A 72089-nucleotide genomic window follows, 5' to 3' on the forward strand; every position below is an offset into this window, starting at 1 on the left:
TAAGAAATTTTTATTACATGGAGGGTTTAATATTTCAGTGTGGACTTGCATATTTATCTCTTCTTTTTCTACAGAGAATTAACTGAGATTTTAAGAGAGATCACAGAGTCTGTAGGACATTTTGATTAGTGTGAACATTGTAATTCTTACAATCAGTGAACACAGGTGTGTTCCTGATTATTTGTGACCTTTTCAGTTTCTTTCCTCTCTCTGCAGTTCTCCATCTCAGGTCTCCTCTACAAATTGACTGAGACGTTTGCTGTTGCTGAGAGCGCAGTGGTTCTCTGAATTTGATTCTCACACCATAGTTGTTCGTGTATACAAAGGAAACTGAGAGTTTTTTATGCTTGCTGATATTTTTTTCTTGAAACGCTCAATTTGTTACACCTGAGACCATTTGCTAGACTCTTCAGGGTTTTCTACGTTTACTACTGTGTCATATGTAAGTAGATACTCCTTACCCCTTCATGTCTAGCCTGGAAGCATTTAGCTCTTTTTTTTTTCTCCTAATTAGTTAGGACTTCTAGTGCCATACTGAGAATAGATTGTGAAAGTCAACACCTGCATGGTTTTAGTCTCTTTAGCTCTTTTGAATTCTCTCTCTCTCTCTCTCTTTCTCTCTCTCTCTCTTCCTGACCCCCCCCCCGGGTGTGTGTGTGTGTGTGTGTGTGTGTGTGTGTGTGTGTGTGTGTGTGTGTGTACTTTCTTTGCATACCTAGTTTACTGACACATTTTCATCAGAGAGTGTGTCAAGTTTTGACACCTTTTTTGTTTCTGCATTTGTTGAGAAGGTCATGAAACCTTGCTCTTCATTCTCCTCATGTGGTGCATCACATATACTGACTTGGGTACCATTAACCCTTCCTTAACCACTGACACCGAGAGAGGACAGGGTACTCCTTGGGTCCACATGGAGTTCTGTCAACTTCATTGCAGAAAGAACTGCTTCATCTAGGCCCTGCAGAGTCTTCCCCAGTAACATATATTTTGAGGGTTTTTTTTTTTGGGGGGGGGGTTCAGTTGTTTATTTTTAATTTTTTATTAGATACTTTTTATTTACATTTCAAATTTTATCCCCTTTTCTCATTTCCCTTCTGAAAATCCCCCATCCCATCCCCCTCCCCGTGAACACTAATCCTCCCACTCCTGCTTCTCTGGCCTGGCATTCCCATACACTGGGGAATGGAGCCTTCACAGGACCAAGGGCCTCTCCTCTCATTGATGCACGATAAGGCCATCCTCTGCTACATAAGCAGCTGGAGCCATGGATCCCTCCATGTGTACTCTTTGGTTGATGGTTTAGTACCTGGGATCTCTGGGGGTACTGGTTAGTTCATATTGTTGTTCCCCCTATGGGGCTGCAAACCCCTTCAGCTCCTTGGGGTTTTTCTCTAGCTCCTCCATTGGGCATCCTGTGCTCAGTCCAATGGTTGGCTCCAAGCAACCACCTCTCTATTTGTGACGCACTTGCAGAGCCTCTCAGGAGACAGTTATGTCAGGCTCCTGTCAGGAAGCACTTGTTGGCATCCACAATAGTATCTGGGTTTGGTAACTGTATATGTGATGGATCCCCAGGTGGGTCAGTCTCTGGATGGCCTTTCCTTCAGTCTCTGCACCACATTTTGCCTCTGTATCTTCTCCCATGGGTATTTTGTTCCCCCTTATAAGAAGGAGTGAAGTATCCACACATTGGTCTTTTTTTTTTCTTGAGCTTCATGTAGTCTGTGAATTTTATCTTGAGTATTCTGAACTTTTGGGTTAATATCCATTTATCAGTGAGTGGGCTAATATCCATTTATCAGTGAGTGCATACCATGTGTGTTCTTTTGTGATTGGGTTACCTCACTCTGGATGATATTTTCTAATTCCATTCATTTGACTAATAATTTCATGAAATCATTGTTTTTAATAGCTGAGTAATCCATTGTGTAAATGTACCACATTTTCTGTATCCATTCTGCTGTTGAGGGACATCTGGGTTCTTTCCAGCTTCTGGCTATTATAAATAAGGCTGGTATGAACATAGTGGAGCATGTGTCCTTATTACATATTGGAGCATCTTCTGGGTATATGCCCAGGAGTGGTATAGCTGTATCCTCAGGTAGTACTATGTTCAATTTTCTGAGGAACCGCACACTGATTTCCAGAGTGGTTGTACCAGCTTGCAATCCCACCAGCAATGGAGGAGTGTTCTTCTCTCTCCACATCCTTGCCAGCATCTGCTGTCACCTGAGTTTTTTTATCTTAGCCATTCTGACTAGTGTGAGGTGGAATCTCAGGGTTGTTTTGATTTGCATTTCCCTGATGACTAAGGATGTTGAACATTTCTTTAGGTGTTTCTCAGCCATTCACGTTTCCTCATTTGAGAATTCACTGTTTATCTCTGTTCCCCATTAATTTTATTTTATTTTTATTAGATATTGTCTTTATTTACATTTGAAATTTTATCCCTTCCTCGTTTTCACTCAGAAGCCTCCCATCCTCTCCCCCCGCCCCCTGCTCACTAACTCACCTACTCTTCCCTTTCCTGGCATTCCCTGCACTGGGGCCCTTCACAAGACCAAGGGCCTCTCCTCTCATTGATGTCCCACAAAGCCATCCTCTGCTACATATGCAGCTGGCGTCATGGGTCCCTCCATGTGTAGTCTTTGGTTGGTGGTTTAGTTCCTGGGAGCTCTGGGGGTACTAGTTGGTTCATATTGTTGTTCCTCCTATGGTTGCTGAGCAGTTAAAGCTATCCCCTGTGTTTCTGAAGATCTTAGGTTCAATTCTTTTTCCCCATTTTTAAATAGGGTTATTTGGTTCTCTGGAGTCTAACTACTTGAGTTCTTTGTATACATTTTAGATATTAGATGTGAGACTGGTAAAGATCTTTTCCCAATCTGTTGGTTGCCATTTTGTCCTATTGACAGTGTCCTTTGCCTTACAGGAGCTTTGCAATTTTATGAGGTCCCATTTGTCAATTCTTGATCTTAGAGCATAAGCCCTTAGTGTTCTGTTCAGGAAAATTTCCCCTGTGCCCATGTACTTGAGGCTCTTCCCCACTTTCTTTTCTATTAGTTTCAGTGTATCTAGTTTTATGTGGAGTTCCTTAATCCACTTGGACTTCAGCTTTGTACAAGGAGATAAGAATAGATCAATTCGCATTCTTCTACCTGTTGACTACCAGTTGAACCAGGACCATTTGTTGACAATGTTGTCTTTTTCCACTGAATGATTTTAGATCCTTTGTCAAAGAACAAGTGACCATAGGTGTGTGGGTTCATTTCTGGATCTTCAATTCTATTCCATTGATCTGCCTGCCTGTCACTGTACCAATACCATGCAGTTTTTATCACAATTGCTCTGTAATACATCTTGACGTCAGAGGTGGTGATTCTCCCAGAAGTTCTTCTATTGTTGAGAATAGTTTTTGCTATCCTGGGTTTTTTGTTATTACAGATAAATTTGGAAATTGCTTTTACTAACTCCATGAAGAATTGATTTGGAAATTTAATAGGGATTGCATTGAATCTGTAGCTTGCTTTCAGCAAGATGGTCATTTTTACTAAATTTAATCCTGCCAATCAACCAGCATGAGAGGTGTTTACATCTTCTAAGATCTTTGCTTTCTCACAGCCTTTTTTTCTCTGAGGTAGTGTCTGTCTTTGTCACTGAAGTGCATTTCCTGTATCCAGCAATGTGTTGAGTCTTGTTTATTTATCCAGTCTGTTAATCTATGTCTTTTTATTGGGGAATTCAGTCCATTGATATTAAGAGGTATTAAGGAAAAGCGATTGTTGATTCCTGTTATTTTTGTTGTTAGGGGTGTAATTATGTTTATGTGGCTATCTTCTTTTTGGGTTTGTTAAAAGAAGATTAAAAGAAGTTTATTTTCTTGCTTTTTCTAAGATGTACTTTCTCTTCTTGTGTTGGGATCTTCCATTTATTGTCCTTTGTAGGACTGAAATTGTGGAAAGATATTGTGTAAATTTGTTTTTGTCATGGAGTATCTTGGTTTCTCCTTTATGGTAATTTAGAGTTTTGCCTGGGCTGGCATTTGAGTTCTCTTGGTATCTGTATGACATCTGCCCAGGATCTTCTGGCTTTCAAAGTCTCTGGTGAGAAGTCTGTGGCAGTTCTGATCAGTCTGCCTTTATTTGTTACTCGACCTTTGTCTCTTACTGCTTTTAATATTCTTTGTTTTGTGCATTTGATGTTTTGATTATTATGTGATGGGAGGAATTTCTTTTCTGGTCTAAACTATTTGGAGTTCTGTAGACTTCTTGTATACTTATGGGCATCTGTATTAGTCAGGGTTCTCTAGAGTCACAGAACTTATGGATAATTTCTAAATAGTAAAGGAATTTATTGATGACTTACAGTCGGCAGCCCAATTCCCAACAATGGTTCAGTCGCAGCTGTGAATGGAAGTCCAAGGATCTAGCAGTTACTCAGTCTCACGCAGCAAGCAGGCGAAGGAGCAAGGGCTCGAGCTAGACTCCCTTCTTCCAATGTCCTTATATTGTCTCCAGCAAAAGGTGTAGCCCAGATTAAAGGTGTGTTCCACCACACCTTTAATCCCAGATGAAAGGCATAGCCAGATTAAAGGTGTGTTCCTTAACTCGGAGATTCAATCTTCTGGAATCCATAGCCACTATGGCTCAAGATCTTCAAACCAAGATCCAGATAAGGATCTCCAAGCCTCCAGATAAGGGTCACTGGTGAGCCTTCCAATTCCGGATTGTAGTTCATTCCAAATATTGTCAAGTTGACAACCAGGAATAGCCACTACAATCCACCCCTTGTCAACTTGACACAAATAATATCTCATGTTCACATGAAACAATAACAAGGTTGTAAATACGCCTAACATGATATAACTATCCCTCGTACAATCGCAAACGCATTAGTAAATTTACAATGGGCATTCATATTACTTTATAATCCTCGTTTCTGCAACTGGTTACGTGGCCTTAATTGGTATTTATAACTACCTTCCTCTACTACCCATTCTGTATTTCCTTCACCTTCAGCCAGCACCTCAGCAGGTCTTGGCTCTTTTCCTGGAGGATTGACCCATACCTTCATTCCTGATGGGTCTGCGTCCTTTGTCATCCTGCTTGGATTAGGCTGTTGTAGTTTCCCATTGACTTTAATCACAGGACATGGTAGTACTAAGAGACGCCCTAAGGGATCTCCTGCACTCCAGACATAATCTTGCTTACCACCATTGTGAAGAGGTAATCCAATTTCCCCATGGTAATCTGGATCTATCACCCCTCCTAACACTGTTATTCCTTTTTTAGCCTGTTGGTTTAAGGGCATTAGAAGCCCAAAATGACCAGGGGGAAGTCTGAGCTTCCAGTTCAATGAAATGTTTGTTGTAGCTCCTGGTAGGAGCACTCCCCTCTCTGGAGCCAAAACTTCTAAGCCAGCAGAACCTAGAGTTATGGGGACAGGAAGCAAAAATTTTCCTAGAGGGTCACTAGGAGTGATAGTAAGTGGAACTATTCCGTTTTCCACCCCTTGATTCCTGGACCCATGAATCCTGGCTATGGGTGAAACTGTACCATATATTGAGCGCTGATTCAAAGCATATACTGCCTTCTGAAGAACTCTGCCCCAGCCTTCCAAGCTGTTACCACCTAATTGGCGCTGTAACTGCATCTTCAAAAGGCCATTCCATCTTTCTATCAGCCCAGCTGCTTCAGGATGATGGGGAATGTGGTAAGACCAGTGAATTCCATGATCGTGAGCCCACTGTCGTACTTCTCTGGCTGTGAAATGAGTTCCTTGGTCAGAAGCAATACTGTGTGGAATACCATGACGATAGATGAGGCATTCTGTCAGTCCGTGAATGGTGGTTTTAGCAGAGGCATTACGTGCAGGAAAGGCAAATCCATAACCAGAATAAGTATCTACTCCAGTAAGAACAAAACGCTGTCCTTTCCACGAAGGAAGTGGTCCAATGTAGTCAACCTGCCACCAGGTTGCTGGCTGGTCACCTCGAGGAATGGTGCCATATCTGGGGCTCAGTGTTGGTTTCTGCTGTTGGCAGATCTGGCAATCAGCAGCAGCTGTAGCCAGGTCAGCCTTGGTGAGTGGAAGCCCATGTTGCTGAGCCCAAGCATAACCTCCATCTCGACCACCATGGCCACTTTGTTCATGTGCCCATTGAGCAATGACAGGGATGGCTGGGGAGAGAGGCTGATTGTCCACAGAACGGGTCATCTTATCCACTTGATTATTGAACTCCTCCTCAGCTGAAGTCACCTTTTGGTGAGCATTTACATGGGACACAAATATCTTCACATCCTTTGCCCATTTGGAGAGATCTATCCACATACTTCTTCCCCAGATGTCTTTCTCACCAATTTTCCAATTGTGATCTTTCCAAGTCCCTGACCATCCAGCCAATCCATTGGCTACAGCCCATGAGTCAGTGTATAATCGTACATCTGGCCATTTCTTCTTGCAAACAAACTGTAATACCATGTGTACTGCCCGAAGTTCTGCCCACTGTGAAGATTTCCCTTCACCTGTGTCTTTCAAGGTTGTCCCAGAAAGGGGTTGTAATGCTGCAGCTGTCCACTTCTGGGTGGTGCCTGCATAACGTGCAGAGCCATCAGTAAACCAGGCTCTAGTCTTCTCCTCTTCGGTCAGTTGATCATAGGGAACACCCCATGAGGCTATAGGTGCATGCTTGGCAGCAGATGGCATTGTAACAGGAGTAGAAACCATAGGCATTTGAGCAACTTCTTCATGTAACTTGCTTGTGCCTTCAGGACCTGCTCTGGCCCGATCACGTATATACCACTTCCATTTGATAATAGACTGCTGCTGTGCGCGTCCCACTTTATGACTTGCAGGGTCTGATAGTACCCAGCTCATGATGGGTAGTTCAGGTCGCATAGTAACTTGGTGTCCTATTGTCAAACGTTCAGTTTCCACTAAGGCCCAATAGCAGGCCAAGAGCTGTTTTTCAAAGGGAGAATAGTTGTCTGCAGATGATGGCAGAGCTTTGCTCCAAAATCCCAAAGGTCTTTTCTGTGATTCACCTACAGGGGCCTGCCAGAGGCTCCAAACAGCATCTCTATCAGCCACAGACACCTCAAGTACCATCGGGTCTGCTGGGTCATATGGTCCAAGTGGTAGAGCAGCCTGCACAGCAGCCTGGACCTGTTGAAGGGCCTTCTCCTGTTCCAGGCCCCACACAAAGCTAGCAGCTTTCCGAGTCACTTGGTAAATAGGCCTAAGTAACACACCCAAGTGAGGGATGTGTTGTCTCCAGAATCCAAATAGACCCACTAAACGTTGTGCTTCTTTCTTGGTTGTAGGAGGGGCCAGGTGCAATAATTTATCTTTCACCTTAGAAGGAATATCTCTGCATGCCCCACACCACTGGACTCCTAAGAATTTCACTGAGGTAGATGGTCCTTGAATTTTGGTTGGATTTATTTCCCATCCTCTGATACGCATATGTGTTACCAATGAGTCCAAAGTGGTTGCTACTTCCTGCTCACTTGTTCCAATCAGCATAATGTCATCAATATAGTGCACCAATGTGATATTTTGTGGAAGATCCAAACGATCAAGATCCCTTCTAACTAAATTATGACACAGGGCAGGAGAGTTAATATATCCTTGAGGCAAAACTGTGAAGGTATACTGTTGGCCTTGCCAACTGAAAGCAAATTGCTTCTGGTGGTCCTTATGGACAGGTACTGAGAAGAAGGCATTTGCCAGATCAATAGCCGCATACCAGGTGCCAGGAGATGTGTTAATTTGCTCAAGTAACGAAACTACATCTGGTACAGCAGCTGCAATTGGAGTTACTACCTGATTTAGTTTTCGATAATCAACTGTCATTCTCCATGATCCATCTGTTTTCTGCACTGGCCAGATAGGAGAGTTAAACGGAGATGTGGTGGGAACCACCACCCCTGCGTCTTTCAAGTCCTTGATAGTGGCAGTAATTTCTGCAATGCCTCCAGGAATACGATACTGTTTTTGATTCACTATTTTCTTTGGCAAAGGCAACTCTAAAGGCTTCCATTTGGCCTTTCCAACCATAATAGCCCTCACTCTACAGTTCAGGGAACCAATATGAGAATTCTGCCAATTTCTGAGTATATCTATCCCAATTATACATTCTGGAACTGGGGAAATCACCACAGGATGTGTCCGGGGACCTACTGGACCTACTGTGAGTCGGACATCAGTCAAAACTCCATTAATCACCTGCCCTCCATAAGCCCCTACTTTAACTGGAGGGCCACAATGTTTCTTGGGATCCCCTGGGATCAGTGTCAACTCAGAACCAGTATCCAGCAGACCCCGAAAAGTCTGATTATTTCCTTTTCCCCAGTGTACAGTTACCCTTGTAAAAGGCCGTAGGTCCCTCTGGGGAAGAACTGGAGAAAGGGTAACAGCAAAACCTTTGAGTGTCTTATCAAGATCCTTCCTCAGAGGAACCTGGCCACCCCTTCATTCAAGGGGTTCCGGATCTGCAAACTGTCTCAAGTCTGGAAATTGATTCACTGGCCGAGATTGCTGTTTACCACGATCTAATGTAGCCTTTCTTTCATTTGTTTGAGAATTTTTCTGCTTATACAGATCAAACAAATATGCAGTAGGCTTCCTATGTATTTCATTCCTGGAAACACCATGATTGATTAGCCAGTGCCAAAGGTCCAAGCGAGTCATGCCATTATAAATTTCACCTCTCCTGTGCTGACCATTACTGGGTATGTTATTATAAACATTCTTTTGTCTACGCTGTCCATTATAATAACTAGGATCACCTTGTCTCCGGCGATTCAATGCTGCCACCTGGCCCTTGTTACCTCGGGATCCAACTAAACCCAGTGAATTTAATTCATCTAATTGAGCAGAAGCATCTCCAATGCTAAGATCTGGCACAAGGAAAAGGGAAAGAACAAAACCCTTCAAATGTGCTGGTGCCCCTCTCACCAATTTGCGTCTTATAGAGCTGGTGAAAGGCATATCTTCTGGACCTTCCCATTGTGGACAATTATGCTTTACACAATATATCCACTCTAGCATTGCAATTTCCCTAAGTCTTAAAATCCCTTCATCAACACTAAGCCACGGAATATCAGGCATCTCCAAGTCATTTCCAGTAGGCCATCTTTTGATAAACACCTCAGCCAACCATTCAAACAAACTTTTGACACCTTTTTTAACTATGCGAGCTTCCGTATTAAACCTAGAATCTCTACTCAGAGGACCCATGTCAATAAACTCAGCCTGCTCTAGTTTTATGTTCCTTCCACCCTTATCCCACACCCTTAAAATCCATTCCCACACATATTCACCAGGTTTCTGCTTGAATGAATTAGCAAACTCATTAAGCTCCTTAGTAGTGTAGCGAATTTCCTCATGGACTATACTTTCTACCTCCCCTCTAGGAGCCTGTTTTGCTTTGAGTCTGGTTACAGGTCTAGAAGAAACTATTGGTGGGCCGTGAGCAGACTCTGCAAAATTAATTTCCTCATGTGGGGAAGGCATTATTTCAAGAGGTGGGGCTGAGGGTACTACTTCCTCAGGTGGGGCAAACCCTTGAGAATCTGAGGATTCAAAATTCTCAGCTTCAACATGGTCTTCCCACACATCCCCATCCCATGTTGTAGGATCCCATTCTTTGCCAATTAGAGCCCTTACTTTAACTGTCGACACACTCTGAGGCTGAGACTTGAATTTTCGCTGTAGTTCAGCCAACCTTACAATGAGAGTTTCTGTTTGATTTTCTGCAACTTGAGCTCTATTGCTACAAGAGAGAAGATTCTCCTCAAGGACACACTTAGCAACTTTTAGATCGTTTACTTGTGTCTGGAGCCTTTCGATTTTATCACACAACTCCTTCCTTTCATTCATCATTTTTTCCACAGATACTAAGAGCAGCCAGCCTGTAAAATCATTTTTCGATTTTTTCCCCATCTTGTAGAAAGCTTTGTGCACTGAATCACCTAATTCATTAAGAAAATCAAGGGCATTAGCTTCTTTAAGTTCGGAATATAGTTTCAACCATGGGTCTTCAAAATTCTCTGAGCTCCCAGGAGGGAGAGAATCTGGAGAGGTTTCAATAGTTGAAAGTGCTGGTGGATCAACAAGCCAATTCCAGAATTTTAAAAGATTCATCCTTGTACTTCTGTTACTCTAGAACCCCACTCCTGGTACCAACTTCTGTATTAGTCAGGGTTCTCTAGAGTCACAGAACTTATGGATAATTTCTAAATAGTAAAGGAATTTATTGATGACTTACAGTCGGCAGCCCAATTCCCAACAATGGTTCAGTCGCAGCTGTGAATGGAAGTCCAAGGATCTAGCAGTTACTCAGTCTCACGCAGCAAGCAGGCGAAGGAGCAAGGGCTCGAGCTAGACTCCCTTCTTCCAATGTCCTTATATTGTCTCCAGCAAAAGGTGTAGCCCAGATTAAAGGTGTGTTCCACCACACCTTTAATCCCAGATGAAAGGCATAGCCAGATTAAAGGTGTGTTCCTTAACTCGGAGATTCAATCTTCTGGAATCCATAGCCACTATGGCTCAAGATCTTCAAACCAAGATCCAGATAAGGATCTCCAAGCCTCCAGATAAGGGTCACTGGTGAGCCTTCCAATTCCGGATTGTAGTTCATTCCAAATATTGTCAAGTTGACAACCAGGAATAGCCACTACAGCATCTCTTTCTTCAGGTTAAGGAAGTTTTCTTCTATAATTTTGTTGAACATATTTACTGGCTCTTTAAGTTGGGAATCTTTGCTTTCTTCTGTACCTGTCATCCTTAGATTTGGTCTTATCATTGTGTCCTCCATTTCTTGGCTATTTTGGGTTGTGAGATTTTGCATTTTGCATTTTCTTTGACAGTTGTGTTAATGTTTTCTATGGTATATTCTGCACCTGAGATTTTTCTCTTCTAGATCTTGTATTCTGTTGGTGATGCTCGCATTTATGACTCCTGATCTCTTTCCTGGTTTTTTTTTTTTTAATCTCCAGAGTTGTCTCCCTTTGTGATTTCTTTATTGTTTCAACTTCCATTTTTTGATCCTGGATGGTTTTGTTCAATTCCTTCACCTGTTTTGTTGGGTTTTCCTATAACTTTAAGGGATCTTTGTGTTTCCCCTTTAAGGGCTTCTAGCTGTTTACCTGTGTTCTCCTGTATTTCTTTAAGAGAGTTGTTTATATCCTTCTTAAAGTCCTCTATCAGAATCATGAGTCAGGGTTCTTAAAATACCAAGTCATCTCTTCAGTTCTCATTTACAGGTTGAAAAGAATTAACTGATAATAATATGAATTTTAACAGCATCCTTCTACTAAACTCAAGAATTACTAATCAGAATGGTTATTTTAACTGCATAGAAGCAAACTAAGTCTATGTAAAAACATCTTTTGAGTTTACTCTTATAGTGATGGTGGACTTTGAGTCTGAATATTCTACTATTTGAAGTTTTCTGAAATTTGCAAATTCCTTTTTAAGTTTTTTATTAGTTTTATTTATTAAGACAGTCTGTGTAGCCCTAGCTTCTCTACACTTAGCTCTGTAGACCATGCTAGTCCATGCTAGTATTGAACTTGCCTGCCTCTACATCCCAGGATCTGGCATTGAACATGTTCACCACCAAGCCCAGCTATATGAAAGTTCTTTAGAATTAAGTATTAATAAATTAACATCTACTATTAAAGGAGAAAAAGTGATCAGATGTGGCCTGTGTCAAGACTTTGCGACTCTTCGAGAAAATACTAACGAATGTCAAGTGTTCGTAACTGAAAGTAAGTCAGAAAGCAATTAGTAACTGTAGAAAGAAACACAGAAGGCCATAGATGTGAATGCAAAACAGCTTATTGACAAAAAGAACTGAGCAGATAGCAACATGCTTATACATTCCAGGAGAGAGTATTATTGAATAAGAAAATTTATGGAGACAACAATGGTCACCAAATCCTCAAAAATAACTGCCAATCAGCCTCAACTGATCAAATAAAAAAAGAGGTTAACTGTTGACACCTACATGGTCTTAAACATATGACAGGTTTACTACATAACACATTCTAGTTTAACAACATATAGAATGAAACTATATATACAAAGATGATTTATTCCAATGACATGCAGACTAGAGTCTAGCTAATCCAGCCATGGCTGCCTATGAATGGAAATACCAAGAATGCAGAAATTGCTCAGTACAAAAGGATGAATATCTCATGTGGTCTCCGGTATATGCTCAAATCCTGAAGTGGGAGGCTCTAATGACAGTGAAGGAATGGACTTGCTAGCAAGGTCAGAGCAATCAGGGAAATAGCAAAAGTTTATGCCTTCCATGTGCTTATATAAACTTCCAGCAGAAGTTTTGACCTATTTTAGAGGTAGGTTTTTACAGGTCAGCAGATTGAGATTAAACATGTGTTTTCTAACATTAAGTATCTTGTTTATAATTAGATTTTTCACTTCTAATTAATCCAAAATCCATTTTACCTGTAGCCCAGTTTTGGTATCTTAGTTAATTCCAAGTGTAATCAAGTTGACAAACAAGAATAGCCACCACAATCATACATACTGCACACACACACACACACACACACACACACATATACACGTATATATAAAAAAAAAAAAAAACCTGTCTCTGTGGGATTCCCTAACTTTTCTTATGGTAAACTGTATCTGGCTAAAACTGTCCTTTCTATCCTAGTAAACAACTAACAGAAAAGCCTGGAGCTGTAGGCTCTGACTTTATAATGCTAATTAGTAACTTTCTAGTTGAATTTTAGGTAGGGCGTTGGAACCCTGGCTAAGTTTGACTGAACAAATTTGAAATACACTTTATTAAGAATAACACTGAGTTGATATTCCTTCACATTATTGGATGACAGGTGGGAAACAGGGAGAAGGGGGTGACGACTGGCTCCATAGTACAAGGCCAATTGGCTTTTTATTTTGGGGTGGGAGGCAGTGAAGGGCTTGCCCTTCCAACAGTACGGTCTCCAAACTCTCTCCCCCCTATTAATTAAGTTTAATAAGGCAACGTTTAATTGAGGTGATCAAATGATTTTTTCATCCATACATGAATGGGCTTTTAACCTTGGCTTGGGTGGACATTGACCCGATTTTTCCCGTGGGTGCTGTCATGACCCACACCTGTGGCTCTTGGTATCTTTTGGGGAGGGGAGGCAGAGCCGTAGATATTTTTGGTTTTTAGCCAAAATTACACATCAACCTCCTTCAAACCGGGTATAACCCACAGGAAACTCAGAAATGATCAAGCTGGACCTTCCCCTGCAGTAGTTCTCTGTACCAAGTGATACCCATATTGTATTCGTATGATCACGAACCAGTATGCACAGTTCTGAGTACTGTGCAGCTCCTAAAGGAGAATTATCAACCTCAGATTTAGCAAGGCCTAGCCAAGAATTATGTCATTAGTAACACCACGATTTGTGGCTAAAATAGGAGCTGGAAGTCTTCCTCCTCATCTCTGTATTTCTCACAGCCTGAGGAACTAAGGACACCTTGCAGTAACAGCAAGGGTGAAAAGCCAGAGGCCAGCTAAGGGACTAAGCCCGTCTATCAGAATAAAAACCAATCTCTATTAATATTAGAAATATCTACTTTTCTAGCCCTCTTGGTAAATCTAAATTTCAACTCAGACTGAAAGCCACGTGCTGGAATGTCCTGGGAATGAAGATAGCAGTTGCCACCTGTGTGCTCTTGGGGGGGGGGGGGGCGGGATGCAGGCCCGTTGTAGTCCAGCTGAAGGTGTAGATTGACCTGCTTGAAAGACAAAAATCTTAGAGAGTGAAGGGTAACATCACAAAGCTTCTTTTGGGGAAGTTCAGGTACTTTATTCAGTTGCAAATTGTAAAGCTAAAGCTAGTCTCCGGCCTCCTGTCGGGGAGCTGGCTCAGAGAGTAGCAGGAAAACAGCTTTCCTGGGAGCTTTAGTTTCCAGCTGAATATTAAGCAAAAGAAGAATTTTAGTCCTCAAGGTGATACTTATAAGAAGATTCAGAATCTGTGTTCATCTGATGAATTAATCTCTCTGGCAGCCACCGCGCTCTATCTTTATCTCGTGAAAAAACACAAACCGAGCCCTTTCCCCAGATTAGAACCGGATCTGGACCCTTTCATTCGTTAGTCAGTGGGTCCTTCTATTTTACCAATGTATAAGAATTAGAAGTAACTAGATGCCAGTGGCGATCCACTGCAGACTGACCTTTAATATCAGTTTGCAAAATATTTAGAACAAATAAGGTAAAGGCAAGATGAGCCTTTGGTGACCTTGGGGGATATAGCTGTCTATAGTTCCCTTAAAAGGCTGAACAATGATATCTGGCTCTTTTCCGAAATAAGTTAATGCCTGCCTTCTTCCAGTGATAATCATTTGAGCCACTGCTTTGTGATATGGCAAGATATTATATTTAGGAGAAATCCTTGAGTGTATCTACATTATAGGAAATTTTTGCTATAGCAGTTCCATAGGCACATGAGTTGTATTAAAGATTAACAGATGCAGGGGCAAGGAGTAATCTATACAAGTGACAAATTGCTCTTTAATAGCTTTTTCCACTAGCTGTAAGGCCAGCAATCCTTCTGAGGTTAGGGACCTAGGGGAAGTGGGGGATGTGCTCTGAATTAACTTTGTTAGGTAATTTAGAAAATAGGAATCTCTAACATTGGACTGAATATTAAACCAGTCTAAGATTGAGTTAGAATGACTGGTCACACTGAAGAAAAGAGAAATCATTATGACTCTATCAAATGACTAATTTTACTAAGTCAGAATATATAGTCTCTGATGTACTATTGCCATAAAGTTAAAAGGCTAGAAGCTAGTCTAAACTGGAAAAATGACAAGCAAGGATGGATCTAAAACATGAATTTAATTTAGTTTTTTAGTCAATTCAATCAGGACACTGAGTCAACTTACCTGCCAGCTCGTCACACGAATTAATATGTTTCTGCAGCGTTCTGTGGAGAGAACCTGTTTTTCCCTTTCCTAATAAGGTAGCTGTTTTAGGATCAATCTATAAGCCAATAAGTAGATCCTTTTAAGATACTATAAAGCATTTATTAAATTCTTTGACATTTAAATTTCAAATTTTGAAAATAAAGGTAAGATTTAAATAGTGTGCATGGGAATGCACTAAATAGTATGCACGGGGATACAATTTTTCTCTTTTTTGTCTTTTAAGAAGTTAAAGTTTTGGGCTGGTGAGATGGCTCAGTGGGTAAGAGCACCCGACTGCTCTTCTGAAGGTCCGGAGTTCAAATCCCAGCAACCACATGGTGGCTCACAACCATCTGTAACAATCTGATGCCCTCTACTGGAGTGTCTGAAGACAGCTACAGTGAACTTACATATAATAAATAAATAAATCTTTAAAAAAAAAAAAAAAGAAGTTAAAGTTTTAAAATTTCACAATACCTAACTTTTTGAATTAATAACTTGTTGACAAAATATTTTAAATACTTGGCTGTAAAGGGGCAGTGACTAATTGCACTTTCAATTATTTTTCTTAAGGAGTGGTTGTAACTAGAAGGCTTGAAAAGTTATTAAGAGTCGCATGTGCATAATTTATTTATTAACTAGAAATATGCATAAGCAATTGTAAATTTGAGAATTAATAGTATCTGAGGGATGAACAATTTAAGCAATTGTGAGCTCAGAGATATGGCATTAACTATTAATATACAAATTAAGGTTTGGTTGTTCAGCATTTTAAAACAACATCTACAGCACACAACTAGATTATTTGTGCTGGAACATGGGAAACTGTGTGTCTTAAGACTCGGCCCCACAGAAGCTAGTTGGGCCCACGTGGGCCAACGATTGGCTGGGAGGATGAGAAAAAATAACTTTACAATAATGTTTTTTCTGGCCAAAGAATTGTCTTGGGCACAACTAATATTTAATTACCAATGAATATAATTAATAACAATTATAAAAGCTTTCTTTATTTTTTGTAAAACCTTTTGTAGTAAACTAAAACCCTAAGTAATAAAAGTATATTGTCTCTGAATCCTTTGGGTGAGAGCAAGGATTTAAGGTAAACTTCCTTTGAGAAGCATTAGTTAATACTTTTCACTTAGGAAACAATATACACTGAAAGATTAAAACTCTTGGCTTCTTGTATAGAAGCAGAAACAATAAAAATTTTTCTTACATAAGGTAAAGTTACATTAGCTATACCTAGAGGCAAAATTTTCTAGTGATTACAGTTCACCAGAAGCAAAACTCTTTGAATTTAAGCATTATTTTAAACATCTGAATAGATCTGCAACACTGTTAAAAAGAAATTTTTTTGACACAGGGAAAAACTTTCTCAGGCACTGTTTGCAAAACAAAAGAAAGGCCACAAGCCGCTCTGGGGCTGCCCAGAGCCATGTATTGACTCAAACATAAAATACCTTTTCATCTGAGCATCTTGGCCCTCTTGTAATAAAGACCGATTCTAGAGAAACAATATAACTGTCTACGCCTCTAAATTAACCGGGAAGAGAAGAGGGGCTGGGCTGCGCGAGATAAGGAAGGAACCAAGACAAAGCTCTCTACTCAAGGTTCAATTTTTACTATTTCGGCACTCGGTTATAAAGGAAGGGGGAGGGGACCCGATTCCCGCCAAATAATCTCGGAGTCCAGTAGCAGGATGAGCACGTGTGTGGCTCCAAACTGCAAAACGGCACGGTCCAGCAGTGGGCATGGCAGAACGAATGAGCAGGAAGCTCCACCCCTGAGCAAGCAGGTTTTAGGCTGGGGGAGGGGAGACTACATATATATACATATATACACATATAAATGCATTTATATATGTATATATATACACACACATGTGTATATATAATTTGTTAGAATGACTTACATGCCATAGTGTAGCTAATTCAATCTTGGTGCCTATGTATTGATAGTCCAAGAATCCAGATTTTGTCCAGTTTACCACCAATGTACCACATTTTCTGTATCCATTCCTCTGTTGAGGGACATCTGGGTTCTTTCCAGCTTCTGACTATTATAAAAAAGGCTTTAATGAACATAGTGGAGTATGTATCCTTATTACATGCTGGAACATCTTCTGGATATATGCCCAGGAGTGGTATAGCTGTATCCTCAGGTAGTACTATGTTCAATTTTCTGAGGAACTATCACACTGATTTCCAGAGTGGTTGTACCAGCTTGCAATCCCACCAGCAATGGAGGAGGAGGTCAAATTGGAAGGTAAGAAGTCATAATATCACTATTTGCAGATGAAATGATTGTATATTTAAATGACCCCCAAAATTCCACCAGAGAAATCCTAAACCTGATAAACAACTTCAGCATTGTGGCTGGATATAAAATTAACTCAAACAAATCATTGGCCTTCCTTTACTCAAACCATAAAGAGGCTGAGAACGAAATTAGGGAAACAACATCTTTCATAATAGTCACAAATAATATAAAATATCTTGGTGTGATTCTAACTAAGCAAGTGCAAGATCTGCATGATAAGAACTTCAAGTCTCTGAAGAAAGAATTTGAAGAAGACCTCAGAAGACGGAAAGATCTCCCATGCTCATGGAGTGGTAGGATTAATGTAGTAAAAATGACTATCTTGCCAAAAGCAATCTACAGATTCAATGCAATTCCCATCAAAATTCCAAATCAATTCTTCAGAGAGTTAGAGCAATTTCCAAATTCATCTGGAATAACAAAAACCCAGGATAGCGAAATCTATTATCAACAATAAAAGAAATTCTGGGGGAATCACCATTCCTGATATCATGCTGTATAAGAGAGCAATTGTGATTTCAAAACAAAACAAAACAAAAAGCTGCATGGTATTGGTACAGTGACAGGCAGGCAGATCAATGGAATAGCATTGAAGACCCAGAAATGAACCTAGACACCTATGGTCACTTGATCTTAGACAAAGGATCTAAAACCATTTAGTGGAAAATAGACAGCATTTTCAATAAATGGTGCTGGCTCAACTGGTGGTCAGCATGTAGAAGAATGTAAACCGATCCATTCTTATGTCCTTGTACAAAGCTCAAGTCCAAGTGGATCAAGGATCTCCACATAAAACCAAATACACTGAAACTAATATAAGTGAAAGTAGAGGGTAGCCTTGAGCACATGGGCACAGGGAAATTTTTCCTGAACAGAACACCAATAGCTTATGCTCTAAGGTCAAAGTCAGTTTTTCAAATAGAATGCTTATTCAGCATCAAACCCTCCAAGCCCTTAAGGTCTCAAGTGAAGGGCCTATTATTTGACCTCAGGTAATACAACCAGCAAGTACCTGACTTTTTCCTACACACTACAGGGAATACTCTAGACTTTGTTAGATTTTACATTAGTTGTCTTACACACAGTCTCAATCCTGGAAGGCATTTTTTGGTGTGAAGACACAGGCCTTGGTGATACATGATCTGAGTCTCACAGAGGTCATTACCTTTTGGGTAATTCCATATTAGACAATATGCTCAAATAACTGCCTTCACCAAGATTCTGCAGAAAGGGCAGGGATGAATATGTTGGTGATCTGTGTCATGCAGCTGTTTGATGGGAAAGTCACCAAAACAATTGGTTTTATTATGGCATCTTCATGTATGTGTAAGATATAAATCAGTCATATCAACCCTTGTATCAGTCTCTCTTTCCATTCTTTCTACATGTCTTTCTTTAAGGTGCTCCCCCCTCTCTATCATGTGTGTGTGTGTGTGTGTGTGTGTGTGTGTGTGTGTGTGTGTGTGTGTTACAGGCCTGATCTTGCGGAGATATCAAGCAAATTCTCAGAGCTGCTGAGAGTTCAGCAGTGCAACGATGAGCTTATGGCTGGAGAACAGGATTTCCCATCATTCCATCCAGTCTTGCTCTCACATCCTTTTCTTCTCCTCTGATGACACATTTCCTGACTCTTGGATGGAGTGATATACATGTTTCATTTGGGAAATGTGTTTCCCATGCTTTTAGATCATCCCCATGAGGCAAACCATTGGTGTCCTAGTTGGGAAACTCTCTTCTTGCCTTCCTCCTTTTCCTCTGTTGTTTGTGGTGGTTCTTGTCCATGCACAGCTGAAGATTTCTGTCTCAGGAGACTTGGTAGGGAGATCCAATGCCCTCCAGGTTTGAGTCTGCACCACCGGTATTTGTCAGCTAGTATCACAGTATAAGCTCATGAATGACTCTCAGACTTTTTTGCACTGCTTATGTGCTAATGACTTTTTCATATGTGTCCTCTACTGGTGAAGGGAGAGCTACACTCATTTCCAGGAACCTGAATGTACTGTGAGAATCTCCTCATTCTCTCTCTCACTTCTCTAGGAAACCCTTCCTAGAAGACTTCCCCTCAATGATCTTTAGACCCAGCTGACAGCATCCATTGTCCAAGCAAAGCAGTTTTACTTTACTTGTTCTCATCTCTTGTAAATCACAACCCATTCTTCTGCACTAGCTGGGCAGATACCACAGACTCTTTGTATCAATGGCATAGTAAAGACTTTGCTTCCCTCGAAAACTTCACAAGATGCCTCTACCATCTGCACTGATCTAAAAAATCTTCTCTTCCAAGCTATTCCAGAAGAGCTCACTGAGCTCTCAACACTCAGTGACCTTTCTAGCCCAAAGTCTCAAAGTTCTTCCACAATCCTGTCCACAGTACATCATCAGGTCTGTGACAGCAATACCCTACAATTCTGTACCAATTTCTGTACTAGTTTGGGTTACTATTGTTGTGATGAAACAATATGACCAAAATCAAATTGTGGATGAAAAGTGTGTGCTCACAAAGAAGACATGGTTTGTGAACAACAATGGAGACCGTAGATCTGACAACCTAATGGGCACTTTCAGGCTCAGTGTTGTATCTTGGGTAGGAGCAACTCTGCCTCTTGGCTACTGTGCTTTCTAATTCATCCAGGATGTACTCTCAAAAACTGGTGAGATTTGATGTTCAAGTTATTCTACAGGAAACACGTATTTCCTTTGTAACACCAGGGGCTTGCTGATGGCATTTCAGGTGTTTCCTGTAAGTTATACCTCTCTGGTCACAATTCAGGCAAGGATTCTGTGATACTTGCAGCTAGCCCTCATGGCTGTGTGACAGGATCCTCAAGTGTAAGAAAGCTACCCTTTGTTTCTCAGTAGATCCTCTTCTTTCCAGTCTCCCACCCTGTGATCTCCTCTTGATTTTGCTCTGTCCCCTCTCAGCCTCAGTCTACAGAGCCCTCTCATATGCTCCTTCCCCTGCCTAGATGTGGGCTTTCCTTCACCCTTACTGTAGAACATTGTATAGAAGAAACTGAGGGAACAATTAGAAGCTGCCTTCTCTCCAGCAAAGATTTCCTGCCAATAGTAGAGGAACTTGCTTTCTAACCCACACCACCAAAAGTGGCTTCATTTTTCCTTCCTTTACTTCACTGTGCCCCTCTCAAGGTTCTGTGTAAGCTCTGTGTCTGAGGTCTCCATCTTCTACCTTGTCCCTACTAAGGGTCTAGTCTGTTAAAAACTGATTATGGTATGTGGTCTTCTCATTTCCTATTACAGTGCTGAGAGATGCTTCCATGTGGATAAAAGGAGAAACCGTCCCTCCAAAGGGTAAGAAATCTTTATTCTGGAGGTAAATATTAAAGACCATGTCCAGTCTACAAGAATGAGCCCAAAGTTAGATAATCTACAAGTTTATGTGATAGCAGTTTTATTAACTTTTTATACTAAAGACACAAGGAAAGACACAAATCAATAATATTTCAAATACATCATTTGGTGTATACCACAGATAGGTTATATCAAGTCTTGGAAATCTTACCTCTGGTGCTCAGATGGTATTTGCTAAAATTTTAGCTTTTTAGATTGGGGGAATCCAGAGGGGCTGTTCACACTTTCTCAGATTGTATCTAATATTCATAATAATGTTAGGGCACCAACTATAGTAGGCAGTATAGTAGGCAGTACTAAGTGGGCTAAAGATGAACCAAGACAATATATCTTTGAGCCTGTGGTGTCCTAGCATCTCACATCTTTGAGGATCTACTCAGTCAATTGGCTTTTGTAGGTCTAGCTCTTTCTGTGAACTCCTGTTCACAGATACAATGCTTTTGTGTTATTTTGTGGCCTGGCTCAGCTCTATCCTGTGTCTTTGATTTGATTTATATGTTCTGTACCTGTAGATCAATGCTATGCACTAAGGTTTGCATAAGTCCTTTCCTGAAAGGCTTTAACTTAAATAGACTGATAAGTAAGAGAACAGACAAAGTTAGTGGAAATTTGTTTTAATTCATGAGATAAAAGCAAATGTAACACATTAGATTGTTTTAAATTTGGGAAGAAAAAGCAAATATCGGCATTATACAAACAATGTCGCTAGGTTATTGAAGCTAGGTGTCAAAAAGCCATAAACCAATAACAATGTTGATAATATTGTACATCTAAACCCATTTTGTAACATACAAAACATGATGAGGTTTCCTGTGTTCAGGACTTTAAACCTTCCAGGAAAAAAAGAAGCCTAAATTATGTCAGCAGTCTAGCAAAGGAAGGAAGCAGCCAAAAAGTGTGCTAATGGTTGTATGTAGGCAAAGCAATGAATTTCCGATGGAGAGAATATACTTCTTGGTAAGAAGGATTTGAATCATAAATTAATTTCACCCTAAATGATTGCTAAAAGACAGTGAAACTCAAAATACCTCAGACATTTTGCCACTTAAATTAAAATGGTATAGGATAAAAAACATATAGCTATTTAATTACATGTATGATCAGTAAGTTCTTCTGAGTTTGTCACAACTTTAACTTATTAACAATGCAATCTTATATTAGTCAAGATTGAATTGAAATCTGTTTTTTTTCTACATTTCCTCATCATAAGTCCCTAATCTTTTGATCTTGTGACACAAAGTGATCTTCTAACTCGTGCTTGAAAACCATACAATTCAATTACCTAAAAATACTTGCAAAACTGCCTTATAATATTTTATGGAAGACACTGAATTTGATTTGGCCACATACATATGTATCCTGGGCTGGTCACTCATGAAGGTATGTAGAAGATTAAAACCACCCTTTGTTCTTCACGTCTGGTGTAACTTACTCTCTGAGTTTTCAATAGGTACTACTGGAGGCCTAAAGCAATGAGAATCAAGGGCTGGGATGACAGCCAGGATTTTCACCTTTACCTCCAGGTTGGCAGTGTTCCAGTGTAGAAGAGAGTGGAATAGCTCTAAAAGGATATGACAGCTTCAGAGAGGACGTGGAGACCCCAGAGTTTGAGCTTTGGGTCATTTCACAGAGAAATTCCCTTGTCCAGAAGATGGTGAGTGGAGGAAAACCAAAGACAAGGGGCCTGTAAAATTTTCCAACAGCCCTGAAAGTGACCACTAAGGAGATACAACTGTCAACAACACAAGGAAGCAGGTGGCCAGCCACATAGTCTTAAATACCCACCCAAAAATATAGCTACAAATAATATGAAATTACAAATCTATCAGTTGCCACCAGGATTCTCATCAGGACCCAGTTCAGCTCGAGAACTTAAGTTGTTAAATCCTCTACATCCTAACAAAGCCATTTTATGCTCCTGAGCATTCCTTACTCTATGTCATCCACCCTTTGAAGAAATTAATCCTCATTTATGATCCTAGTAATCTCAACTCCACATCTATCAACCTGTGTGAAGCCTGTGGTCTTTTCCTCCACACCAACCTCTTATGAGATGCAGAAAGTCTTATGTCTCAGTATATGAATGAAGGAGATGCTCAAGGCTTTCACTGAATACTGCCAGAAACACAGATGAAACTTCAACTCCACCTTTTCAGGATAACCCCCAGTTATTAAACCAGCACATTAAGTTTATCTTTAATTTCTTCATCAGGATGCAGGACCATGGGAGATGTCTCAGCTCCTGTCAGGTCTGCTCATCCCTCCAACCATAGTCATTACAAGGCTGGCCACTGTGGATTCATCTGAGGAAAGCTTATAGCACTCAACCTATAAAGGATTGAAGAGCTAGTTCCTGGGAGACATGAGCGGACTTAATGTTCATTCATTCAGTAAAAGTTTGGTGCAACATATATCACACACCCCAAGACTTTAATAGGAAACCAAAATCTGAGGTCCTTACCTCACATTGTGAACCCCTTACTTCTACATTTCTGTCATTTCTCCTAGTCCTCAGTCACTATTGTCATACTTCCTGCCTGTCCTCAAACCTCCTGGTGGGTTAAAGTTTCCCACTTTAACCACTGTGCTTAAAAATTCTTATTCCTGCTCACAATCTATTTCTCATTTTAAATCTGCAGTGTCTTTGGTTTGTCTCAAATTTTCTTTCAGTAAGATTTCTAGCTTCTAGATTAGAAGCCACTAAGATGGAGATAGCATTGTGGCAGGACTATCCAACCCAACCATCTACACCAACAAGTATCTGTCCGCACCAAGGACCATTTGAACTCTGAGTGATGTCAGAGTCTGGCCTTCAACCTCATGTAACAACTTTCCCTCCACTCTCCAAACTGAAGGTCAATCTCTTAAGTTTTGTGATCTTATGACCCTATGACAGCTAAACAACCCCAGACAGGGCTCTCAATGTCCTACTCTCAAGTAATAAAGCCCTTCCAAAAGGAAGTGGCCTGTATCACTTGTCCACAACATGATCTGTTCATCTTTCAAGGCAGCAATGAGCAATCAAATTCTCCCTCCCTGGAAAGTAAAATCAAAATATGTAGAAGAATGAATTTAAGCTTATCTTTGACTAGCAAATAAGTGAAACTCAGACCATTGTTATTTTATTTGATTTTGACAATTACTGGGTGTTAACCCCTAATCTACTCTTCCAAATGCTGGTCTGGCTACCTCTCCAGTGATGTACCCCAGACACTTGCTGTTTCTCCTTGGCATGGACTTTTGTCCCTCTCACCTCTCTCCTCTTTCTTCTTCTCCCATATCCCCCTCCCAGGTCACTCCAAAACTACCTATCTATAATCCCTCCAGTAATTGGTTGTAGCCAATTTTATTTAACCAATAGTTATAAATCAAGGTACAAAGTTTGCACAACAAAAGAGTATAAATGTGAGAAGTCACTCACAGACTTAGACCTTCCAGTACAGATTTAACGTTACAATACAATAGCAACAGACCAAACATCAATGAAAATATTCTCTTATAAAAATGAGACTTATAATAGCAGAGACTAATGCTTGGAGTCTGACTTCGTTTCTCAATATATCTCCTTCCACCTCAACACCAGTGTTTGAACAATGGTTCTTCCAAAATTATTAACTAAGAAGATATGAGCTGTTTCTTTCTTAGCCAAATATGAACATAAAAATGGCCAGAAAGAAGGATAAATAATATCTTGTAACTCGTATTAAAAGCTCCCATATCCCCCTCAGGAATATTGTCTCTTGGGAACTTACTCATACATATATATATATATGCCGTAGCTTGTTCATATACTCGTTCATATGGAGACTACACATTATCTTTGGATATCACTCCTCAGAATGTCAAGTACATTGTATTTGAGATAGTCTATACTGGAAGTCACCAATTCAACTATGCAGGCTGAGGAGGAAGGCCCAGAGATGCACTTCTCTCTGTGTGTCCCCTGCACTGGGATGACAAGCATGTGCCACCACAGTGTGCGTGGGTTCTGGGGAGGGAACTCAAATGCTCATGCTTGTGACGGGCAAGCAGTATGGGACTGAGCTGTCTCTTTGTTCCTTGTTCCTCACTAAAAGGTTTATATCATTATGGGTCACTGAATGTGACATTTCTATGCTTATGCCACATGCCTGGTAGTTCCTGGCATGACAACACAAACTAGACGACAACACAAACTAGTCAAGGACTGTTACTGTCACCTGTTCCTAACACAGACTCTGTGGGTACTGTGGATCCCTACAGGCAGCACCATTTGAGGATTCACGTTTTCCTTAGTACATAACTCATCTTCCTCCCTCAATTAACATTTCTCTTAGTTTTCTTTTGTAAGGTACAAATCCGTAGGGTAGTATATACGCGTCTTATACATGAATAATCATAGATGTGTGATCTGAGGTCTCCTCACTTCTTTTCTGCTTTATTATTTATTTTTGTATACCCATTCCCCATGAGGTGCTGATGGAAGGCTCCCCTGTTCCTAACACCTTGGTCAGATTTCACACTACACAGTGTGAAGTTACACTGTACTGTGAGCCAGGCACTGGGTTGGCGGAACAAGCTTAGACTCTGTTGACCAGGGTATAGTACGGATGTTGAATTTTCTTCCTATCACCAGATATTTCATTTATTTGCAAAAAAAATTGAGTATTTGCAATGTCTTTGCCAATGGACTATTTACTCACTAGAAGGCTACAATATTGTGAGTAAAACCCTGAATGAGTGAGCTATGCCAGGAAAACGGGTGTTCATATATGTGTCTTAATTTACCAGTTCCATCCAAGTCACTGGCTATAATTACCAAGTAGTCCTAATTAACATTGACAACTGTCTCTGGCCAACCTGGGCTCTCTTTCTTCAGTCTTAGTTACTAATATAAACTCTCAGATCACACACTGTACATCACACAGTTATTATATGTACTTAGCTCACAGAATGGCTGCAAAACACTGAATGAGTTGTCAGTAGAGTTCACAACGACCAGACTGGAGGCAGAGAGAGGGATTCTAGTCTCACAGACTCAATGCAGGTGGTTAGAGGAGCTGGTAAGGAAGCCAGTGGAGAGCTGCAGGGCTGCAGGGCTGCACCAGGCGTCAGGACTGAGTGAACTGTAGAGGTGAGGTGCAGGACCCCAGGATCCAGCAGGTGAGATGCAGACCCACATTAACATGGAGCAGCAGATGAACTGTCAGACAGCGTTTCAAGCAGGAGGCTTTAGCATTGTGGATGGAGCTGAAGCCTTAAGATGGCCAGGAGTCCTCTGTCTGAAGGTTCCTTGACACACAAACAGACAGGGGCAAGTTTGTGGGGGCCATGAGCATTGCAGGGCTAGGTGGCTTCTTTAGGGGACCAGGTGAGGGTGAGATAAATTCTCAGACCTAGTTCTCTGATATAATTTGAGATGCACATGTGTTCATGACTTCAAATCTATTTTGATAAGTGCATGGGAGGCATATTTTTTTACCTTGGGGATTAAGTTAATTATCAACACCTGCATCATGGATGGTACCTGGCTGACATGTATCTATGTTTAAATTAAGGTGCCCTGTCCTCCAATGTCTGCATTGCACTCAGAAGGGAGCCAAGTGCTGCTTGTAAAATGGAATCACTCAGGACAAATCATTGTTTTTGCACAGTGAGAAGAAACTTAGAGCCATGCCCTGCTTGATCTCCACAGCACTATCATGTAAGAATGAGAAAGGAAAGGAACAGAGCAAGAGGAAGCCCCTGGTGGCAACAGCCTAGTGCACTCTGATGCCCTGGTGCGTGAGGCTCTGTCGGCCATCAGTCTCATGGGATCCCATCAATATCGTCTGAAGTCAACAGCACAGAATTCTGAGATGCTGTCGGAAATTCATCTTCTTTCTTTACTGAACACGTCTCAGGCACTGTCAAAGAGTCATCCAACAGAGGTGGTGCTGAGGACTGCAGATCAATCTGGAGAGCAGGAGGACAAAGGGTGTGTGGGTTACAGTGTGCTCCTGGGCATCAGCTGCAGACCCCACTCTCCTTCATTTCTCAGACAGTCCCCCACACCACAGACCACAGAACTCGGTTGCACAATCCTTTGCTCTGTCATTCTTCATTATAGATCTTTCAACCACTGTAAGCTCTAGTATGATAAGATTTCAGATGTTTCTAGAGTTTTAAGTACAGCAATGCAATATTGTGAATTAAAAATTTTTAAAAGTCAGGGAACATGGAAAGAAAATCAGCAAATATGAAAAGCTAGAAAAATCCACCCGTGTTTCTCTCTTTGCTGGCCTTTTAGCTTTCATTTTTAGGTTTTTGGGGACAAGGATTCTCCTTAGCTCCCAAGCTGGAGTTGAGCTGAGTCTATTATCCACAACAGGCTTGAACTGTTACAGCAATCCTCCTGCCTCAGCTATCTACATACTGGAATTGAAAGTCTGACCAAATATCCAGGTAGATTTAAAAGATTTTATGCAACAAAAGTTATTCCAAAATGAATATGTTGACTTAAACATATGTCACCTAACATTAAACGTAAACCTTTCATCAGTCTATGCTTACAGGAAAATTTTAGATCATATTAAAACAGAGCATTGGTGTCTTCATCACAAGTCTATATTTTCACTCTAGACTGTATTTGGCAAAACCTATCAATGACAGCAGTGGGCTCTCAAACCACTTTACCTGCATAAACACAGGTGACTTCAACTTCCGAGGACAGAGACATTGAATCATAGTTCCACATACACTGGATTGTGGTGAAGTAGGCACTGTCAAAGAGTCATCCAAGAGAGGTGGTGGTGAGGACTGCAGGCCAATCTGGAGAGCAGGAGGACAAAGGGGGTGTGAATGAATGGATTTTTCGTTGTTTGCTTTGTTTGTTCTTTTGAGAAGATATGACTATGCAGCCCAGACTGACCTTGTCTTTCGAGACAGGGTTTCTCTGTGTAGCCTGGCTCTCCTGGAACTCTAGACACCAGACTGGCCTTGAACACAGAGATCTGCCTCCCTTTGCTTCCCAAGTGCTAGGATTAAAGGCATGCACCACCACTGCCCTGTCCAGGCTGACCTTGAACTTGCTAATTCTTCTGCCTCAGCCTTCTCAGTACTGGGATTCCAGGTCAGTCCATCACTGCCCACTCCTTGAGTTGTCTGATCACTTTGATCATTTTGGATTAAGGGCTGTCCTAAGTTGGGAGCTACTAATGTACAGGACTTGGTCCTAGGGATAAGAATTACTGTGGTGAATTATGTCATCCTCAGAAAGCAAATTGATTTTAATCACAGTCTTCAGGGAAAGTTTTATTGTTTATGAGGTGAGATCAATCGCCTCATCTCCATTTTTCTTGATTTATTTGGATCATTGGTCCATTGAATTCTCCATTACCTCAGGAGGACTTTCCTGCTTCATCCTCCTTCTCTGATTGTAGACTTAGGCTGGGTCTGCCAGGCTCTTGTGCCCAACAATACTCACCTCTAACATTGCTGTGAAGAGGGTGCTCAAGACTAACAAGGAGCATCATTCCAGTGGACAGATAGGCACTGTGATGGCCAGGGGCTTGGCTGAGAGTGATAAGCCCAGTCTCCTATGTTCTCATCAACCTCATATTACCAAGAACAAGAGTGAGAACCCAGCCTGTTTCCTACCTTTTTTGTACGTAAATGTCTTAATTTACAAGAGACTCCGAAGATCAATCCGAGAAAGGCAATTGCAATCACGCATAGAATAATCATCAAGGTACTGAAAGATCCTTTTAAAAGACCAGAAAAAAATATAGATAAAGTAAAATACACACTTCCATAAGCAAATTCTCTCCCTAGGTAAACCAAGGAACTCCTTTGTGAGAACTATTTACCAAACCCTGCTATAGCCATATTGAGGGCAGTATGTCACAGCAGGTGGCCTCTTAAGTTCACCAAACCCATTCCAGCCCTCAGGTTTCTCTACTTACTGCCTTTAAATAGGAATGTAGAACACTTAGCTACCATATCTACCTGTGTGCCACCATGCTACTCACATAGGACAGTGACCTATTTGAATACACGTTGGTACCAGAGAGTGGGGTATTGCTGTGACAGGCTATGTTGCTTGTGTGCAGAATGAGGACTATTCAATTTAGGATTAGGAAAGAAATTAAACATCTTAAGCTGGAGTTAGTGGGCTATACTAGTAGGAGCATTGAACACAGGAGTACCTAGAGCAATACTAATTAGGATAGCCTGGTGTAATAGGATTCAGAGGAGAAGAATGTGGTTGCTTATTGCCCCACTTCAAAAATAATAATAAAAATTCTCCCTCCAGCTAAATTGAAGAGTTTTGCATTAATGGCTTTGACAGAGATGTGAAGACATCTTAGTATTGACTGGGTCATGTGGTTGTTAGTGGTCCCTCCAATACAGCTCTATAATGAAAGGAGCAAGCTGACCAGAAAAAGGAAAAAAAGTAGTTTGAGGAGGAAAGGTACACAAGGAAGTGTAATAAGAAACTCCAGTGCTTAGTGAGATTAAAAAATGTTAAGAAAAGCCTTATTCTAAAAGAAATAAAAGGGGTTGTTGCCTCAGGAAAGAGTCCGCTCAGATAAACTTCTAAATTGTCAAAAAACAATTAAAAAGATGGCTGAGTAATGATGGAAACTATCAAATATAGAAAGCTGATGAAAGTGTATTTGAATGAGGGGCCATGTTCCAGCCTAAGCAAGCAGAAAACTTTGGCACCTTTGGCCATGTGGTTCTGGCTTTAGAGTCAAAGATACACGAAGGGGGTGTGGAATCTCACTTCTCAGCTAAGTAAAGCCGCTGAGGCCATCATGTATCAGGGATGCCCCTGCATGGAGGCTGCTGAGGCCAGCCATGTATCAGCGATATCCCTGCATTGAGGCTGCTGAGGCCATTGTGGGTCAGAGAGGCCCCTGCATAGAGGCCAAGAGACGCCCTTGTGTGAAACTGTGAAGATGAAGCCTGGATTATGTTAGAAACACCAAGATTTTGGAGATGCTAGAGTCATGACATATCTGCCAAGGAGATCTGCTAACAAGTGGAGATCCATCACAGGGGGCAGAAGTCCATGGCAGGCAAACAAGGCTGATAGGATTGGCATTCTTAAGAGCATTTTGACATCAGACATGGAGTTGTAGGGTCTGAAGTTTGACCTGCTGGTCATCCATCTTTCTTTTGCCAGGTATTTCCTCACTGTGCTCTGTTTTCTCCCTTTTGGAATGGAAATGCGTATTCTCTGCCATTGTATGTTGGAAGTTTGGGGTCTGCATTTTCACTGTAATCTTACAGTGTGTTACTGTGAAGGGGTTGCATTGAGTCTTAAAAGAGACTTTAACCTTTTAAAAGGGATAGAGACTGTGATAGACTGTAGAATTGTTGAAGTTGGACCAAATGCATTTTTACATTGTGATATGGCTGCAAGCCTATGGGGGCGAGGGAGTGGAATGCAGTGGTTTGAATAAGGATGGCCCCCATAGACTCAAATATTTGAATGCTTGGTTTTTAGAGAGTGGCACTATGAAACGAGGATTGTTTGTGTGCCATAGTAAGAGTAGGTATGGCCTTATTGGAGGGCATGTTCCTGGAGAAGAGTTTGAAGTTTCAAAAAGCCCATTTCTAGCCCAGAGCCTGCTACTTCTTTCTGCCTTTGGAACTGGATGTAGAATTGTCAACTACCATATCTGCCTATGTACCACAATGATCCCAACCATGATGATAATGGCTTAAACCTCTAGAACCATATGCAAGACTCAATTAAAAGTTGTCTTTTATCAGATATGCCATAGTCATGGAGTCACTTTAAAGTGACAGAACACAGAGCAAGATATCCTATTTCCCCTTAAGTAGCTTTAGGCCAGAGTGTTTTATCACAGCAACAGAATGAAATTAGAACAACACAATGCCAGATCCCTTGGACCTAAAGCAGACTTCTGGGAATATCTTCCTGGAACTGGTCAGAGAGTGGACGTCAGTATAAGACAGAGAAAACCTAAGATGGCTAATAAGTCTAGTAGTTGAAGAGTGCTGATCAAACATTTCAGAGATGTTCATGTGCCCAAGTGGATGGAACAGCAAAGCATTCTGGAAAATGTGCACAGTGGGATGCTCCATGATGCTCTGTGGGATGTTGGAGCTGCCATGTTGAGAAGCATAGTGAGAATGACCAGAAAGAAAGACACGGGCACTGGTGGAAGCTCAGGGATGCTAAGGGCTCAAGGCTGGGGGTGGAGTTAGGAGACTGTGTTCCTGAGTCACAGCCAATAAGGTACAGAAAATTCCCATCAGGATAGACTGTCAGGAGCAGTAACATCAAGGACAGAGGTCCACAAAAGAGTAAGGAAGGAAGGAACAGCCTGGGGTCTGTCTGCATAAGGGGCACATGGCAGACAGAACACAAAGGTCTTAAATTCAAATAAATAGATGGTGGGCCAACCCAGATATGGCTGGATTTACTAATTAAAGAGGAAAAGAAAATGAAGAGGAGTCTGAAAGCTACATTTTTTTTAAGGTTTGGGCCAAATACAGATTTAATTTTTATTTTTTTAATTAGGTATTTTCCTCATTTACATTTCCAATGCTATCCCAAAAGTCCCCCATACACTCCCCCCCACACTCCCCTACCCACCCACTCCCACTTTTTGGCCCTGGCGTTCCCCTGGGGCACATAAAGTTTGCACAACCAATGGGCCTCTCTTTCCACTGATGGCCGACTAGGTCATCTTTTGATACACATGCAGCTAGAGTCAAGAGCTCCGGGGTACTGGTTAGTTCATAACGTTGTTCTTCAGTTCCTTGGTTATTTTCTCTAGCTCCTCCATTGAGGGCCCTGTGATCCATCCAATAGCTGACTGTGAGCATCCACTTCTGTGTTTGCTAGGCCCCGGTGTAGTCTCACAAGAGACAGCTATATCAGGGTCCTTTCAGCAAAATCTTGCTAGTGTATGCAATGGTGTCAGCGTTTGGAGGCTGATTATGGGATGGATCCCTGGATATGGCAATCTCTAGATGGTCCATCCTTTTGTCTCAGCTCCAAACTTTGTCTCTGTAATTTCTTCCATGGGTGTTAAGTTCCCAATTCTAAGAAGGGGCAAAGTGCCCACACTTTGGTCTTCATTCTTCTTGAGTTTCATGTGTTTTGCAAATTGTAACTTATATCTTGGGTATTCTAAGTTTTTGGGCTAATATCCATTTATCAGTGAGTATATATCATTTGAGTTCTTTTGTGATTGGGTTACCTCACTCAGCATAATGCCCTCCAGGTCCAACCATTTGCCTAGGAATTTCATAAATTCATTCTTTTTAATAGCTGAGTAGTACTCCATTGTATAAATGTACCACATTTTTAAAAATCCATTCCTCTGTTGAGGGGCATCTGGCTTCTTTCCAGCTTCTGGCTATTATAAATAAGGCTGCTATGAACATAGTGGAGCATGTTTCTTTCTTACTAGTTGGAACATCTTCTGGATATATGCCCAGGAGAGGTATTGCGGGATACTCTGGTAGTACTATGTCCAATTTTCTGAGGAACCACCAGACTGATTTCCAGAGTGGTTGTACAAGCTTGTAATCCCACCAACAATGGAGGAGTGTTCCTCTTTCTACACATCCTCGCCAGCATCTGCTGTCAGCTGAATTCTTGATCTTAGCCCTTCTGACTGGTGTGAGGTGGAATCTCAGGGTTGTTTTGATTTGCATTTCCCTGATAATTAAAGATGCTGAACATTTTTTTCAGGTGTTTCTCAGCCATTCGGTATTCCTCAGGTGAGAATTCTTTGTTTAGCTCTGAGCCCCACTTTTTAATGGGGTTATTTGATTTTCTGGAGTCCACCTTCTTGAGTTCTTTATATATATTGGATATTAGTCCTCTATCTGACTTAGGATAGGTAAAGATCCTTTCCCAATCTGTTGGTGGCCTTTTTGTCTTATTGACGGTGTCTTTTGCCTTACAGAAGCTTTGCAGTTTCATGCGGTCCCATTTGTCAATTCTCAATCTTACAGCACAAGCCATTGCTGTTCTAGTCAGGAATTTTTCCCCTGTGCCAATATCTTCGAGGCTTTTCCCCACTTTCTCCTCTATAAGATTCAGTGGCTCTGGTTTTATGTGGAGCTCCTTGATCCACTTAGATTTGACCTTAGTACAAGGAGATAGGAATGGATCAGTTCACATTCTTCTACATGATAACAACCAGTTGTGTCAGCACCATTTGTTGAAAATGCTGTCTTTTTTCCACTGGATGGTTTTAGCTCCCTTGTCAAAGATCAAGTGGCCATAGGTGTGTGGGTTCATTTCTGGGTCTTCAATTCTATTCCATTGGTCTACTTTTCTGTCGCTATACCAGTACCATGCCGTTTTTAATCACAATTGCTCTGTAGTAAAGCTTTAGGTCAGGCATGGTGATTCAACCAGAGGTTCTTTTATCCTTGAGAAGAGTTTTTGCTATCCTAGGTTTTTTGTTATTCCAGATGAATTTGCAGATTGCTCTTTCTAATTCATTGAAGAATTGAGTTGGAATTTTGATGGGGATTGCATTGAATCTGTAGATTGCTTTTGGCAGGATAGCCATTTTTACTATATTGATCCTGCCAATCCATGAGCATGGGAGATCTTTCCATCTTCTGAGATCTTCTTTAATTTCTTTCTTCAGAGACTTGAAGTTCTTATCATACAGACCTTTCACTTCCTTAGTTAGAGTCACGCCAAAGTATTTTATATTATTTGTGACTATTGGGAAGGGTGTAGTTTCCCTAATTTCTTTCTCAGCCTGTTTATTCTTTGTGTAGAGAAAGGCCATTGACTTGTTTAAGTTAATTTTATATCCAGCTACTCCACCGAAGCTGTTTATCAGGTTTAGGAGTTCTCTGGTGGAATTTTTAGGGTCACTTATATATACTATCATATCATCTGCAAATAGTGATATTTTGACTTCTTCTTTTCCAATTTGTATCACCTTGATCTCCTTTTGTTGTCCAATTGCTCTGGCTAGGACTTCAAGTACAATGTTGAATAGGTAGGGAGAAAGTGGGCAGCCTTGTCTAGTCCCTGATTTTAGTGGGATTGCTTCCAGCTTCTCACCATTCACTTTGACGTTACCTACTGGTTTGCTGTAGATTGCTTTTATCATGTTTAGGTATGGGCCTTGAATTCCTGATCTTTCCAAGACTTTTATCATGAAGGGGTGTTGGATTTTGTCAAATGCTTTCTCCGCATCTAATGAGATGATCATGTGGTTTTTGGCTTTGAGTTTGTTTATATAAAGGATTATGTTGATGGATTTCTGTATATTAAACCGTCCCTTCATCCCTGGAATAAAGTTTCTTTAATGAATGTGGCTGCCCTTGCATTTGGAGCATAGATATTCAGAATTGAGAGTTCCTCTTGGAGGATTTTACCTTTGATGAGTATGAAGTCCTTGTCTTTTTTAATAACTTTGGGTTGGAAGTCGATTTTATTCAATATTAGAATGGCTATTCCAGCTTGTTTCTTCAGACCATTTGCTTGGAAAATTGTTTTCCAGCCTTTCACTCTGAGGTAGTCTCTGTTTTTTTCACTGAGATGGGTTTCCTGGGTCCTGTTTGTGTAGCCAGTCTGTTAGTCTATGTCTTTTTATTGGGGAATTGAGTACATTGATACTAAGAGATATTAAGGAAAAGTAATTGTTGCTTCCGATTATTTTTGTTTTTAGAATTGGCATTCTGTTCTTGTGACTGTCTTCTTTTAGGTTTGTTGAGGGATTACCTTCTTGCTTTTTCTAGGACATGGTTTCCATCCTTGTATTGGTTTTTTTCTGTTATTATCCTTTGAAGGGCTGGATTCGTGGAAAGATAATGTGTGAATTTGGTTTCTGTCGTGGAATACTTTGGTTTCTCCATCTATGGTAATTGAGAGTTTTGCTGGGTATAGTAACCTGGACTGGCATTTGTGTTCTCTTAGTGTCTGTATAACATCTGTACAGGCTCTTCTGGCTTTCATAGTCTCTGGTGAAAAGTCTGGTGTAATTCTGATAGGCCTGCCTTTATATGTTAGTTGACCTTTTTCCCTTACTGCTTTTAATATTCTATCTTTATTTAGTGCATTTGTTGTTCTGATTATTATGTGTTGGGAAGAATTTCTTTTCTGGTCCAGTCTATTTGGAGTTCTGTAGGCTTCTTGTATGTTCATGGGCATCTCTTTCTTTAGGTTTGGGAAATTTTCTTCTATAATTTTGTTGAAGATATTTGCTGGCTCTTTAAGTTGAAAATCTTCATTCTCATCTACTCCTATTATCTGTAGGTTTGGTCTTCTCATTGTGTCCTGGATTTCCTGGATGTTTTGAGTTAGGATCTTTTTGCATTTTGTATTTTCTTTGATTGTTGTGCCGATGTTCTCTATGGAATCTTCTGCACCTGAGATTCTCTCTTCCATCTCTTCTATTCTGTTGCCGATGCTTGCATCTATGGTTCCAGGTTTCTTTCCTAGGGTTTCTATCTCCAGCGTTGCCTCACTTTGGGTTTTCTTTATTGTGTCTACTTACCTTTTTAGGTCTTGGATGGTTTTATTCAATTCCATCACCTGTTTGGTCATGTTTTCCTGCAATTCTTTAAGGGATTTTTGGGCTTCCTCATTAAGGTCTTCTACCTGCTTAGCAGTGTTCTCCTGTATTTCTTTAAGTGAATTATTAAAGTCCTTCTTGATGTCCTCTACCATCATCATGAGATATGCTTTTAAATCAGGGACTATCTTTTTGAGTGTGTTGGGGTGCCCAGGAATGGGTGGGGTGGGAGTCCTGGGTTCTGATGATGGTGAGTGGTCTTGGTTTCTGTTAGTAAGATTCTTACGTTTGCCTTTCGCCATCTGGTAATCTCTGGAGTTAGTTGTTGTAGTTGTCTCTAGTTAGATCTTGTTCCTCAAGTGTTTATGTTAGCCTCTATCAGCAGACCTGGGAGACTAGCTCTCTCCTGAGTTTCAGTTTTCAGAGTACTCTCTTCAGGCAAGCTCTCCTCTTGCAGGGAAGGTGCCCAGATATCTGGTGTTCGAACCTGCCTCCTGGAAGAAGTTGTGATCCACTTCCAGAGATCTTAAGATCCCGTGGAGGGTCTTGTTGGTAGCTTGCGGGTGTCAGCAGACTCCACACCCAAGCTACCCCGGTGCTGGCTGGGACTGGAAGGGACTTGTGCCCCTGATCAGTCCGGGTTTTCTGCTTCCCTAATTAATGCAGTCTCTCTGTGAAGAGACTCTAGCTCAAGGGTAGAGCATCTGGACAGTGCTCATGGGAATATGGAAGGAAAGGAAATCTCCTTTTTCTCAACAATTAAATATAATATGTGATAGTCTTTGAATTTGTAACTACCACTTATAAGTAGTTTTTAAAGATATTTTTCTTATTATTTAAAACTATTTTTAATTTAAATATATTTTGATCATATTCTTCTCCTTCAAGTTCACCCAGATCCTCTCCTCCCTTCTCTCTACCTATACAACTTTAAGTTGTTTCTCAAAAATGAAAGCAAACCCAACTATATCTAGAAATGCCCATAATCTAGAAAACAAAATATAATATCAGCAAAAAGAAAAATAACAAAAATGAAAGAAACCACCAATTGCAACCAAATAAAAGCAAACACACACACACACACACACACACACACACACACACACACACACGCACACCAAACCCCCCCCAAAAAAAACCCACAAACCTGTGTCACTGCTTATTTATTGGTCAGTTACTGATCTTGTAATCTTCCTTGGAGTATTTGATATTCCCAGAGTTATTATTCAGAGAAAATTGATTTTCCATCTCTCAGCAGGTATAAATGACAGTGTGTTGTGAACCTTCACCTTAGTGGCTAAGGTCACACTCATTCATTTATTCATTTTTTTAAAAAATGAAGGAAAGCCGGGTGTGGTGGTGCACACCTTTAATCCCAGCACTCGGGAGGCAGAGACAGGCGAATTTCTGAGTTCAAGGCCAGCCTGGTCTACAAAGTGAGTTCCAGGACAGCCAGTGCTACACAGAGAAACCCTGTCTCGAAAAACAAAAAAACAAAAACAAAAACAAAAAAATGAAGGAAGAAAAAACAAGAACTATCACATTAAAAATCAAACAATATAGACCAACAGAAGGAACACTGCCTAAGGTGGACACAAGCAAGAGTCAGAGACAAACTTGTTCCTTTGTTCAGGAAACTCATAAAAACATGAAACTGGAAGCCATAATACAAGCACTGAGGACGTGGTGCAGTCAGTCCCTGTGAATGCTGCTCCAGTACCTGTGAGTTCATATGTGTGTGGATCGTGTTGACTTAAGAGGAGAAATCCTTGGTATCCTCAATGCCCTCTGGTTCTTACATGTTGTGTGCCTCCTCTTCCGCACCATTCCCTGACCTCTGGGAGAGAGATGTGTTGAAGGCATCCCATTTAGGGTTGAATGTTCTGCATAAAATATCTGCTGTGGGTCTCTATATTTAAGCAAGACATTTCTAAACACAGTACATTTGTTCACTGAGATTGTCATGCTTGCATACATGTATTTTCATTTTAATGGCACACATTTTCCTCCTCACTCCTTCCAGATCCACTCTCACCACTACCAGACCTGCAGAAAGCTTTTCACTCCATCTTCCCAGTTACCTGCAGGCTCCAGATGTTCTTTCCAGTGCAACATGAGCTCATCAAGCCAGGTCCTGCAGTCGCCCTCTGTAGTCTTCTTTAAAAAGGCAGCTAAAACCTTGTCTTCCTTGCACATTTCTATAAACTTCTCGAATTCATGATCCAGTTGGGTCCAGTTGCCAGTGCTTGTGTCAACACGGAATATATTCTTTCCATTGAGGCTAACAATGGCGTATCCTGTGAAATGTTTGTCTACTTCATACTGGCCACACACCTCAGCCTGCAGAGTGAGGGGCTCTATGCCCATTGGAAAGAGATTAGCTTCTGGCCTTGTTTATTCCTGTCTGCCTACTGACCATCCCTTCTCATCCACTGACCTTGCTTTACCCTCTATATTTTGCCCTTGCTGCTGGATATCTTAGATAGAACTAACAGTGATTCTTTTTTTTTTTTTTTCTTCCATAAAAACAGTGAATGTCCCTAATCTGTCACCCTGTTCTTTCCTATGGGGGGCTGTCTGATATGCTCTTTTACTTATTTTGTAACAGGGGGATTTAATCTAAAACCTCATGTATGCTGCCAAACACCCCACTAATGAGCTACACCCCAGCCTTATTGGGCCATTTGAAACTTACTTCCGGTTGTGTTAGTCTCCTGCACTATGTGAAGCAGCAGACCTTTGAAAATGTCAATTCCATCTTTCAGAGTGTCAACCTCTTTTTCACAGATCTTTGTAGCATTCATGCTGTTCCTATGAGCACCAATGGCATGACACTTTTTATCCTTGTAGACAAAAAGAGGCTGTCTGTTGAGTAGGCCTTGAACTTCATGACTATGTTGTCCAGACTCTGACCTGTTAACCTTGTAAATGTTACAAAGAGAAGCAGTCTCTGTGAAGGAAACATGCAGTGAGGTTAGGGGCAGGGAGCAAGTGACTCAGAGAGAGTTTCTACCTATGGAACGAAGAATAGCCTTATGAAAGGGTGGAGAGAGAGGAGAGGCATGGAGGGCGGGAGAGGTGAAGGGACAGGGGAGAAAGACAGAGAGAGAAGAGGCTCAACCACTTTCACTCTGCTTCTCCCAACTGCCTCCTCTACCATTTTAAATTCTTCACAATTTCTTCCAACTCCTATACCTAAACTTTTGAGGTTCATTCCTTTTGATTGCATGAGGTTCTTTCCCACTGCATTAAAAAGTTTGATGGGCTGAGTGGTGGTGACGCACGCCTTTAATCCCAGCACTTGGGAGGCAGAGGCAGGTGGATTTCTGAGTTTGAGGCCAGCCTGGTCTACAAAGTGAGTCCCAGGACAGCCAGGGCTATACAGAGAAACCCTGTCTCATAAAAAAAAAAAAAAAAAAAAAAAGTTTGATGGACACAAAAACGAACATTATGCAGCCCCAGAACCCTTACTTTGGTTGTGAACAAAAAGCCAACAAGGCCCTCCAATTAAAGTGCATATGATTAAAAAAGAAAAAAAGCACAAATTTTCTCTAGTACAAATTGGATTTAGGAGCTGGGTCAATGTATGGACTGCATGTGGCTAAAGAAAGAGCAGTGGACCATGAAGATGGTCCAAATAAAGCAACAGAGGCAGCTTCAGGCTACTTGTCCTTGGAAGAAGATGGAGGCAGAGCACAGTGAATGGGGAAACTCTCCACTGCATTGGAAAAGGAATTTGTCCCTAAATATGACACCAGGTTCTACCAACAAGATAGAACTCAGTGATGAGATTGATGATGGTAAAAGGAAAAAACAGAGATCTGAAGGGCCCAGTCTGACATTACAACCTGCATTTTGTATTTAGTCTCCATCTTATGTTACGCTTGTCCACAGGCTGAGCTCAGTTACTGGAAAAAAACACAGCTTACTCCAGAAACCAAGACACCACTATCAACAGCCATAACTTTCCTAAAAACAGCCACTCCACCCTTAATAACCACCAATCAGCTCCAAAGAGGAAAGTACCTAATATTCCAGTTGTTTTTAAAAAAAATTACTCCTCTTCCTGTAAGCGGCCAGAGGTCACCTGCCAAGATGGTTCGATACTCTCTTGACCCAGAAAACCCCACAAAATCATGCAAATCAAGAGGGTCAAACCTTCGTGTTCACTTTAAGAACACCCGGGAAACTGCCCAGGCCATCAAGGGAATGCATATCCGCAAAGCCACCAAGTATCTGAAGGATGTCACCTTAAAGAAGGAATGTGTGCCATTCCGGCGGTATAATGGTGGAGTTGGTAGGTGCGCCCAGGCCAAACAGTGGGGCTGGACACAGGGTCGGTGGCCAAAAAAGAGTGCTGAATTTTTGCTGCACATGCTTAAAAATGCCGAGAGTAACGCTGAACTTAAGGGTTTAGACGTAGATTCTCTAGTCATTGAACACATCCAGGTGAACAAGGCACCTAAGATGCGCCGACGAACCTACAGAGCTCATGGCCGGATTAACCCACACATGAGCTCCCCCTGCCACATTGACATCATCTCTCACTGAGAAGGAACAGATCGTTCCAAAGCCAGAAGAGGAGGTTGCACAGAAGAAAAAGATATCCCAGAAGAAACTGAAGAAACAAAAACTCATGGCCCGGGAATAAATTCAGCATAAAATAAAGGCAGATAAAGTTAAAAAAAAAATTACTCTAGTTAACCATAATTATTCATAACTAGCTAAAATCATTACTAGTCCATAGAAATGCTCCAAGCTACAATTTTCAAATGTTGCCCAATCAAGTAACTGCTAAATTGTGATTTACTTGTCTTGCTGTAACTGTGATAAAAAGGCAAAGCTTCACCAGCTTGGGACCTTCCACACCCAACCACTGCATTGGAAAGATTCGAAGGTACAAGCTCGAGCTTGATCAAAGACTCTTTGCTTTTGCATATGAGTGGAATTCCTGCTTGACTATGGGGGTCTACGGGCAATCTGGGCATAATATTTTGGGGCTCTTTTGGGACCCCGTTACCCCTCCATCAGGACCCCAAACCTTTAAAGTCAAAGACTGATTGATAAGTATTCTCTGGATAATGTTTGTCTGAGTGTCTGCCTGCTTTAACTCTGGTAAATCTGTAACCTGTGATTTAGGACTGACACAGACGACTGCAGCAGATCCACTAGACGCCAAGAGTCAGCAGTACCAAGAGACCTACCAGATCTATCAGTAAGGGGCTGGGTCCTCTAATTTCTTTAGAGAGACATTTCAGGTCATGCCCACTTTGTCATCATCTCACTTTCTCTTTTGTTACTATATTCAAATCAGCATTCATGTTTCTGTGTCCTTTGGCTGTTTGTTTAAATCGTGTCTGAATTATTTTCTTGTATCAAGGTTAGAAGGATGGAACAGACCCAGATGTCTCCCTCCCCCCAGTGCTTTTCCTGGATAAGTTTAAAAACTTTAGAACTGGGACCAGATGGTAGGATGGACAGACTAATCATTATTGGCAGGTGGAAGTTGCCAGGTTTCCATGCTGGATGGCCACCTGAAGAGACAAGTTACAGAAAGTCAAGGATGTCATCTATAGTCTGATCAGACACACAGACCAAGTCCCCTACATTACTACCTGGAAAGATCTCAAATACAATCTACACACCTGACTAACACACATCCTAGTGGTTAAGAAGATAAGAGAGAGAAACCTAAACCAACTGCCACCTCCACCTTTTTCGCAGGACGTGGATTTCCTTCTTTCATCTCCTTCCGTCTACCAGCACTGGCCACTTCCCAAACATAGAGTAACCGTTGGAGTGGAGAGAAAACCCATCAAGTTTCTAGTAGACACAATAGCCTAACATTTGGTCCTTACAGAGACTCATGGAAAACCATCAAATAAGTCATGGTTATAGGGGGCCACAGGTATCAATCAATATACATGGACTAACCAGAGAATAGTGGACCTCGGGACAGGATGGGCATCCCACATCTTCCTAGCCATGCCTGAAAGCCTCTACCTACAATTAGGAGGAGAACTGCTAACATAATCAGGACCCAAATCACAATCAATCCCAAGGAAAATCCCACCACAAGTCAAGATGGGAACCAATACAGGCCTCACTTTACCTTTAGAAGATGAATATAGACTACACACAAAAAAATGAAGCGCACTGGAGAAGGAATTTCCACATGGCTGTCACGGTTCCCCTCAGCCTGGGCAGTGACTGGGGGAATGGGACAGACAGCTCATCGAGACCCTATTTCGATAGAATTAAGACCAGGGGCTACCCCAGATCAGGTTGAAAGATATCCGATGACACTGGGAGCCAAGAAGGGGATCTTTCCCTGATTTAGAGATTTGGGGATTCTTATACCCTACTATTCTCCATGGAACACTCCGCGCCTCCCAGTTAAAAATACCTAACTCCAATGATTATAGGCTTGTGCAGGACCTTCAAGAGGTCAATAAGGAGTTCTGGTCATCTACCCCATGGTGCCTAACACATACATTCTCTTGAGTTCACTGGAGCTATCCATATTAGATTTTAAAGATGTTTTCTTCAGTCTAACCCCAGGACCTAAAAGCCAGATGCTACTTGCCTTTGAATGGCATGATCTTGACAAAGGATTCAATGGACAATTTATTTGACCTGGCTACCCTAGGGAATCAAGAATTTTTTCACCATTATCAATGAGGCTCTACATGAGGACCGTGGTGAGTACTGGTGGGCACACCCCAAGACCACACTCCTGCAACCTGTAGATGACCTCTTAGTGGCAACAGAGATCCTGGAAGAATGCCAGCGAAGCAAAGAAGACTTACTGATGCCTCTAGGTGTTCTGGGGTACCAAGCATCAGCCAAAAAGAACCAAGTATGTCAAAAGAAGGTAACATACTTCAGCACACTCTGAAGGGGGCAATGCTGGCTGTCAGAAGACAGAAAAAAAAGACTCTTCTGAAAATCCCCACTGTGACATCAAGGTGGGAAGTCTGGCTGTTCCTCAGGTCAACAAGCTTGTGCCATTTATGGATTATGAAATCACCAAATAAAGAGATTTTCAAATGGACTGAAGCTCAGGAGGACTCTTTCAATGGACTTAAACAGTCTTTATTGATGGCTCCTGCCCTAGGGCTGCCTGATGTGACTAAGTCTTTTCACCTCTGTGGATTAGAGCAAAGGCATAGCCAAATGACTCTTAAGCCTGTTGCTAGGCCCGTGAAACAGGCCTGTGGCTACCTGTCAAAGAAACTAGACCCAATGGTGTCAGAATGGCTGCCGTGCTTCTGTAGCATCAGGGCCACTGATCTGCAAGTCAAAGATACAGACAAATTAACACTGGGAAATGAACTATGTATCAGCACCCCATGCCATCAAAGAGATCCTTAAACAACCCCCAGAACAATGACTAAGCAACACTTGCTTGACTCATTACCAGGATTTACTGCTCAGCACCCCCACTAATCTGCTTCCTGCCAAATACAGCCCTAAACTCAGCCTCCTTACTTCCAGACCTGGATCTCAGGGGACCTCTCCATGAAAGTGGTGGGATTCTTGGCCAAGTATACAGGCCCAGAAATGACTTATCTGACCATCCAATATTGGACACTGAGGTCACTTGGTACACAGATGAGCAAGTATATATAAGACAGAGGTATGGGGGAGAAGCAGTGGTGTCCAATTCTGGAGCTGTGTTGGGCTTAGCCAAATCTGATAGAATTTTGGCCCAAAGAGCAGAGGTAATTGCACTAAAAATGCCCTCAACCTGGTCAAACAAGTCAATATTTATACTAATACAGATATGCCTTTGCCACTGGGAATATCCATGGGGCTGTGTATCAGGAGAGGCTGCTTATGACTGAGGGAACGATGACTAAAAACAAGCAAGAAATTTGAGACTTGTTAGAAGTCCTCTGACTGCCCAAAAGCGCAATCATTCACTTCCCCAGCCAGCAGAGGGCAGTTGTGGCCAAGCAAAGGGCAATCAGAGGGCAGACTAGGCCTCAAAGTCCATCCTTAGTCCCACAGCAGCCCTGACCCTTCGGCTGCCAGATCCTGGGTCATCCTCTCTACCAGAGAAGCCATAGTATACTCAAGCCATATGTACTCAAGAGTACATAAAACACATAAAAACTCAGATACCAATGGCCCAAAAATCACAAGACTGGTGGATGACCAGGGACTGTAAGTTAATCCTGTCAGAAACACTTGCTCAGAACCTGCTCACACCCATCCACCTAACCGGGGTATGAGGAAAATGGAGGCCCTCTTTTGACATGTAGACTTGACGCTTATTCATCTAAAATCTTTAGTGGGATAAATTGTCTTCAGTTATATTGTACTTATAGGCCCCAAAGTCCAGAAACAATACCTCACCAGCAAGCTCCCCAATGCTAAAAACAATCCCAAAGAAAAAGGCTCCTGACAGAGAGGCACCAAACCAGGAGCCCATTGAGAAACGGACTTCACTGAGGTAAAACCAGGCAAATATGGATCCAGGTCAACATTAGTACCTGTAGATACTTTTTCAAGATCGACTGAGGCCTTCCCTGGTACACATGAAATGGCACAAACAGTGGTCAAGAAGACACTGGGAGATATCCTTCCTAGGTATGGTATGCCAGCTATGTTGAGCTCTGATAATGAACCTGCCTTCACTTTTAGCGGTCTGTGTTTTCAGGCTAATTATGGTTACCAAAATCCTGTCTGCAGTACCCCACACATAGGCTAAAGGAAGCCTGCCTCCAGTTGGCTCTGATTAGGAAATAGTTTCTCTTTGGAACTGACCTTCTTTTGAGGTCATGTATAGGAGACACCCCTCCCATGATTCCCAAGCTAAAATCAGATGTAATAGCTGAAGTGACTGCTAGACATATATTTGACTTCCACAGTGCCCTAGCTTATACACAGAAGGACCTCTGGCCACACCTGAGAGCCAGCTATGAGGCTGCTCCTCCACCTACTCCTCATAATTACCTAGAGGTGACTGGGTACTTGTGAATAGACATCAGAAACAAAGTCTTTAATCCCCATGGAAAGGACTTTACATAGTTATGCTGACTGCACCCACTGCACTTATGGGAGACAGAATCATCACCTGGATTCACCACACCCAGGCTTGCCACAGAGACCCTTCTCCTTCAGACCCTGAGGACATCGCACCCAGATGGCAGGTTGTCAAAGACAAAAACAATCCCTTGAAACTCAAATTGCAAAGGTTATACTTCTAGTAGCCTTGCTTTTAACAAATAGCCTGCTCTAACAACCCTCACCAGCATTATGGCCTAACTTAGATCATCTATAATGCCTCTATGGGTGATATCCTTCAGCTGGTGCATAGGGTGGCCCCACAGGTATCCCCACCTCATCTTCGACTTCTCAGACCTTGTGGTGCTTACCTGGTATAGTGCCCACCTAAAGGAACTTTATTTTTATGTCTGTGCAGGCCATAAAAATGGTAACAGAAATTGGAGTGTAAAATGTGGAGGGACTCACTCTTACGATTGGGGATAATGGGACTACATGAGTATGGTTCTTAGGAGGACAAATCCAGTCAAGGATGGTTTTATTCAGGTAACTAAACAGGACAACTTCCCCAAAGATCACTTATGGATAGGTTTGGCCTAGTACCAAAATTCTTCAACCACCAATATCAGAAACAAAAAATGTAATTCCACGCTAATAAAATTCACCCAATAAGGAGAGACAGCTATGGGATAGGGACTAGAAAAAGCCTGGTTGCTAAGGACCCACCTTAACTTATGTTCAGGAACAGGGAATTTAAGTTCCATCTGTCTTGACAGAGAACCATGCTTCCTCCTAGACCATTGAGGCCAAACCCAGTGTTGGTCACACACAAACCTACATTCCAAAGGTCACTGTCACCTTGGGGTCTACCCAAATTCCCAACAGGATTGTAGCCTCAGAGGTCCAGACACAGGACCTTCAAACTAGCAAGAACATACCTCAAAGCTCACTGTCAACATAGGGTCTACCCTAATCCCCAACAAGACTGTACCCTCTGAGGTCCAAACACAGGACTTTCAGACTAGCAGTGACCTAGTCCTCTTCACCTTTGAGAAGTTACCTCTGAGAGTCTGAATGTTACCCATAATGATCTCACTTGTTTTTTATCCAAATCTAAATAATATATTTATTTCTTTTTCTTTTTTTTATTTGTTCTTTTTTATTAGATATTATCTTCATTTACATTTCAAATGCTATCCCAAAAGTCCCCTATACCCTTCCCCTGCCCTCCTCCCCAACCCACCCACTCCCACTACCTGGCCCTGGCATTCCCCTGTACTGGGCCATATGATCTTGAAGAGACAAGGTCCTCTCCTCTCATTGATGGCCAACTAGGCCATTCTCTGCTACATATGCAACTAGATACATAGTTCTGGGGGGTATTGGTTAGTTCATATTGTTGATCCCCCTATAGGGTTGCAGACCCCTTTAGCTCCTTGGGTACTTTCTCTAATTTCTTCAATAGGGGTCCTGTGTTCCATCCGATAGATGACTGTGAGCATCCACTTCTGTATTTGCCATAACTTCACAAAAGATAGTTATATCAGGGTCCTGTCAGCAAAATCTTGCTGGCAAATGCAATACTGTCTTGGTTTCATGGTTGTATATGGGATGAGTCCCTGGCTAGGGCAGTCTCTGGATAGTCCTTTCTTCTGTCTCAGCTCTGAACTTTGTCTCTATATCTCCTTCCATGGGTATTTTGTTCCCCATTCTAAGACAGAACAAAGTATCCACTCGTTGGTCTTCCTTCTTGGGTTTCGTGTGTTTTGCAAACTGTATCTTGGGTAGTCTAAGTTTCTAGGCAAATATCCACTTATCAGTGAGTGCATTTCATATGTGTTCTTTTGTGATTGGGTTACCTCACTCAGGATGATATCATCCAGATGCATCCATTTGCCTAAGAATTTCATAAATTCATTGTTTTTAATAGCGGGTAGTACTCCATTGTGTAAATGTACCACATTTTCTGTACCCATTCCCCTGTTGAGGGACATCTGGGTTCTTTCCACCTTCTGGCTATTATGAATAAGGCTGCTATGAACATAGTGGAGCACATGTCCTTATTACAAGTTGGGACATCTTCTGGGTATATGCCCAGGAGAGGTATTACTGGATCTTCGGTAGTACTATGTCTAATCTGCTGAGGAACCGCCAGACTGATTTTCAGAGTGGTTGTACCTGCTTGCAATCCCACCAACAATGGAGGAATGTCCTGGTTCTCCACATCCTCACCAGCACCTGAAATTCTGATCTTACCCTTTCTGACTGGTGTGAGGTGGAATCTCAGGGTTGTTTTGATTTGCATTTCCCTGATGATTAAGGATGTTGATCATTTTTTCAGGTACTTCTCAGCCCTTCAGTGTTCCTCAGTTGAGAATTCTTTGTTTACCTCTGTACCCCATTTTTTAATAGGATTGTTTCATTTTCTGGAGTCCATCTTCTTGAGTTCTTTATATAAATGGATATTAGTCCTCTATCAGATTTAGGATTGGTAAAGTTCCTTTCCCAATCTGTTGGTGGCCTTTTGGCCTTATTGACGGTGTCTTTTGCCTTACAGAAGCTTTGCAATTTTATGAGGTCCCATTTATCGATTCTTGATCTTGCAGTACAAGCCATTGCTGTTCTGTTCAGGAATTTTTCCCCTGTTCCCATATCTTCGAGGCTTTTCCCAACTCTAAGTTTCAGTGTCTCTGGTTTTATGTGGAGGTCTTTGATCCACTTAGACTTGAGCTTTGTACAAGGGGATAAGAATGGATCAATTTGTATTCTTCTACATGATAACCGCCTGCTGTGCCAGCACCATTTGTTGAAAATGCTGTCTTTTTTGATAACTTTGGGTTGGAAGTCGATATTATTCTATATTAGAATGGCTACTCCAGCTTGTTTCTTCAGACCATTTGCTTGGAAAATTGTTTTCCAGCCTTTCACTCTGAGGTAGTGTCTGTCTTTTTCCCTGAGGTGGGTTTCCTGTAAGCAGGAAAATGTTGGGTCTTCTTTGTTTAGCCAACCTGTTAGTCTTTGTCTTTTTATTGGGGAATTGAGTCAATTGATATTAAGAGATATTAAGGAAAGGTAATTGTTGCTTCCTGTTATTTTTGTTGTTAGACTTGGGATTATGTTCTTGCAGCTGTCTTCTTTTAAGTTTGTTGAAAGATTACTTTCTTGCTTTTTCTAGGGCGTAATTTCCATTCTTGTGTTGGTGTTTTCCCTTTATTATCCTTTGAAGGGCTGGATTCGTGGAAAGATATTGTGTGAATTCGGCTTTGTCATAGATGGATGTTTTCTCCATCTATGGTAATTGAGAGTTTGGCTGGGTATAGTAGCCTGGGCTGGCATTTGTGTTCTCTTAGTGTCTGTATAACATCTGTCCAGGATCTTCTCGCTTTCATAGTCTCTGGTGAAAAGTCTGGTGTAATTCTAATAGGCCTGCCTTTATATGTTACTTAACCTTTTCCCCTTACTGCTTTTAATATTCTATCTTTATTTAGTGCATTTGTTGTTCTGATTATTATGTGTCGGGAGGAATTTCTTTTCTGGTCCAGTCTATTTGGAGTTCTGTAGGCTTCTTGTATGTTCATGGGCATCTCTTTCCTTAGGTTAGGGAAGCTTTCTTCTATAATTTTGTTGAAGATATTTACTGGCCCTTTAAGCTGAAAAAATCTTCATTCTCATTCACTCCTACTATCTGTAGGTTTGGTCTTCTCATTGTGTCCTGGATTTCCTGGATGTTTTGAGTTAGGATCTTTTTGCATTTTGTATTTTCTTTGATTGTTGTTTCCATGTTCTGTATAGAATCTTCTGCACCTGAGATTCTCTCTTCCATCTCTTGTATTCTGTTGCTGATGCTCGCATCTATGGTTCCTGATTTCTTTCCTAGGGTTTCTATCTTCAGAGTTGTCTTCCTTTGGGTTTTCTTTATTGTTTCTACTTCCATTTTTAAATCTTGGATGGTTTTGTTCAATTCCATCACCTGTTTGGTTGTCTTTTCCTGGAATTCTTTAAGGAATTTTTGTGCTTCCTCTTTAAGGCCTTCTACCTGTTTAGCCGTGTTCTCCTGTATTTCTTTAAGTGAATTATTAATGTCCGTCTTAAAATTCTCTACCAGCATCATGAGATATGATTTAAAACCCGAATCTTTCTTTTCAGGTTTGTTAGAGTATCCAGGACTGGCTGTGGTGAGAGTGCTGGGTTCTGATGATGCCCAGTGTTCTTGGTTTCTGCTGGTAAGATTGTTATGTTTGCTTTCACCACCTGGTAATCTCTGGCATTAGTTGTTATAGCTGCCACTGGCTGGAGCTTGCTCCTCCTGTGATTTTGTTAGCCTCTGTCAGTACTCCTGGGAGTCCAACTCTCTCCTGAGTCTCAGTTGTCAGAGTACTATCTTCAGGCAAGTGTGCAGAGTTCTGGAGCTCAGCTCATCCTCCTGGCTGAAGATGAAGGCCAGAAAGAGACCATACCCAGAAGCTATGTTGCTTCTGCTGCCTTTGCACTCTCCTGCACAGACTGTTCTCTTTGGATCCCAGGATACAAGATGGCATTCTCACCTGGTCCCATGGACGGAATTCTCCCTGGAGGCCACCTCTCCTCTGGCAGGAAAAGCTCAGAGGTCTGGGTGTCAGCTCTGCCCTCTGTCCAAAGATGAAGGCCCAAAGGGACCCTGTTTCCGAAGCTATGTAGCTTCTGCCGCCCGTGGGTGCTCTCCTGCGCAGACTAGTCTCCTTGAGACCCTGGATACAAGGTCAATGATCTCACTTCTGATTATTGACTCTGCATTGATGCTAAACGCCCCTTGGTATGATGGCATTGCTTTCAATGCTTCAGTCCCTGAACCTACATAAGCAAGCCATTACAGATGGCAACTGACACACCTTGCCAGGTCAACTTATAATCAGTTACAGGGCAAGGGCTATGTGTAGCCCAAGAAATACTATCAGGGAATACACTCACCTCTGTAACCAGACCATTCCCTGGGATAAAAGTAATGGGTACTTCTTAGTCCCACCAGATGTCTGGTTGGCCTGTTCTACTGTCCTAACTCCACGTATCCACACAAAATCACTTAACACTTCCTCTGACTTTTGTGTTCTGGTTCAGTTGGTTCCCAGGGTGACTTACAATTCAAGAGAAGAATGTTCTCAACTACCTTAGCCATGGCCCTCATAAGAAATTTAATCAAGAACCAATTACCACCATCATTCTGTCTACCTTCCTGGGCATCAGAATAGCAGGAGCAATAGGAACAGGAGCCACAGCCTTAGCATTACAAGTCGACAGGGACATAGAGGCTAGAGAAGGCAATGTCAGCCTTAGAAAAATCTCTGTCCTCTCTAGATAACACAGTGTTATAAAATGGAAGGGGCTTGGAGTTACTCTTTCTACAACAAGGATGAGTATGTGTGGCCTAAGAGAATGTTGTATAGATGCAGACCAAATGGGGGTTGTCAGAGAAAATATGGCCAAACAAAGAAAGAGACTACAGGATAGACAATTGGAGAAAGGGCTATCACAGCAATGGTATGAGAGTGTGTTTAATTGGTCTCCGTGGTTGACTACTCTGATATGCTCTTCAGATGACCTCCTTATTAAATTGTTCCTGTTACTCACTTTTATACTGTGTACTCTTAATAGACTAACCAACTTTGTCAGAGAGCAAGTCAGTGTTGTACAAATAACTCAGAGTCCTTAGAATTCAAACTCAGCCCTTAGAGCTTGAGACCCTGGATGCTGAGGTGCCATGATTGGATACTTGTGAAAGTGAGAATGAAGGGCCCAGCCTAATATACAAACTCCATTTTGTATTTATACTCCATCTTATGTTAAGCTTGTCCTCAGGCTGAACTCAGGCACTATAAAAACCACAGCATAATTCAGGAATCAAGACACCCTAGAAACAGCCATAAGTTTCCTAACAACTGCTACTACACTCTTAGTAACAACCATTCAGGTCCTAATTACAGATGTTTTTAGTAGATTATTAAAATTAACCACAATTGCTCATAACAAGCTGAAATCATTGCTATGCCATAGATTTGCTCCAAGCTAAAATTTTCAAACGTCAATCAATGACTGATAAGTTGGAAAGACCCTCCCCTGCTGTAACTGATAAAAAGGCAAAGCTTCACCAGCTTGGAACCTTCTACACTGATCCATTGCTTTGGAGAGAATGGAGAGTAGAAGCTCGGGCTTGAATAAAGACTCTTTGCTTTTTCCTATGAGTTGGATTCCTGGTGGACTCTAGAGGTTTGTGGAGACCTAGTGACTTGGGCTGTGATATTTTGCACATGCCTGGGCCAGGGAATGGCAATATTAAGAGGTATGACCTTGTTACAGTAGGTGTGCAACTGTGGGTATGGGCTTTAATGCCCTAGTCCTAGCTCTCTGGAAATGAGTCTCCACTAGCAGCCTTCAGATGAAAATATAGAACTCTTAGCTCTGCATGCACCAGGCCTGCCTGGATGCTGCCATGCTCCCACTGTAATGATAATGGACTGAACCCCTGATCCTGTAGGCCAGTCCCAATTAATTGTTGTCCTTTATAAGACTTGCCATGGTCATGGTGTCTGTTCACAGCAGTAAACCCTAACTAAGACATGGGTCTAAAAAGCTCCCATGATGACATCTATAGGAGACATCTACAGTGAGGACATCTACAGCCTGAAAGGCAGATCTCACTAGCACAGGAAACACTCACAGCTCAACACTAAGGTGATCAAAACTGCTCTGAATATAGGAAAACAGCCACAACTCACCAAAGGGACCCAAATCTTTAGAGGACACCAATGACAAAATGGAAGTAAGAAAGAAAAAGTGCTTGTTTTCTCAAAGTGAAGTTCATCAATTTTGAATGTTTAGAATTTCCTCCTGATGACTAACCAAGATCCAACCTTTGTTCAAAGCCTCTTTGTGAAAACATCATTGATAGGTGTGTGTAAAGGGCTGCAATATATGTGCCGCCACTAGATGGTGCTAAACCTCTTTGTGCGCAACTGCGAGAGCACAGCCCGCCAAAGTCACCAGTCCGTCTCCCGGGGCTTTTGCCCAACCCCTGGGGGCTTTAACCTATCCCCAGTGTGCATGAGGATCATGGGTGTTGCTACCAGTCCTAGTTTAGACACGTCACCAAAAGTATTTAAGCCACACACTTTCTGAGCCTTCTTTGTCTACCTCACTATGTTATTGAAGTAAAAGTTAACCACGGAAGAACCTGGTGTATCCTGTGTTTATTTCCCGCGGGACGGGGATAAGCTCGGGATAGGTGTGAACCTGCCAAAAACCAGGTATGCTACCTGCAGATCTTCTCTTTCTTGTCTGTTCCCACATATTCAATCTCCCAGTCTCAGCCCCAGTTCATTCTTAAGAACACTATGGCAGCTCTCCCTGTCCCAACCCCCCACCTCCAACTGATCCCACAGGTCTTCCCCAGCTACTTCCCTCACCCCATTAGCCGCTTATTTCCAACCCCCAACAACAGCAGTGCCCTGTGACCCTGACAACACGAATCACTTTACCCAGGGCAAGAAGTAGGGTGAAGGTGGACCTAAACTTCTTCTTTGCTCCTGAGGTCCAATTGTGACCTCCCTTTCCTTTCTGACCCCATCCCCAAGCAAACACAAAGACCTTCCCTTCGCCAGCTCATTCCATTATTCCAGTCCCAATACCAGCAATCACTCCCTGTGAACACAGCAGCTGAGCAGGCCAGGGAAGCAGACAATACATAATCATCATAATCCGCCAAAATCCAGAGAGGAAACAGAAACCAAGAACAAATCACCCAATGCAAAAAAGAAAGGTCCAGACATCAGCACCTAGACCTGTAATTATCCCAAACCCAGATGCCTAGATGCGAAAGCAAAAACAGAATCACTAACACACAGGACAATATGTCTCCATGAGAGCCCAGCTATTGCACCACACCAGGCCCTGGATATTCCAGCACAGTCGAAGCACAAGAAAAAGACCTTAAAATCAACTATATGAAGATGAGAGAAATCCTTAAAGAGGATATAAATAAATCCTTTACAGAAACTCAAGAACACACAAACTATTAAAGGGAACAACAAAACTGTTCAAGACCTAAACATGGAAATAAAACAATACAGAAAACAGAAATTGAATGAATTCTGGAATTGAGTAGACAATACCACAGAAGAAATGGATACATTGGGCAAAGAAAACATTAAATCTAAAAAATTCCAGGTGCAGAAAAGTCATAACTGTTCCTGTTTTGAAAGAACTGCAGGGACAAAAATGGAGAAGAGCCTGAGGAAAAGGAGGTCAGGTGACAGGCCCAAATTGGATTCCTACTCAAGAGGAGGCTCCAAGGCCTGACACTATTACTGAAGCTATGGAGTGCACACAAAAAAGGGGCCTATCATGACTGCCATCTGAAAGACCCAAAAAGCAGCTGAAAGAGTCAGATGCAGATATTTACACCCAACAGAAGCTGCTGACCCCTGTGGTTAAATTAAGGAAAAGCTGGAAGAAGCCGAAGAGGAAGGGGGACCCTGTAAGAGGACCAGCAGTCTCAACTAACGTGGACCCCCTAAGATCTCTCAGACAATGTGTCACCAATCAGGCAGCATACACCAGCTGATATGAGGCTCCCAACACACATGCAGCCGAGGACTGCCAGGTCTGGACTCAGTCAGAGAAGGTGCACCTAACCCTGAAGAGATTGGAGGCCCCAGGGAGTGGGAAGTTGGGGGGGGGGGGATAAGTCTTGGAGACATTCTCCAGGAGGAGAAAGAAAACAGGGACAGGGTGTGGCAGGGGTGGGGGCTGGGGAAGGTGTGGGATCTGGAACAGTCAGAAGGTAGACCTGGAGGGGGATGAAATCCTGACTGTAAATAAAGATTAAATAAAGTTTAAAAAAAGATAGTATACAATTTTGAAGATTGTTATATAAATTAAGTGGAGCAATGAGACATGAATTCTTTAGTGCCTAATAAGTGTTTGGCAAATGAAGGCCATGATCATCATATTCTTTTGAAACTAAAATATATTTTCATCTTTGGAAAACTAAAATAATTTTTAAAAGGAAAGAAAGGAAGGAAGGAAGGAAGAGAAAGAAAGAGAGAGAAAAAGAGAGAAAAAAGAAAAGAAAAAAGGAAAGAAAAGAGGAGAAAAGAAAAGAAAGAAGAAAAAGAAAATCTGACCTACTAGTCATCAACTGAGTATCTGATGCAGAGGCACAGATAATATACTTCCCAATCTGAAATTATTCCTGTTTTACAGAAAAACAGACTTCTGTCTAAATGAGCCCCACTATCTGATCTGCCTCCAGGGGAAGGATTCTAGACAGGCCCAGGTGCAGTGGCAGAAGTGTCCATATGCCCAACTAAGGACCACTTAACCCTGTTGTCACCCCTTGAAGGAAGGAAAGGATTAAAGTCCTTTTCTGGGTGGAATAGTGAGTCAGGACAGGGAAGGGAGATGAGCTGGGTGGGTTCAGCATACACCAAGTGGTTGTAAATCTTGGTGTGGTGGCACAGGCCGTTAATTTTTATATTTGGCCACAAAATTCTAGTTCAAGGCTAGCCTGGGCTACAGAGTGAACTCTTTCAGCAAAAGTCCCAGACTTTGGGGGGAGGGGTGCGAATGTGTGGAGCGGCTGTTGGTTGCCTGTGCTATAATCTGATTAAGCAGTAGTTCAGAAGCAAAAGGACCAGAGAACTCCTGAAGAGAGAGGCAGGTTTGGTAAAGAGGGGAGGGGTGGGGAGAGGACTCCAAAGAACTTGGGACCTAGAGTATTTTCAAAAGAGTCTCTGGGCTGAGGAGGTCCTGTTCTCCACACTGTGTCCCTGGGATTCCTCTTAGGTTCAGGTCCCAGGAAGTCACTGACTAGCTCAAGACAGAGACAGCTGTGCTCCCCCACCACAACCCCCACCCAGGATTTGGAAATTCACAGGGTAGCCTTTAACCTGTGTTCCCTGCTCCTTCCCACTCCCATCACCCTTCTGCCCCCTAGAATCTCAGGAACTCACCTTCTATCCTTGGACACAGACAGACAGACAGCAGGCACAGCAGGGACAAGCAGCAGGAAAGGACCTTGTTACTGGCAGTCAGCTCCATAGCTGCTTCTCTAGACTCTGGCGGCCAAAGGCACGATTTTAACTGTCTGAAAGGGAGGGACGATCTTGATCACTTCCTGATAATGGTCCTGACCACAGAAAGTTTTTGAACCTTGGCTGGGGGATCAAGGCAATTCCTCCTCCCGATCTTGTCAAAAGCAACTTCTAGTGCCCCTTTCTCCAGATCCTTTCAGAGCAGCTCCGCAGCCCCTGCAGTCTGTCTCCAGTGCTTTGCGGGGTGGGGCAGGAAGGAACGCAGCTGCGCGGGGAACTAAGAAGGACTCGAAGTGCAGGAAGTGGAAAAAGAGCGGGAAGAAGTGCCAGGAACTGATTGGCTGGCAGGCTGACAGGTGGGTGGGGTGAGTGACGAGTGGGAGGGTGGGGTGGCAGGGCAAGGGAGTGCACTGCGCAGGCTGGGTAGGGTGATCTACAGAGCAAGCAGGAGCTCCAGGCTTCTAAATTCATTGTCTGCAGATTCCTCAGGGGCAAGGTCATCAGAAGCTGAGTAATCCCCAGCTGCAACCCTGGACAGAAACCAAAGAATGTGGGCACAGGAAGCTGTAAGCAGACTGATAGTAACCCTGGCTGTGGCTTAGATACGCATGCTTTTGTGGAGCCCCCAACACACATACACCCCAACACCTCTGATGCCTCCAGCTTCCTGCTGCCTACTAGGGATCCTTCCAGCACCTCTCTGGCTGTAGCTACCCATCTCCCCACCCCCACTTCCTCTCTCTTCCCATCTGCACGTCTTAAAAATGTTTTTAAAAGCCTAAGAACTTATGCCCCACACTGGAAATCACAGTTGTTTCTGTCTAGTCTGCAAGCTATGCTTTGCCACCCCAATGTTCTTGCGTTTTGAGCCCAGAGGTCAGCTTTGAGTGTCCACAGGTCTTTAGTTGCACCTACTTTGTTCAGTCAAGATCTCTAAAGTTAGGAGCTCCGGGATTCTAATAGACTGGCCAGCTTTCAAAATCTGTGGATGTTCCTGTGTCCAGGATTATAGGCACAAATCAACATTTCTGGAGTTCTTCCTGGGTCTATGGAAGATGAAATGTAAGTCCTCTCGAGTTTAAGGCTGGAGTTTCAAAATGAAAGTGAAAGAACTCAGTGGGGAAACCCCGGTGGGGAAACCCCCACTCAGCTCCCGATTCGGCGTGCACCCAAGAATCACGAATAGAACACAACACCTTGATGTAACAACAAGAGGTTTTTTAATGGCGGAGCTCCGGGTCGAAACGTATCTCACATAACAGGAGACAGTGGATTCGACCACGAGGCTTGGAAGCTAGGGGTTTTTATAGAAAAGGAGTGGGGCTGGGGGAGGAATTGGCGCGGTTTCACATGATTGGTCCATTTAAACATCAGCAGCCTGTAACATTTAACTTAGGTCAGAGGGGTGGGAGCTAGGGAGGCGATGGGCTTGCCCGGGCATGTCCTGGTCTGTTCTGCTATGTTCTCAGCCCCAGGTTTCAAAGCTCAGAAACAACTCTTTGGGCTATTTAACATACATTACATGAATTACAGTTTTATTTCCTTTCATTCCCCTCTTCTTCTGTTTAGACTAATTCTAATCATAGAATTTTAGAGATTGGTGTCCCCTAACTCTTCATCTACCTGAACTATAGGTTGATATTGCCTTTGAAGAACCATGAGTTTTACTGTATCAATTTTACTCTGGATGAAAGCCATTCCTCTATTTATTATACAAGGGCCGAAAACTAAAGCTAAGCATATCATAAGGATTGGTCCGGCTACAGCGGAAATTAAAGAAGTTATCCAAGATGGTCGTGATTCAAACCCCGACTCAAACCACCCCCGTTGAGCATCCCATTCCCGTTTCCTTCGCTCTAATCTTTCTCTCAGTTTCTGCATAGAGTCTCTAACTATTCCTGTATGATCTGCATAGAAGCAGCACTCTTCTTTAAGGGCAGCACACAGTCCTCCTTCCTTTAGGAACAACAAATCAAGACCTCTCCTGTTCTGTAAAACTACCTCAGACAGGGAGGTCAAAGATTTTTCTAAAGCGTCAATGGACTTCTCTATTGCCGCTAGGTCTTCATTGACAGCATCCCTCAAAGACTGAATTCCCTGTCTTCCTTCTATCAAAGCTGACACTCCCGTCCCCACTCCTACTGCCATACCTATTCCCATGAATGCAGCCAGGGTTAAAGTAATTGGTTCTCTTTTTGACCGCCGGCCAGCATAGCTTTCTTCTAAACTGGATGCAGGGTGATAATATACGCAGGGTAACAGCTGGATCATGACACAAAAATCATGAGATGAATTAAAAACCTTAGTTGATACACAGGGAGTAAGTCCTGTATTGCAAGCCCACCATCCAACCGGGGAAGGTACAAGATAGTAATTAGCTTCCGTTCTGGACACGGACTGAATTTGTCCACATAGGTGTTTGTGAGTGGAAGGTGGGGTACTTATACAGAGACCTGGATTCCTCGCGGATACTTCAGTCAGGGTCAGTTTTTGTCCTGTACCCCAAGAGCAGGAAGTATGGCTGCTGGTTCTGTTGAAATCTCCATTGAAGGCGATTCCTTCATAATAAGGCGGACCCAAGGACAGGCATAGCCAGCAGTCCTCAGTAGCGCTTGAATCAGTTCTGTTAAGGGCATAAAAGGCTCCTCTCACTAGGTTAAACATCCTCTGTCTTGAAGGAATCTCGGGGGTAATAGTTAGAGGTACCTGAGGAGTGGGAGGTTGGGTGATAGCGGCCATATTAAGGGGGTCCGCAATCACTGGAGTAGGCTGAGTAATTGTATGGGTGAGGGGTGTGAACTTGGTTGGGGGGCCTAAAGGATTGTAGGGGGTCTCTATTTTTAATCTGATGGTGAACAATAATCCCTCATCATATCTTTCCTTGTAAATCCTAAGACCCCAGGTATACCCTTTTGTCCATCCCAGAGCTCTCTTCCCTGGTTCAGTGAAGGTGACACGGAGCGGATGGCACCAGTCAGTACACTCGTCTAGGTCAAATCCTCCAGGTACATAAGACGCTAGGGAATAGTTGGCTGTTACTCTAATATAGTCCCAGCTCGAGGAGGGCTTCCAGCGGGCTGTACCTGAAGTCTCGCAACCCCAGCTCTTACAAAAGAAGTCAGCCTTACCTCCACACGTTGGATTGAGGGACTGACTTCGGTGGGGCCCGGGGCAGACATAGAAGGGATGGGTTCGAAGCATACTTCTATCCCTTTGGTTAGAGCAACCACCCCATGGGTCTCTCGAATGTTTTTCTACGTACGGAGGGGGTGTTAAAGGTGCCCTCTGAATGTCAGAGTACCCCTCCAAGTCCCATCCAGGAGGGGCTCCTATAGCCAACTTACAGATGTCAGGGAAAAGATCAGGCCACCAAGTCCACAGAGGGTGTACCTCGGCGATTGTCCATACAGCCCTACCCCCCTCATTGAGTACCTCCCACGTTTGTTGAACAGGACTGTGGGGGTTGAAGTCTTTTGGGATCGCTCCTACGAAGCAGGCGCAACTTAAAAGGATTAGTAGTCTTCTCCAAAGTCCACTCATCATGGCTGACTCCAGGGGGTGCTCTCTTGACGTGGGATGCGTGGACCCAAGTGGGAATTCCTTCCACTTTGACCACGGTGGGCGTTGTCAGTAGCACCAAGTAGGGTCCCTTCCACCTCGGTTCTAGGTTTCCCGCTCGGTGTCTCCTCACCAGGACTGCGTCTCCTACTTCAAACTGATGCGGCACCTGTGTGTCACCAGCAACATAGGTTTCTTTTAGCTGTTCCCAGACCTCTTTTCTTACTATTTCGAGAGCTTTTAATCGAGCCAAAAGACTAGAAGAAGGAGAGAAAGACACATCCGGGCGATTCTTATCCCCTACGGTCATAAAAATGGGTGGGGGCGCCCCATACATTAATTCAAATGGAGTTAGGCCAAGGGGTCCAGGTGTATTCCGAACCCTGAACAAGGCATAAGGGAGAACGGCTGTCCAATCGCTTCCGCCGGATTCTAAGGCTATTTTAGTCAGAGTCTCCTTTAGCGTTCTGTTCATCCTTTCTACCTGTCCTGAACTCTGGGGTCTGTATGCACAATGTAATTTCCAATTTGTCCCCAGTTGTCTGGCCAATCCCTGACTTACCTGGGAGACGAAGGCAGGTCCGTTGTCTGACCCCATTACCTTAGGTATCCCAAAGCGGGGAAGGATTTCTTCAAGTATCTTCTTGACCACTACATTAGCCGTTTCTTTCTTGGTGGGGAACGCTTCGACCCATCCTGAAAAGGTATCTATAAAAACTAGGAGATATTTATTTCCATACCTAGCCGGTTTCACCTCAGTGAAGTCAGTTTCCCAGTAGGCTCCAGGTCTGTCTCCTCGCAGTCGTTTTCCTTCCTGGAGCCTGCTAGACCCAGCGTTGATAAGTGCACAAGCACGGCAGTTTTTTACTATCTCTTCCACAATTCCTTTTAATCCAGGAATGTAATAGGGGGACTTACTAACCAATTTTAGTAATTTTTTAGTTCCTAAATGAGTCAGATGGTGTATGTTAGCTAAGTAATCTCGCCCCTCTTCTTCTGTGAGGGTTCTTTTATTTATTTCCTCAGCAGCAGGCTGTTGGGTTCTCACCACCAGAGTCATTGGCCCTTGGGCTGCTTTTTTAGCTTCTTGGTCTGCCATTTGATTTCCCTTTTCAACGGGCCCAGTTCCCTTCTGGTGTCCTGGGCAATGGATAATTGCCACCCTACGGGGCAAATGAACAGCTTCTAATAAGCTGAGAATTTCTTCTTTATTTTTGATATCTTTGCCGGCAGACATCAGCAGTCCACGGTGTCGGTATATTGCTCCGTGAACATGAGCCATGGCAAAAGCGTACCGGCTGTCGGTATAGACATTAAGAGCCCTTCCTTCTGCCAGCCTTAAGGCTTGAATTAATGCGATTAGTTCCGCTTTTTGAGCTGATGTACCCTCCGGCAGACTGCTGGCCCATATGACAGCCTTTCCATCCACTACTGCAGCCCCAGCCTTCCGCTTACCTTCTACCACAAAGCTGCTTCCGTCCGTGAACCAAGTCATCGCCCCTGGCCAAGGTTGGTCTGTGAGGTCTGGCCGGATTCCAGTCTCTTCTGCCAGTATTTCTTCACACTTATGTGCAGGGGCCTCGTCAGCCTCAGGTAGTAAGGAGGCGGGGTTGAGAATGGCTGGGGGTGCAAAACTTACTCGCTCTGTCAGCAATAGGCTCTGGTAGTGCGTCATTCGGGCGTTGGTCATCCAGCGGTCCGGTGGTTGCCTGATGATGCTCTCAAGAGAGTGTGGGGCCACTATAGTAACATTCTGGCCCATAGTCAGTTTGTCAGCATCTTTTACTAGCACAGCCGTGGCTGCTATCGCTCGCAGGCAGGAGGGCCATCCACTGGCCACAGCGTCCAGTTTCTTTGATAAGTAGGCTACCGGGCGCTTCCATGGTCCCAAAACCTGGGTAAGGACTCCCCTTGCCACTCCATTTCTTTCATCAATGTATAGGGTGAAAGGTTTGTTTAAATCTGGCAGGGCCAATGCCGGAGCCTGCAGCAGTGCCTTTTTGAGAGTTTCAAAGGCTAGCTGATGTTCTCTGGTCCAGGTGAATTCCCCTTTCTCTTTGGTTAGTGGATACAAGGGAGCTGCCAGTGTGGCAAATCCGGGAATCCAGAGTCTGCAAAACCCGGCAGTCCCCAGGAACTCTCTTACCTGGCGAGCAGTGGTTGGGGTCAGGATCTGCATAACAGCTTGTTTTCTGGCTTCTGTGAGCCACCGTTGTCCATCTCTCAAGACATATCCTAGGTAGGTCACTTCTATCTGGCATAACTGAGCCTTTTTAGCAGAGGCCCGATACCCCAGCTTACCTAACTCGCCCAGGAGGTTTTGGGTCCCAATTTCACAGTCCTCGCGTGTTTCTGCAGCTAGGAGCAGGTCATCTACATATTGCAGAAGAGTCACCTGTGGGTTATTGGCTCGGAAAAGAGCAAGATCTCGGTGTAGGGCTTCATCGAACAAAGTGGGCGAGTTCTTGAATCCCTGAGGCAGCCTCGTCCATGTGAGCTGTCCGGCTTGTCCGCTCTCGGAGTCTCGCCATTCGAAAGCGAACAAGGGCTGGCTGTTGGGGTGTAACCTCAAACAGAAAAAAGCGTCTTTGAGATCCAGGACTGTGTACCATGTCCGACCAGGTGGCAAGGTGCTGAGGAGGTTATAAGGATTTGGCACCGTGGGGTGTATGTCCTGAACTCTCTTGTTGACTTCTCTAAGGTCCTGTACTGGACGGTAGTCCCTGGTCCCTGGTTTTTTTACTGGAAGTAGAGGAGTGTTCCAAGGGGATTTGCATGGGACCAAAATCCCTTGTTGGAGCAGTTTGTTGATTTGGGGGCGTATACCCTCTTGAGCTTCTCTGCTCATGGGATATTGTCGGACCCCTATAGGGGTGGCCCCGGACTTAAGTTCAATCACCACAGGGGGGACCAGTTTTGCCATCCCCACTCCTCCCGTCTCTGCCCACGCCTGAGGGTATCGATTCAACCAGTCCTGTAATCCCTCAGGGGGCTTTACTTTATTTTGGTAAAGTCGATATTCCTCCCCTAGTTGTAAAGACAGCTCTAGAGTCTGGGGTGCTTTTATTCCCCAGAAAACCTCCGGTCGATGAGAGGTGAAAGTTATTTGTGCTTTTAACTTGGTTAGTAAGTCTCTCCCCAATAAAGGCATAGGACACTCTGGAATGACTAGAAACGAATGAGTTACTCGATTTCGCCCTATGTCTACTACTCGGGATGTGGTCCATGGATACGATTTTTGTCCCGTGGCCCCGATCACCAAGGTTTTTTTCATTTTTCTTTACTTTTCCTAGAGGTGTTTTGAGTACTGAAAATTCGGCTCCTGTGTCAACTAGAAAGTCCACAGGGGTCCCCTCCACTTCTAAAGTTACCCTAGGCTCGGGGAGGGGAGCCGAGCCCCGTTCCCCCTAGTCTTCATCTTCCCCAAGAGAAAGCACCTTTACCTCTTGTTTTTTTTTCGGACAGTCGCTCTTCCAGTGGCCCATTTCCTTGCAATACGCGCATTGGTTCCTCTCCAGGCGCTGCCCGCCTTCTCTGGGTCTCCTTGGTCCCTGCTGCCTTTTGTCTCCCAGGTTCCCTGACTGTCTACCTCTTCTTCCATTATCTCTTTCTCCTACTGTGGCCAGGATCCTAGTCAAAACCTTTTCTTGCCTCCTGTCTCTCCTATCTTCCTCTTCTCTTTTCTCTCTTTTCTCTCTCTCTAACTTTTTATCTTCTGTTTCTCTCCTATGATACACTTTCTCTGCCTCTCTAACTACATCCCTTATGGTGTAATCCTGCAAGCCCTCAATTCGCTGTAACTTCTTCCTAATGTCAGGAGCTGACTGGCCAATGAAGGCCATAATTACTGAGGCCCTTTGACCCTCAGATGTGGGGTCGAATGGGGTATATCTCCTATAAGCCTCCATGAGCCTTTCAAGGAAGACTGAGGGGGGCTCAGTCACTCCCTGCATAACCTCTCTTACCTTGGCCAGATTCGTGGGCTGCTGGGCAGCACCTCTGAGACCCGCCACTAGGACCCGGCGATAATTGGACAGTCGTTCCCTACCTGATGCCGTATTATAATCCCATCGGGGCCGGGTTAGCGGAAATCCTTCATCTATCTCAGCTGGAGTTTGGACAGGGCGCCCAGCCTCGTCTCGGACGTTTTTCTGAGCCTCAAGGAGAATCCTCTCTCTCTCCTCGGTTGTGAATAGAGTCTGCAGAAGCTGCTGGCAGTCATCCCAGGTCGGCTGGTGTGAATACATTAATGATTCAACCAACCCAGTGAGTCCTGCAGGGTTTTCTGAAAAAGGGGGGTGATTAGCTTTCCAGTTATAAAGGTCAGAAGAGGAAAAAGGCCAATACTGTAGGGGCTGTAGACTATTTGGATCGGCAGGGGGAGCCCCAATAGCCCTGAGGGGGAGCGCAACGGTTGAATCCGCAGGCCCCTCAGGGATGACTCCTCGCCGACTCCTTGTTCCTGTGGAGGGACCCCCTCCTCCGGCCGGGGCCTGAGGCAGGGGTCCCGAGGGAGCTAAAGGTTGGGGCTGGGGCTGGGGAGCATACGGTGGGGGTTGAGGGGTGTTGGGCCACTCAGGGGGTTCTTCAATCTCTGGATAGATCTTGGGGGGTTTCGTCACTGGTGTGCTGCAATCATCATCTCTCCCGAGCGGTGGTTTCGGTTTCTCTTTCTCACCATTTTCTCGGATGGCTAGAATCTTGGTGCCAGGGCGGAGAGGCGGGAGGAATGGGCGAACCCACGGGGGTGGGTAGCGTGCCAAGTCCTCCCATACCATGATGTACGGTTGTTGGTCTGGATGCGACCCTGGCCCTTCCTGAAAAACAATGGCCTTCACAGCCCTTATGGTGGGTAAGTAAAAAGTTCCTTCTGCTGGCCAACCTACTCCAAAAACAGGCCATTCTGAGGAACAGAAAGTCATCCATGGCTTTTTCTTCACTTTTACTGACAAATTTTGTCCTCTAGCCCTAACGTCCGTCCAATGGTCCTTAGTTAAAGATAAAGGAGTAGACACGGTCTGTCCCATAGTGAAGAATAAGAGTAAACACAACACAATGACAGAGACGGAAAACACTAAGACATCCAAGCACACTCGTCTGCGTCTGGACTTACACAACCAGCCAAACGCTACCTCTGATGGAGTGGGATTCCGCTCCACTCCTCTGGCAGGAAGAGCACTCACTCTTCTTCACTCTGCCAGACAACAGCCAGGTCCTCCTGACTGTTCCGTACCCCGGGCACTCCAGGGTCTCCCTCGGAATGTCTTCCAAGGGTGCAGCCTGTGGGGAAATAGACCGTCGTCTTCCCACAGCCACTAGGGTCCTTACGGTCCGCAGTGGCAGCTGCCAGAATACAGAATACCAGAACTGGTAACACAGGTGGGGCTCAAACCCACAATCTCAGAACTGAAAAAACTAAGACACAAATTCAGCAGTGCCACACTTAGACACTTAGACAACAGACAACATAACAAGACTCACACAAACAAACGCACCTCCAAGGGGTCCTTCGGGGTTCCTGGGTGTCACGCAGATCTCGGTGGGACCTCCAAATGAAAGAACTCAGTGGGGAAACCCCGGTGGGGAAACCCCCACTCAGCTCCCGATTCGGCGTGCACCCAAGAATCACGAATAGAACACAACACCTTGATGTAACAACAAGAGGTTTTTTAATGGCGGAGCTCCGGGTCGAAACGTATCTCACATAACAGGAGACAGTGGATTCGACCATGAGGCTTGGAAGCTAGGGGTTTTTATAGAAAAGGAGTGGGGCTGGGGGAGGAATTGGCGCGGTTTCACATGATTGGTCCATTTAAACATCAGCAGCCTGTAACATTTAACTTAGGTCAGAGGGGTGGGAGCTAGGGAGGCGATGGGCTTGCCCGGGCATGTCCTGGTCTGTTCTGCTATGTTCTCAGCCCCAGGTTTCAAAGCTCAGAAACAACTCTTTGGGCTATTTAACATACATTACATGAATTACAGTTTTATTTCCTTTCAAAAGCAAATTCATAGCTGCTTGTGGTGGGACTTGCCTTCCATCCCAGCTCTTGGAAGGTAGCAGGAGGATCCCTGTTGAACTAAAGACTAGAAAGAGTTCAATGGTGAAATACTGTCTCAAAAACAAACAAATTTATATGTGTGTCTGTGTATGTGTGCATGCACACACACACACACACACACACACACACACACACAACCAGTTTCAGAGATTACCATGGCAGGCTGGAGTTGTATGACTGCTGACACATGGTCCTCCTGTTTTCTGTGTCCTGTTTCCTGTGTGTGTGGTGAAGGGCAGGGCTGAGCACTCATGGGCAGGGGTAGAGCCCACCAACACTGTGTTCAAGCCTGTGCAGGGATTCCAGAGAACTCACAAGGCTGTGGCTATTTAGCAGTTGTACATTCTTGGTTTAAGACAGAGAGATTCACCAATTTGGGGATTAGTAAGTGGGCAGGCTAGGCTGGTTGAGCAGTGAGCCCCAAGAATCAACTTGTCTCCATTTTCCTCAGCAGATCTGAGATTTTCAGACATAGCTGCCTTAGGACTGATAATCACAGCTCAGGGGGCAGTTATTTCCCCAGAAACCTTAACCATGCCTCATTGAGGCCCGGGATCCAGCTCTAGATGGGCCATGTCAAGACATGTACACAGAACTAAGGTTCCCCTGTCTCGTCTCTTCTCTTCTCTTCTCTTCTCTTCTCTTCTCTTCTCTTCTTTTTTTTATAATGAATCTCTTTTATTTTTGTAAAAGGACATTTAAACAGAAAGTCTATATAAGAAACGTTTTCCCCTTTTTTTGATTCTTTTTTTATTAGATATTTTCTTTATTTACATTTCAAATGTTATCCCGAAAGTACCCTATACCCTTCCCCTGCCCACAGGTTCTGAGTAGGAAACCACATCAGATGTAGCAGCAAGTGGTTTTCCTTGCTGAGTCAACTCACCAGGCCTATTAACACTCCAGTATCAGTTCTGTTCTGAGACATGCATAATTGTCAGCTCTGTGCTTTGAAATTCTTGTGCTTCCTATATGAGATTATTCTCCGGAACTGTTATCTGATCATACGATATTATCTGAAATCATCTTGGTTTAGCTTTTCACTGTATGAGATGCCATTATTCCCTAGAGGCCAACTCCATTTTAGGACAGATCTCTTCCTTCAGTCTGTCCCTCATTTTCTTTCCTGAGCTAATATGTTTTCCAAGATTCTTTTCTTTATTTTATTAAATTTCTTCAGAATGAATTTATTGCTTATTATTTGGATTTGTGTGATGATGTGTCTATGGGTGACTGTGAGAAAGGGAACAGGAACAAGGCAAGAGATGGAGTCACTGATGTCAACGTCATGTTACATCCTGATGGAGTGATGGAGGGAGCATGGAGACTGTCAGTTTTAATATTGCACACTATGCTTAGTTGGAAGTGAAATGACAGATATTGCCAACACCATCAGAAGCTCTGTGTGTGTGTGTGTGTGTGTGTGTGTGTGTGTGTGTGTGTGTGTGTGTATGTGTGTGTGAGTGTGTGTGTGGCTTTGGTGGAGAAGAGATAGGGACTGTCTGACCACAGTCCATGAGTCAAGTTGTGAGAAGAGTTCAGAGAGTTTTCTCCACATCACACATTGCTGCTTACTTGTGTTGCTAAGAAGTGTGTCCAGGCATGGTGCCCTGTGACTGTGTACAGTCCTGTGAACTTTGCTCATGTGACCTTGCTTAACCCAAGTGTCTGATCTTTGAATAAAGGTGGCTATTGTATAAGACATCAGTCTGCCTCATTTTATGCTCTGCTCTCCATCTATAGTAACAAGTTCCACCTCAATGGGGACCCGAAATCTACTACAGCCTAGGAGAGCGAGGACCTACAGAAGCCCTGAGTGAGAATAATGGGGTCGAAATCAGGGCAGGCTTTGCCTTACCTCAAGCTGGTGCATCATTTCTTAAAGGAGGACCAAAACTGCCAAACTAGAAACTGTTAGATCCTTATGCTGATTTCAAAGTTTGTTTTCTACTAAGGATACAATTTTTACCATCTTTTAGCAAAGCTAACTCTTTTCACAAAGTATATAGCTAATGTTGTAATGAGGTAAAATGATATAAATCATATCAGTTTTCAGAGTCCATGTGTATGTAGTGAATAAAACTTCCAAAAACTTTATGGAAATCCACGCTGTTATCTTTATAACATTGAAACATTTTGACTTCCTGTTGAGTAGCTATCAGGAAAGACTTTATCTTCATAAATACAGGACAGATGGCATATTTGGACATATTTACAGGATGACATGTCATGCAATATTAAAATGAAAAGTGACTATGTGTGCTGGTCTAAGAAGATCTTGAAGATAGAGATTCCAGACTATCTGGACAATGCTTCCTGTTCATTTTTGTTAAAAGTTATCATTTTACACAAACTTCTAAATCTTATTGAAGAAATACTATTCATGTATAATAAAAACTCCCACAGTAGTGCTAAATAATCATAAAGTCTCTAATATTAGTTTGTGTTACAAACGACTGGGCTTAGTCAGTCAATAGCAGTAATGAGATGGAAGGGAACTTAAGACAGAATGAAATTCTGACCATGGGAATTGACCTATTGTCACTCAGTACAGTTACATGGAGAAACTGATATGCAGAGAGGTGTATGGGTATAATTTCTGATTTAGAATCACTTTAGCAAAAGTTAATCTTTTTATAGTTGCAGAGTTTACTCCCAATTAAGATGTACAACTGCTATTGTCATATCCTAACTGTCTGCCTTTCTAGACAATGAACAGCAGAAAGAGATTTCAGGGAGAAACTTGTCAAGGGCTCAGTGTCCTCCATGGCATGACCCCCCAGCTCCAGTGATGTTTCCTCAGGGCCCATGGCCCACTCTCTTGGTGTGCTGCTGTCTACACAGCAGCTTGTGACATAGCCTGAGTCTGCTCCTCTCCTCTTCTCTAATTGACTGTTTTCCATTGAGTCTAGCAGTATTTCCTCAGGCCCAGATCTCTTCATCCTCTGCTAACTTATCCCTCATGCTACAGTTTTCATCGCCACTGTGTCCTAAAACTCTGACTGTAACAGAATACCTAATTTAGGTACAGCCAAGTGTGTTCATTCTGTTTCTCCCTGAATGAGAGATCCAAGGAACGGGTGAAAATTCAACAACTTTAAGGTGTATCCTGGGCTCTGGCAGCTTTTCCATGGGACCAGAATTCTATTCTCAGAATCTACATGGTGACCTACCATTTTCAACACTGGGTTCAGGAGCTCTGATGCCTTCTTTTGGCCTCTTCCGAAGCCAGACATACACATGATGCACACACACAGAGACACACACATAGTAATATATACATATATGTGTACACACACACATAAAATTAAAAGAAATTCTAGCCTTGGATGTGGGGCTAAATATATGATAACCTGAGTTTGTTGATTTGGGGAGGAATAGGTGTCGAAGACTTTGGAAATTTGGGCTGGAAACATTACTTAAGAACACTACTTCTTAGAGAGGAGGGACTTGTTGGAGATACAGATTTAGGGCTGAGTGTTCCAAGGTCTCGCACTCTCTGCATAAGGTCTGACTGTGGGCCTCTAAATTCAAACAAGACATTTCTAAACACAGTCTTTGTTCACTGAGCTTCTCATGCCTGCATTCATGTATGTTGGCCATATGCACTGCCCCTACTTTCCCCTCACTCCTTCTGGACCAACTCTTACCACTCCATCTTTCTGTCTCTGTAAAAAAATTATATTTCTTCTTCTTCTTCTTCCTCCTTCTTCCTCCTTCTTCCTCCTTCTTCCTCCTTCTTCCTCCTTCTTCCTCCTTCTTCCTCCTTCTTCCTCCTTCTTCCTCCTTCCTCCTCCTTCCTCCTCCTTCCTCCTCCTTCTTCCTCCTCCTTCCTCCTTCTTCCTCCTCCTTCCTCCTTCTTCCTCCTTCTTCCTCCTCCTCCTTCTTCTTCTTCCTCCTTCTTCCTCCTCCTTCCTCCTTCTTCCTCCTTCTTCCTCCTTCTTCCTCCTTCTTCCTCCTTCTTCCTCCTCCTCCTCCTTCTTCTTCTTCTTCTTCTTCTTCTTCTTCTTCTTCTTCTTCTTCTTCTTCTTCTTCTTCTTCTTCTTCTTCTTCTTCTTCATGATCCATGGCATTACTAGCTTTCCCTCATGTTCACCTCTCAATCTCTGCCCACTATGGAATGATAGTCTCCTCCTAGCTGCCTTTGGATCAAGGAAAAGAACTCTTGGCTTATCCAGCACCATGCATGCCTGGATGCTGCCATGCCTCCTGCCATGATGATGATGGACTGAACCTCTGAAATTATAAGCCAGCCCCAATTAAACATTTTGTTTTTTCTTAAAAAATGATATTTTATGAACTGGAGAGATGGTGCAGTGGTTAAGATCACTGGGGGTTCTTCCAGAGGACCTGGGTTTAATTCTCAGAACTGACATTGTGGCTTACAAATGTCTTTGACTCCAGTTCTAGGGGCTCAGATGTCTCTCTGGCTTTTGCCAGCTTTGCATGACATGGTGCTCATATATGTGTGCATCATAAACTGATAATAAAAATAACATTGAAGATGACAACAATAAATCTTTAAGCTAATGAAGAAAAACTTACTATTGTAAAACCTGGATAGGACGTTCCTTCTTCATGATGGCTCCTAAGTTTCGGGGGCAGGGCATATGACATAGATGTCCCATTTGTATTCTGCAGACACACATTCTCTGCACTTTGACCACAAACAACACATTTCTTCCTTTCTTTATGTTTCATCTTTTCAAGACAAGGTTTCTATGCACACACCTGCCTGTGCTGGAACTCTCTGTGTAGATCAGAGAGGTTCCCACTAATTCAGAGATCTGTCTATCTCTGCCTCCAGAATGCTGGAATTAAAGGCATAATCCATCAAGCCCATCCAACAACACATCCCTAATCAACATATGTGAAATAAAACAAAAGGGACATGAATAAATAAAGATATGCAACCAAATGTAAAGCAAGAAAGTTGGAATAGGTCTCAGCAAGAATTAAATATGTAATAGAAATGCAAAGAAATTCAATAGAAACAAAATTTTTTCAAAAGTTTACTGAACTTCATAGACAATTGCATAGTCTGACTAAAGAACACAAAGTATACTAAAACTGTAATCACAAATCAAAGAGAAGCCCCACAAACCTTGTAAAGTAATATAATTACAATAGAATACTCTGAAAATATTATGAAAATTTCAAGTACACATTGTATAATACAGACAGCACCCATTCGCAGGAACCTGAACACCTGAAAACCAATCACCTGAAGAAAGTTAGCAAACGTCTAAAGAGAGAGAGATCCATTTAAAGATACAAGTCAGCAGTTAGACATCCAGAGCCAGCGGTAAGAGCCTTCTAGTAAGGAAACTGCAGAAAGGACATTGCTGTTCTAGGGGAATTCAGCCAAGAAGAATGCTCAGATGTTTTTTGGATTAATTACTTTATTTCCTGACTGCAGTTTCCCCTCCGTGCTTCCTCCACTACCTAACTCCTCCAAAAATGGTGTTTAAGCCAATAGAAACTCTTCATTAGCTGGCCCTGATTATTGTAAATGTTTGGCATTCCAGTATAGAATGGAGCTTTAACCAGATTTCAGAAGAGTAAAACATTATTAAGTGGCCTAAAAACCGTGCTTGTGATCTTTTGGTGAAGAAATGTGGTTGCCTTTTGCTCCTGTCCAAAAATACAAAAACAAAACAATACAATACACCAAAAACAAAACAAAATAAAACCTGCCTAAGGCTAAATTGAAGAGTTTGGGATTAATGACTTGGGCAGAGATGATTTCAAGACGTCTTAATATTCCTGGGTCATGATGCTGTCATTGGTTACTCTCATTCCGATCTATAATGAAAAGGAGCAAGCTGAGCAGGGAAAAGTACAAAATGTACAGTTTGAGGAGAAAAGGAGCCCCAGGAAGTGTGAGAAGAGAGTCCAGTGCTCAATGAGATAAAAAATATATATATAAGGAGAAGCTAGATTCTAAAAGGAATAAAAGGAGTTTGGCCTCAGAGAAAGACATCAGTCAGCTAAGCTTCTAATTTGTTAAAAGAATGGAAAAGATGGTTAAGCAATGAAGGAAGCTATCAGATACAAAGGCTGATGGCACTGTATGTGAATGAGGAGCCATATTCCAGCCTAAGGAAGCAGCAAAACTTGGCAGCTTTGGCCATGAGGTTCTGGCTTTAGAGTCAAGGGTACACGAAGGGGGTGTGGAATCCATTTGGGGCTAAGTAAAGCCGCTGAGGCCAGGCACGTGTCAGACATGTGCCTGCGTGGAGGCTCAGAAAGGCCACTGTGTGAAGCTGTGAGGGTGAAGCCAGGATTTCCCTCCAGACCCCAAGATTACAAAGATGACAGAGTCATGGCCTACCTACCAAGGAGAGCTGCTGACAGGTGGAGAACCGGCACGGAGGACAGAAGTCTGTTGCAGTCAGCAAAGCTGAAAGATTGGGTGCTCTGAAGAGCACTTTGACAACAGGCATGGAGATGTGGGGTTTGAAGTTGGACCTGCTGGTCGTCCATCTTGCTCTGGCCAAGTATTTCCTCGCTCTGCTCTATTTTCTCCCTTTCAGAATGGAAATGCATATTCTGTGCCATATTAGGTTAGACGTATGGGAACTGCTTTTTAATTTTAATTTTGCAGGGGTTACAGTGAAGAGGTTGCCATGAGTCTCAAAAGAGACTGAACTCTGGCCTTTTAAATGGGGGGAGACTGTGATAGACCATGGAGACATTTTAAATTGGCCTGAATGCATATTTGCGTTATGATATGGCTACAAGCCTAAGGGGGCCACAAGGTACAAGGTGGTGGTTTGAATAAAAATACTCACCATAAACTCAAATATTTGAATGTTTGATCATTAAGGTATGGCCCTACCTGAGAGGGATTAGGAATGTGTCCTTTTTGGAGTAGGTCTGGCCTTATTGGAGGAAGTGTGTCACTGGGGAAGAACTTTGAGATTTCAAAAAGCTAATTCCAAGCCCAGAGACTCTTGCTTCTTGCTGCCTTTGGATCTGGATGTAGAACTGTCAGCTACCATGTCTGCCTGCATACTGCCATGTTCCTCCCCACGAGGATAATGAATTAAACCCATGGAACCATAAGCAAGCCTCAATCAAATGCTGTCTTCAGTAGGAGTTGGCATAGTCATGGATTCTCTTTACAGCAACAGAACTCTGAGCAAAACAACCTGTTTCCTCCTTTAGTTGCTCTTGGGCAGAGTGTTTCATCACAGCAACTACAACAACACAGTGTCAGATCACCTGGACCCAATGCAGCTATAGGGGGATGGTTTCCTGGAACTGGTCAGAGGATGGCCCTGAATACCAGTCCAGTACCAGTACAAGAGAAAACCTAGAATGGTTCAGTACGGTAGTAAAAGAGTGGTGTTGAAAATCTCAGAAACATTCACGTGTCAGAGTGGATGGAACAGCAAAGCATTCTGGGAAATGTGCACAGTCCATGCTGCTCTGTGGGATGCTGGAGCTGCCATGTTGAGAAGCATAGTGAGGATGACCAGGGAGAAGGACACCAGCACTGGTGGAAGCTCAGGGATGCTGAGGGCTCAGGGCTGGGGGTGGAGTTAGGAGACTGTATTCCTGAGTCCCAGCCAGTAAGGTACAGAAAATTCCCATCAGGATAGACTGTCAGGAGCAGTAACATCAAGGACAGAGGTGCACAAAGGAGTAAGGAAGGAAGGAAGGAACAGCCTGAGATCTGACTGCATAAGGGGTGCATGGCTAATATAATACAAAGATCTTAAATGCAGATAGATGGTTAGCCAACCCAGATGTGACTAAACAAAGCAAATGAAGAGGAGTCTGAAAGCTGCCTTCCCAGGGCAAAAGAAAATAGAGAAGTCCTCAAGAACATCAAAATTAAATGCTACATTTTTAAAAAAACTTGTCATTTCTGTCTCTCTGTGGCTTTGGAGTCGTGTCGGTTTGTCTCTATATCACAAGCCCATCTAAGGACCTATAGCTATTGGTGCTTGCTGGTCCTGATGAGGAGACCCTAGCTCAGGGGTAGAGCATTTGGTTAGTGCTCATGGGGATCTGGAAGGAAAGCGAAGCCCTTTCTCAAGCATTAGGTGAAACGCATTCGTGCTGTGGGTGTATAAGTAGATTTTACCTTTTTTATTTTTTTAGTATTTAAAACCATTTTAAAATTTAAATATATTTTAATCATATCATCCCCTCCCTCAAGCTCTTCCTAATTCTCTCCTCCCACCCGGCTACGACTTTCAGTTCTTTCTCAAAAAACAACCCAAAAACCAAGCATGATATCATCCAAAGAGAAGAAA

At 42.9% G+C, this 72089-nt stretch overlaps 1 protein-coding gene and 2 pseudogenes across 2 annotated transcripts; 1 reads left to right on the forward strand and 2 right to left on the reverse strand.

The window, feature by feature from the left end:
- Positions 1–25743: 25743 nt before the first annotated feature.
- On the reverse strand, positions 25744–54512 carry Ulbp1 (UL16 binding protein 1). Of its 2 annotated transcripts, NM_029975.2 has the most exons (6): positions 54125–54348; positions 37825–38079; positions 37211–37486; positions 28252–28355; positions 27289–27423; positions 25744–26568 (listed from the first exon to the last, which is right to left on the reverse strand). In NM_029975.2, the coding sequence occupies exons 1-6, from the start codon at positions 54210–54212 to the stop codon at positions 26422–26424; spliced, it is 1005 nt and encodes a 334-aa protein (NP_084251.1). In that variant the 5' UTR covers positions 54213–54348; the 3' UTR covers positions 25744–26421. The 2 variants fall into 2 exon arrangements, with proteins under 2 accessions (NP_084251.1, XP_006512555.1); XM_006512492.4 differs by lacking the exons at positions 27289–27423; positions 28252–28355 and having other exon boundaries at positions 26491–26568; positions 54125–54512.
- Gm46209 lies at positions 39190–39780 on the forward strand (annotated as a pseudogene).
- A 3249-nt stretch (positions 54513–57761) lies between the features above and the next one.
- Gm46196 lies at positions 57762–62790 on the reverse strand (annotated as a pseudogene).
- Positions 62791–72089: the final 9299 nt, after the last annotated feature.

This window comes from Mus musculus, chromosome 10 (assembly GCF_000001635.26).
Source record: "Mus musculus strain C57BL/6J chromosome 10, GRCm38.p6 C57BL/6J".
NCBI lineage: Eukaryota > Metazoa > Chordata > Mammalia > Rodentia > Muridae > Mus > Mus musculus.

Coding starts and splice junctions, on each gene's coding strand:
- Ulbp1 (NM_029975.2), bottom strand. CDS start 54,212: ATGGAGCTGACTGCCAGTAACAAGGTCCTTTCCTGCTGCTTGTCCCTG. Junction 38,080..54,124: donor TCTGTGTCCAAGGATAGAAG/GTGAGTTCCTGA, acceptor TTTCCTTCACAG/AGACTGCTTCTCTTTGTAAC. Junction 28,356..37,210: donor AGAACATCTGGAGCCTGCAG/GTAACTGGGAAG, acceptor GTCTTTTAAAAG/GATCTTTCAGTACCTTGATG.